General features: G+C 52.1%; 2 protein-coding genes across 2 annotated transcripts; both read right to left on the bottom strand.

Annotated features, from left to right (window-relative positions):
• Positions 1–36,219: 36,219 nt before the first annotated feature.
• Positions 36,220–55,174, bottom strand: HPN (hepsin). The gene is made up of 12 exons (XM_052656501.1): positions 55,110–55,174; positions 48,663–48,764; positions 48,534–48,575; positions 42,254–42,383; positions 42,062–42,184; positions 41,881–41,921; positions 41,333–41,498; positions 41,041–41,231; positions 37,324–37,419; positions 36,992–37,134; positions 36,647–36,811; positions 36,220–36,450 (listed from the first exon to the last, which is right to left on the bottom strand). Exons 1-12 carry the CDS (start codon positions 55,123–55,125, stop codon positions 36,412–36,414), a joined length of 1,254 nt encoding a protein of 417 aa, XP_052512461.1. The 5' UTR covers positions 55,126–55,174; the 3' UTR covers positions 36,220–36,411.
• Positions 55,175–57,214: 2,040 nt separating this feature from the next.
• On the bottom strand, positions 57,215–67,326 carry SCN1B (sodium voltage-gated channel beta subunit 1). Its single transcript, XM_052655683.1, has 6 exons — positions 67,136–67,326; positions 65,118–65,284; positions 64,175–64,415; positions 58,600–58,741; positions 57,960–58,031; positions 57,215–57,866 (listed from the first exon to the last, which is right to left on the bottom strand). Exons 1-5 carry the CDS (start codon positions 67,173–67,175, stop codon positions 57,965–57,967), a joined length of 657 nt encoding a protein of 218 aa, XP_052511643.1. The 5' UTR covers positions 67,176–67,326; the 3' UTR covers positions 57,215–57,866; positions 57,960–57,964.
• Positions 67,327–70,335: the final 3,009 nt, after the last annotated feature.

Raw genomic sequence — 70,335 nt, 5'->3', positions numbered from 1 at the left:
CTCAGAGCAGAGGTTCAAAGCCTAGGTTCAAATCGTAGCTCCACCTCTTTCTCCCTGTGTGAACTTGGACAAGCAATTCTTCCTCCCTGGGACTCAGTTTCCCCATCTATACAATGGGGTTAAAAATAGAATTCACCCTGTAGGCTGCCCTTTGGATTCAATGGGGTTGTTGTGTGGGATGCTGACAGCATGACTAATTCTGAAAGCGGGTTCCTTTCCTGGAAGTGGGAAGGCGGGGGCTAGTGGGAGGGGCACAGCTGTGTGTTTTCCAACAGGCAACAATGGAACTCTTGTAGGCAGGGGCCCTCAGGCATGGAAAACACATCCACCCCTGTGGGTTTCAGACAAAAGTCTCAGGTCTCAAATGGGAGGTTTTCCAGGGCATTTACATTTTTTGAAGATTGTTGTAACAAGAAATACTGGTTTGGAAATATGAGCCCACTGGAGTGGGCTTCCATAGCACCCTCCTCTCTGCAATGAGCAGCTGTGAAGGTTGGAGGGACCTCTCCTACCTACAGCTCCTGAGGCTAGGACCAGATAGGCTTAAGACAATCCCTGGGCCACGATGATTGGCTCAGTGGGATCCAATTAGAGTGAAGCACTGGAATTTTGTTCCACAGTTGAGGGTAGGAAAGACTTACGTTTTGCTATGGACAGTGGAAGAAGCACATTTGAGACCTGGAAGTCGCAGTCAGTTTGCCACCACCACAAAAGCCAGCCTGAAGACAAAGCTAACACTATGGAGGACCACAGGCCAAGAGAAATGCTGATAAACAGAGTCTGCACCCTGATCAAGCCATGCCTGCTCTCCCTCTGAAATTTTATACAGTCTAAAATCTTGACCTGTTTGAGTTAGTTTTAATAATATTTCCTGTTAATTGTAAATAAAACCAACAAAACTGTTATACAAAAAAATTCTGTGGACCCAGAATCACTGTACTTTCACTAGCGTATGTCGCATGATTTTTACTTTGTTTGAGCCAAAGTATTTCTTTTAGCTTAATTAGTTTGAGTGTCTCTGGGGGTCAATGAGTGCTTACCTCAACAAGGCCAATGCCCTCTCTCTGTAAACAAATCTGCATCCCATTCACTTGGATAGACATCTTTGAAATGGACCTGTTCTCCTTCCCACCTTCCACTTTGAAAAAGGCCAATGAGCTGAAGGAGCCACAGGACTTGGCAAAGACAGAAACACAAATTCCTGGGAACTCGGCAGTCATCCCATTGAAGGTGGTGATGTTCAAGTGCTCAAAGGCCTGGCACTTGCATGGGGAGAGCAGGTGGCACCCCAAGATGCCCAGACACTCAGGAGGAGGGGAGCAGTGCAAGTGGAAAGCTTGCAGCGGCAGAGCTGCTCACAGGGCTCCCCAGCCGGGTGGTACCTGCCCCGTCCCCGCCATGGAGCAGCTGCCCTGCACTGCATGAGCGGGCAGGGGCACGCCGTCAGTGCTGCTGAGCACAAAGCTGTGTCACAGCTGTCAGGCAGGGCGGGCTCAGCACAGGAACTGGGCCATGAGGAGCCACAGAGCTCAAGTGGCTGTGGGGAGGACAGGCCAGCTCTGGAGGAAGACAGATGGGGGTTAATAACTAGCCCACCACTACTATTCTGGAATACATCCAACCAGAAGAGGACCAAGGGAACAGAGAGAGAGTTGAGGGGGACAAGGGCAGGTCATAGGGCAGGGAAGAAGGTGGAGGCATAATCAGGAGGTAGTGTGATGGTGATGATGGTAGTGTCACGATGGTGAGGATGATGGTGACAGTACCAATGATGGCGACGTTGACGAAGCTGATGGTAGTGGTGGTGATAGTGATGATGATGGTACCTCTGATGGTGACGGTGGTAGTGGTGGTGATAGTGATGAGGGTACCATAGTGATGATAAATGGTACAAACGATGGTGATGATGGTGGTGATGATGGTGGTGGTGGTGATAGTGATGGTGATGATACCCATGATGATGCTGATGGTGGTGGCAGTGATAGTGATGATGATGGTACCAATGATGGTGATGATGGTAGCGCTGGTGATAGTGATGAGGGTACCATAGTGTAGTGATGATGGTGGCACCTCTGATGGTGATGATGTTGGTGATGATGGTGGTGGTGGTGATAGTGATGGTGATGGTACCTCTGATGGTGATGATGTTGGTGGTGGTGATAGTGATGATGATGGTACCTCTGATGGTGATGATGTTGGTGATGATGGTGGTGGTGGTGATAGTGATGGTGATGGTACCTCTGATGGTGATGATGTTGGTGGTGGTGATAGTGATGATGATGGTGCCTCTGATGGTGATGATGTTGGTGATGATGGTGGTGGTGGTGATAGTGATGGTGATGATACCCATGATGATGCTGATGGTGGTGGCAGTGATAGTGATGAGGATGTACCAGTGATGGTGACAGTGCTGGTGCAGGTCATGGTGCTGGAGAGGACAGTGGTGGTAATGATCCTGATAGAGGTGATGTTGGAGATGATCATGTGTATGCTGATAGGATCATTACCTCCTGAAGATGGTCTGAAATAGCATTTCCTGAACACTTACTGTACACCAGGCTCTGCTCTGTGTTTCCCCATGAAAACTTAATATTAATATTTTTTCCTGAATTCACTGAAGAAAGCTGAGTTAGCCAGAAATTATGCAAGGTCATTATCATCTCACTGGTCAAAAGAACTACCTATAATTGAGCAGACAGCAGGAGCTTGCTTTTCATATGGCATGCTGCCCACACCTCACAACAATCCCAAGAGACAGGACTTTCATCACCCCCTTTCACAGATAAGGAAACTGAAACCAAGAGAGGTTAAGTGACTTGCCCAGGGTCATATGACTATTGAGCGTCAGAGCTGGAATTTGAGGGCGATTGGGTTCCCCTGAGCCTGGACTCCCACTTAGCAACAATCACCTGGTGAGTGCACCAACCCCATAGGAAGGACGCCCTCCCACATTTGCCTGGTCTCCCCTAATCAGTACATCTGCTTCAGCCATTTGCCTGCCTGGCTCCATGGGCATTTGGGTTTCTGAGCCCCAAAGAAGCAGCAAGAAATTTCCTGGCAGAAGTAGACACACATCAGAGTCCTGAAGTGTGAAGAACGGTGACGGGCAGCTGTCAGGGGTCAGAAGCATCAGTCCACGTGAGGGCTCAGGCGCTCGGTCAAGGGCTGGCACTTCGTCCTAAGGAGAGCAGGAATCAAAGCAGCACGCATCTTGCTGACCCTGACTGACCTCGCCCAAGTTACAGAAACTCCTCCTTGTGCCTCGGTTTCCTCATGCATAAAACAGAGGTAATTCTAACCCTCCCCTTGGCAGGTTGTTATGGGACTGAACAAGCTGATGCATATTGTAGAGTCGCTGATGGTCACTGAATGCCCACGTGCTGCCCCATCCCAGCCCCACTCTTGTAGAGAAGTGGGGCGGGGGGAGGGAATCATGACAAGATCTAGCCAAAGTACTGTGACTTCCAAGGTGAGGGTTGAAGAGTTGGGGGGTGCACCTGTGATCAGGGTGGTATCACAGGATGGAAATGGACTTGAATGGTGCCCTGGACTATTCTGTGGAATTTGTAGGAGAGAGACTAACCCTTGGTCATGTTCAGGAATGTCAGGTGGCTTAATTACTGCAGCGTGACCTAAACTATCCTGGCTGATTCGATGTCACTCGATGTCTGCCATTGTTTTTAATGAAGCAGTCTTCCTCAAGGGGACAGATACCAGCAGGGTGCACAGTGACTTTATTTGAGTGGCATTGACCTAGGAGGACTTCCTGAAGGTGGTATTGGGCCAGCTGGTGAGAGCAGGCTGAGAAGGACCCTCCCCTGGCAACCCCCACTCACTGCAGGACATCAGGTGTGCCCAGGGCTGCACCAGGAGGCCTGGTCTCTGGCATTCCTGGGTATGGCTCCTCTGCACAGCACACAAGCTTGCCCTGACCACCGTGTGACACAGAGCTCGTGCACACAGCTCTCCACGTGGACCCAAGGCTCCGTGTCCTCACTATCGGGCCCGTTGTGGGTGCCCAGCAATCTGCGGAAGGCCTGGGACAGGGCTGCCTTGTCAGGTCTGTGTCTTGTGGATACAGAAGGGTATAGGCCCATGGCTGAGCTGTGGGTATCAGAGAGCCACGTGCTCTTGAAGCCACGGGAGCCATACGGAGTACCTGTGGGAAAGTCCCCGGCCAGGCCATCGCAGGTGCCGGCAGAGATCTCAGGTACTGTCACCCGGAGCACATGGGATTCATGGAAGGCCAAGGGCTGCCTGGACTGTGATGGCTGAGGATGCGGAGAAGGCTCAGAGTGTGCCCCCAGCCAAGGTCAGGGGTGGGCCGGCCTGGAACCCGGGCACCCTAGTTGTGTCAGGTAGACCTGCCCAGACACCAGCCCCCCCGGACCTCCTGCTCTGTCCCCATGATCCGCTCTCCACGTAGCATCCACTGAATCCTTTAAAAATCACAAATCAGATCCCGAAAAATGTTAGGCAAAAAATTACTCAAAACTTATTTTTCGGGAACTTGCTTTCAAAAGCATTAATTGCTATGCCCAGAGTTTTCAGTTTGTACTTTGTCACAAGTCTAATTTAGACTCTTCACTAAAAATACTAAAAGGTAAAAAAGGTAATTTCACCTCCGTACCCTGCCATGTGTTCAGAAAATCTTTTCATAGATAATCAAATTAAGGGAATTTAATCTTAATAAGGATAAAAGCAAACTGGAAATGGAAATATATAATTGCAGTAAATTGAGAATATTTCTTTGTTTGTTCATTCACCAAATAAATTGTTGCTTCAGGCCAAAAAAAAAAAATCAGATCCTGTCCTTCCCTTATTCCAAACCCATCCGTGATGCCCTAGTACACTCAGATAAAGTCTAAACTCCTCCCCATGGCCTGTGCAGCCCTATGAAACCAGCCTCTGTCACCCCTCTTTCATCATCGCTCACTCACCCCCTTGCACACCCTGCCCCAGCTGCACACCAGGCAACATTCCAAGCTCTGGACCTTCACACTGGCTGTTCCCTCTGCCTGGTTCTACCTGTGTCTCCCTGACTGTGTCTCCCTGACTCCCTCCCTCATCTCCTGCAGATCTCTGCCCCAGTACCTCCCTGCCCTGTCTTCAAGTGTAACACCCCACTGCATGTTCTTGTCTCCTTTCCTGCTTAATTTGTCTACAGGACAAACTGTGTCACCTTCTGACATACTGGAAGTTTACTTTTGTGCTCGGATTTTTGTCTATTTATTGAACAAAGTCCCTGCCCTTGGAGATGTCTTATCCAGTCAAGAGGAACACAAACAGGAAACAAAGAAGTGATTAATAGAAAGGATGATTTAAGATGCTGACAAATTACTCTGAAGGAAAGAAAATGGGGGATGATAATAGAGACTTGGGAGAGGTGGTTCCTTTCACGGGGTAGTGAGGAAGGACTTCTCAGAGGAGGTGACAGTTGAGCTGAAACCTGAAGAATATGAAAGCGTCAGCTATGTGAGGCTCTCAAGGAAGAGTGTTTCAGGCAGAGGGAACAGCCACTGCAAAGGCCCTGAGGCAGGAGGCTGCCTAGGTGTTGGAGGGGCAATAGAGAGGCTGATGTGGCTAGAGCAGAGTGAGGAAGAGGGCAAGCGTGAGAAGATAAAGTCAGAGAGGTCACAGAGGCCAGTTTTGTGGGGTCACATCGATCACAGTTATCCTCCAGGTAAGACAGTGCCATGGGAGGGCTTTGCAATAGGACCTCTGTGACCTGACTTGGGAGTTTTAAAGATTGCATTTTACTCTGCCTGCGGTGGGGGGCAGGGCACCACTAGGAAGCTGGTTTGCCCTTGTAGTTATGTTTTATTTATTTATCAAACATTTTATCCCCTTACTAAATACCCTGTCCTAGGCAATTTACACCTTTTAATGCTCACATACAGGTAGGTACTCATGACATATTCAGAAATACATACAGTAAGTCCCTTACACACAAATGTGTTCCATTCCAAGAGCGCGTTCTTAACACCAATTTGTTCGTAGGTCCAACAAAGTTAGCCTCAGTACCCAATAGCATAGTGGGCTATATAGTGCCATACTGGAATGGGTTTATAATACTTCTTGCCCAAATAATACATTAAAGACAATCGAGAAAATATATTTAATCTTACAGTACCGTACCTTGAATAGCACAGTAGTACAGTGCAACAGCTGGCACACAGAGGCTGGCAGTGAGCGAACAGGCAAGAAGAGTTACTGGCTGGAGGAGGGAGAGGAAGTGGGAGATGGCAGAGCTGAAGGATCGTCGGAAAAGGAGATGGGGGGAAGCTGCGACTTCACTCACTCCTGATGTTGATGGCCCAGGTTCTGGTTCCTTGCTGGATTCAATTCTATCTGCCCTCTTGAAAAAAATGACCTGGTGATGTGTGGGTGGTAGCTCTTTTGTTCGAGTCATAGATGAGATGATAGCACTTGATTGCACTGAATGGGATCTGCAAACTTTGAGTCCCATTCTACATTCAGGTCCTATGCCTCAAAAGCTAACAGTGTCTTCTAAGCTAGAACCAGCTTACGTGACTGGACATACGAACACACGTTCACATCTTTCAAAGTTCGCAACTTGTAGGTTCATATGTGGGGGACTTGCTATATGTTATCTCTGCTCCCAGTTTCTGGCACATGGCTCCTAAAACGCTTGTATTTCCTGAGTGATTGGGGTGCCAGGAGCGTCTTTCATCCTGCTATTTTGTCCTTGACCCTTGTTCCTGGTACACAGAGCTCCTAAATCCTCTGGAATTCCTGGGGCACTGGTGGTGTCTTTTGTTCTAACGAGGCAATGCTTGGTGGGCTCCTGGATGAGTTCCGGTCACTTGAAAAATCAAACCAAGATCAGGAGCTTTTGTTGTTGTAGTTAGAAGCTTGGAACCTTCAGTCCCATCCCCATCACCTTCCTCTGGGGAGAGGAGAGGGGCTAGGGATCGAGTTAATGATTGATCACGCCTACGTGGTGAAGCAGCCATAAAAATTCCTCAACTACAGGCTTTGGGAGGGGGGCCCTTCTGGGTTGCTGAACACATCCACATGCTGGAAGGACAACACAGCCCAACCCCACAAGGGCAGAAGCACCCACATTTGGGATCCTTCCACAGACCTCACCCTGTGTACCACTCTGCCTCTCCATCTGGCTGTTCAGCTGTATCTTTTGTAAGAGCCTTTATCACAAACCAGTAAAAGTGTTTCCCTGAGTTCTGTGAACCAATATAACAAATTATTGAAACTGAGGAGAGGGTGGTGGGAACCCCTGATTTGTAGCCAAATCAGACAAAAGTGTGGGTAACATGGGGAGCCCACTAATCTGGCATCTAAAGTGGGGATAGTCTTCAGGGGTTGAGCCTTTACCTTAGGAGTTTGCTGACCCAGGTAGAGAATGTCAGAATTGAATTGAATCGAAGACATCCAGTTGGTGTCCACAGAGAATCGTCTGGTGTGGAAAACCCCACATCTGGCCACCAAAGTGTGCATAGCACCATTATCACTCCTTGTACAGATGAGGAGACCAAACCACAGGCTGTAAAGTCACCAGGCCAAGCTCAATAGCTAGAGAATGGCACCGTGGGATTCGAACTCAGGCCTCCAGGTCCAGCAGCACACGGTTCACCACTTCACTTCATTGCCTGCTAGAGCATCAGCGAGCTCCTGGTGGGCCCGAAAGGTGGACCCAGAGTGATAGTCATTCAGTTGTGTCCAACACTTTGTGACCTCATGAACTGTAGCCCACCAGGCTCCTCTGTCCATGAGACTCTCCAGGCAGGAACATTGGAGTGGGTTGCCATTCCCTTCTCCAGAGGATCTTCCCAACCCAGGGACTGATCCAGGCATTGCAGGCAGATCCTTTACCTTCTGAGCCACCAGGGAAGCCTGTGGACCCAGAACAGCCATGTAAATGGAGGCTCTCAACTCCTATGTGTTCAGGCTGCCAAACTGCCAAATGGAATATGTTCTAGCCTCTTGCCTTGACACCAGGACCTTCCTAATGGCCAAAGGCCAGGTGACTCCTTAGGATTCCTGGATAGGAAATGATGCCCGAGCACAGGCTGCCCCTGGCCCACCTCCTGTTTTCCAGCCCTGGTTTCACCCAGCCGCAAGGGGTCCTGCACGTTCATGTGATCCAGCCTGCCCCTCTCTCAGTCCAATCTGGTCTCACCCTTCCTGCAGGGGGCCTTTGGCTGTGCTCATTGCTGCTGCATGGTCCATTCTTGGGAGCAAGGTCTAGAAGGCCGTCAGGGAGGGAGTTGGGTAGCAGGCTCCAGGGGGCATGTCCCAAAGGGCCTGGGGCTCCACCACCCGTGGGGAGAGGGTGCAGTCAGAGGAGGCCAGAGGGGGATCTCTGAAGTGCAGGGCTGGGGCAGGACTCTCTGCCCAGTTTTAAAAGCATCAGAACCCCAGTATTTCATCTCCAAAGGGGACACCCTTGGGCTACCTTTTTGTCAGCCTTCTGTCACCAATGTTTGTTACAAGTTGGATGATGCCTACCTGGACTGCCCCTAACTGTCCCTCCAACAGTGACAGCACCATCCTGCCAGGTCCACACCCGCCTGCTGAGCCCATTTGGGACCCCAGGGCTCTTGATGACCTACACCCAGGTGATGCAGGGGTGTGGTGTGGCAGCAAGCTGTGCTCAGTGCCTCTTGGCCAGGCCCTCAACACTGGTGGTGGGTTCCAGTGAAGGTGCATGGGTGAGGGTCTCCCTAGAGCCATAGGGTGGCAACCCCCAACTCCTCAGACTGGTGGCACAGTTTGGGGACCTGCAGGAACAGGAGTGGCTCTCAAAGGGGTGTTTAAACCTGTAGCACACACACGTCTGGTCACAGGTGGCTCTGGGTAGACCTCAGTGCCCAGAGGGCTGTGCAGGGGACAGCCACAGTGAGGGTCCAGCACACAGATGCCCACTTCCAGGCCAAAGCCCTCGTGGCAGAAACAGTCCACTGTTCACTGGCAGGCTCAGGGCAAGGAGGAGTTAAGGCTGGCACAGGGTGCTGGGCACGGGGGCCCACAGAAGTCATAGTGGCTGTGAGCTAGACACAGCCAGCCAGGGGAGGGGTGCCACCCGGAAACCCCTGAATCAGAGGGGGAAACCTAGGATGGTTGCAGGACAGGGCCAGGGCAGGGCTGGACCTCAGGACACTTCCCAAGTCACCACTGTTTGGGGTTAGCGCTTTTCCTTCATGTGGTTTATTACCATCACATCATGGGCTGCTTAAAAATCATGGCAAGTGATGAGCAGTGAGAGTGACTCGGGATGAAGAGCAGAGAGGAAGGAGGGGGGATTAGAACAAGGGCTGAGAGGAGCCCTGACTCTGGTATTTTAATATCTTGCCTTTTTAAATACATTATTTTCTATTTTTGGCTGCGCTGGGTCTTCTGTGCATGGGCTTTCTCTAGTTGAGACAAGTGAGGGCTCCTCTTGAGTTTCAGGTGCTCAGGAGTCTCATTGCAGGGCTTCTCTTGTTGCGGAGCACAGGCTCAGGCGTGCAGGCTCAGTCGTTGCAGAGCACGAGCTCAGTTGCCCCGTGGAATGTGGGATCTTCCCAAACCAGGGACTGAACCCATCTCCCCTGCATTGGCAGGTGGATTCCTAACCACTGGACCACCGGGGAGGTCCATGAGTCTCGTTTGAGGTTTGGGTGGCCATCCCAGGGAGCAGGGCTTGGGGTCTCCCTGGGGAAGACCAAGGAAGGGGACATGGAAGCTGCCGAGGAGTGAGGTCTTCCTCAGCAGTGAAGAGGCACCTACTGCATCCCAGGGCAGCTCAGCACTCAGGCAGGCAGACGCCGCGCTGGGTACAGAGCTCAGTGTAGGTCTCCAGCGAGGCACACAGCATGCAGTGCCAGGGCCGTATTGGCAGAGGGCAAAGGCGCAGGCCTGCATGCAGGACAGAGGGTGAAGGGCCTAGAGCAGTTTGCCAGAATTCTGCAGAGCTGCCTGGCAGCCTTGGCAGATTTCCAGGCCCCCCTGTGTCTTGCTGACAGCTGGTGGGAGGGTAGGGGTCACAGGGACTCAGCACGACCACCTCCAAACCTCCCATCCTGCCCCCTGGCTGGCCGGCTCTGCCAGCCCTCCTCCTCCAATCCCTGTCTGCTCCTGGCAGTTTCATAAACTTAAAAAAAAAAACAAAGCCAGCCCAGACTTCCCTGGTGGTCAAGTTGCTAAGACCCTGTGCTTCCTCTACAGTGGGCACGGGATCCATCCCTGGTCAGGGAAGTCCCACATGCAGCTCAGTGTGGCCAAAAAAGAATCCCAGCCTATTCATCTCAGAGTGGCTGTACTTCTGTAGTCTTGCTGGTTTCAAGCCTGTGGCCACTGAGCACTTGAGATGCGGCTGGTGTGACTGGAACGAGAGGTTTAATGTAATCTAAATTAATTCACTTATTATTATTATTTTTTCTGGCCACACGTTGCAGCTTGTGTGATCTCAGTTCCCTGACCAGGGATTGAACCCATGCTCCGGGCGGTGGAGTCACAGAATCTTAACCATTGGTTTGCCGGGAAAGTCCCTAAGTGAATTCACATTTAAATTTAAATGGCACATGAGGTTAGTTGCTGCAGCATGGGGCATCTCAGGACTAACGGTTTGGTGAGGAGGAGGATTTTCTTTCTCCTTTCGGTGAGGTGGTCACGTGGAGTATTTAAAATCAAGGCCTCTGGAGCTAGGCTGCCTAGATTCTACTCCCTGTTCCATGGTTTACTACTGTGAGAACTTGGGCAAATACCTTCTGTGCCTCAGCCTATCTGTAAATGCGTACAACAGTTGTTCCTAGTTCTAAGGAGCACCATGTGTTTGCTATCTGTGGCCTCTGTTCCAGCCGTCTGTCCTTGAGGCACCCTCTGCTTGCCTGCTGTTTGCCCCCAGCCCAGCATTTCCCCCAGCCCAGGCCTCCCTGGCCCTATGTGGCCACTCATCCAGGCCAGCTATCCTGGGTCTGCCAGGCGCTGTCAAAGTCAGCATCGCTAGGGGCGGGCACCTTGCCAGGGAGTGCCTTGGCATCACCAGGATCACCTCTGAAGCCACGGAGGCTACAGAGACGGCCCCAGGGCCTGTCCTCGGTACTCAGGCCGCACCATCAGGAATAGCCTGTTGAGGCTGTTGAAATGCAGTGGGAGCTAGGTGCCCACGTGCAGCACCACGATGCCCTGCTCCCACCACACGTGAGCCCCGGGGCCCAGCTGCACTGGGAGGCTCATTCCCTCGCCGTCCACCTGGGCATGGGGGGCGCTTAGGGTCTGAGTCCTCCTGCCACCTCCCGCCCCCGCCCAGTGTTGCAGATGTTGAGGAAGGGAGGAAGCAGTAAGAAACGGATATCTCCAACTCCACGCGTCCAAATCTGAGCCCCGCCCCGCACCACCCTCAACGCCCCCCGCCACCTTCTGCATCTCAGGCAGGGAGCGCTCCATCTTTCAGGATACAGAGGCCCCAAACCAAGTCATCTTGGACCTTGCCCTCTCCCTCACCCCACATCTGATCCTTTCAAAATATTTCAAAATCCCACCACTTCTCCGCACCCCCTCCTATCCTTGCCCTGATTCCAACCCCTGTCATGTCCCGCCAGGCCTTTCACATCAGCCTCCCACTCCCAATAACAGTCTTTTCCCCATAGGAAGCCAGAGGGAACTTCACCCCACTCACACACATGGACTCCCAATCTTCCCTTCATGCTTTATTTTTGTAGGACTTATTACCATCTGATGTGTATTTATTTTTACTGTCTGTCTCCCATTGTTATAATGCGAGCTCCAGGGGGGCAGGGACCTGTCTGTTTTAATCTCTGCTGTGTCCCCAGCATCTAGAACAGGGTCTGACACAAAGTCTCTGTAAAGTTTTGTTGAATAGATGAGTGATGATTGATGGATGGATTTAAAGATGGGTGGATGGATAGATGGATGGAAGGATGGGTGTACAGAGGGAGGAATGAACTGAAGGATGGAGGGATCAATGAATCAATGGTGTGCTATACACTAGAGATGATTTGATGCAGGGGAGTTTCAGATGGAAGGGTAGGTAATTGAGGAGTGGAAGGATGGAGGGGTAGGGGGTGGGTGGATCAATGAACAGATGAAAAGGTGGATGGATGAATGGACTGAGGAGGATTGTATGGAAGAATGGTTATATGGATTAATGGATGGATGACCACATGGACTTAAAGGCGTGAAGGTGGGATGAGGGATCGGCCTGGATAGGACTGAGAGTGGGGCTCACCAGTCTACACTCTCACCTGAACTTGCTGCCCCCGGTTCAGGGTCACACAGGTCTTCAGTCTCCAGCTGCTAAGCTCCTCCTCCTTGCTGCACAGGAAGGACACGTGAGGGCTGCGGAGGTTCCTGTTGGAAGCCACACTGAAGGAGAACCCCCACAGGAATGGGCCAGGTGGTGGGTGCAGGTATCTTGCAAGTGAGCCACGGCCCCATTGAAGGGGAAGTAGTGAGGGTCTCTGGTGTCCATACAGGTGCCTGGGGGGCTCTGACAGCCCAACCGGCCACCCCGAAGACCACAGACCTCCCCAACAGGGCATGGAGCCGGGCTGCAGCAAAGATGCCCTGATCTGTCTCAGTTGCAGTGGTGGGGGCATCAGATCAGCCAGATCACGCCTCCCTCCTGGGGAGGGAGGGCAGGTGAGCATCCCTGCCCCAGCCTGGCCGATCAGAATAGGGCACAGAGGAGGCTTCGGGCAGGCAGAAATTTAGGTCTGGCTGCTGGATCGGGAGGAGCAGAGGCTGAGGGGCTGGCTCAGCAAGGATGGGTATGAAGGAGATGCTCGGAGTCAGCGATCTGATGCTCATGACAGGCCCAGAGAGCAACAGACTGTGAAACCAGTGTCCCCTGGCAGAGAGCACAGCCCAGCAGTGAAGAGCACAGCTGAGGGCCAGAGAGACCTGGAGTGCAGACCTGGCTCTGCCCCTTGATCGCTCGGTGCACCTGGCGGTCTTGGCTTCCTTCTCTGAACAATACAGATGATAAACTCGAGCTGATGGGGGTCAGTGCGATCGTGTGCAGGAGGCACGTGGCACCCAACTGGCCTACAGTAAGCTGTCGACACACGCCGACTAATATTACTATTAATAACACGCTGACTCAGTGCTTGGTGTAGAATGAGGTCTTAGAAAATACTACCAGCTATTATGAGTACAGGATTACACATATAGTAAATGACGAGACATGCCGTAAATGACCAACGTGTAGTAACTGACCATTTACATGTAGTCAATGTATTACATGTCGTGTAAATGACAACAATTGTTGTTATATGTCATTAAACACTTAACACAGGGACACAGCAAATGCCCAGTACATATTGGCCAATAGTATTGTTATGATCACCATCATTTTAATATGCTTACCTACAGGTAGGCACATGGGAAATACCCCAAATATATTAGCCATTGTTGTTGTTGTTTTTAAAATGCTTGGCCTAGGCATGAACACAAAGTAAATACCCAATATACTTTCATTACCGTGAGCTTCAATAGTAAGGGACCTGACATATGGTCAGGACTCAAATGTTAGCCAAAAAAATAATAGCACCAGCAGGGATTCCCTGGTAGCTCAGACAGTAGAGAATCTGCTTACAGTGAAGGAGACCTGGGTTCAATTCCTGGGTTGGGACGATCCCTGGAGGAACATGGCAACCCACTCCAGTATTCTAGCCTGGAGAACCCCCATGGACAGAGGACCCCGGCAGGCTACAATCCATAGGGTTGAAAAGGGTCGGACACAACTGAAGTGACTTATCATCATCAATGCTAAACAGCTTAAGACTAGGAAATCCCTGGTGGCTCAGAGATTAAAGTGTCTGCCGGGAACCCGGAAGACCCGGGTTTGATCCCTGGGTCGGGAAGATCCCCTGGAGAAGGAAATGGCAACCCACTCCAGTACTCTTGCTTGGAGAATCCCGTGGACGGAGGAGCCTGGTGGGCTACAGTCCATGGGGTCGCAAAGAGTTGGACATGACTGAGCGGCTTCACTTTCACTTTCACTTTCAGGCATGTTCACTGCAGTGGCCCAGGTTCAATCGCTGGTTGGGGAACTAAGATCCTGCAAGCTATGCAAGGAGTAATGCCCCTCAGAGAATATGCCTTGTCCCCATTGTATCCCTAATATTCGAGCCTCCGACATCCAAGCATTAGGGAGTCAGGAAAAATTGTGGTGCCGGGGAGGAGGGCAGGATATTTGGGGGACAGTCAGAAAGATCTGAATATGCACTCAGTTTTTCATATCAAGGAATTCTTGCTCATTTTGTTAAGTGTGAGTAAATAGTGCCTTTAAAAAAAAGCCGTATCTCTTATTAGAGCATCATGCTGAAATATTTACAGGCTTCCATATCTGGGACTTGCTTTACAAAAAGTGAATAATGAGTTCAGGAGTGGGATGGATAAAACAAAGTTGGCCACAGCTTCAGTTCAGTCGCTCAGTCATGTCTGACTCTTTGCAACCTCATGGACTGCAGCACACCAGGCCTCTCTGTCCATCACCAACTCCTGGAGTTTACCCAAACTCATGTCCATTGAGTCAGTGATGCTATCCAACCATCTCATCCTCTGTCGTCCCCTTCTCCTCCTGCCTTCAATCTTTCCCAGCATCAGGGTCTTTTCAAATGAGTTGGTTCTTCACATCAGGTGGCCAAAGTATTGGAGTTTCAGCTTCAGCATCAGTCCTTCCAACGAATATTCAGGACTGATTTCCTTTAGGATGGACTGGTTGGATCTCTTTGCTGTACAAGGGACTCTCAAGAGTCTTCTCCAACACCAGGGTTCAAAAGTATCATTTCTTCAGTGCTCAGCTTTCTTTATAGTCCAACTCTCACATTCATACATGACTACTGGAAAAACCAAAGCTTTGACTAGACGGACCTTTGTTGGCAAAGTAATGTCTCTGCTTTTTAATATACTGTCTAGGTTGGTCATAACTTTTCTTCCAAGGGGCAAGTTTTGTCTTTTAATTTCATGGCTGCAGTCATCATCTGCAGTGATTTTGGAGTCCAAAAAATAAAATATGCCACTGTTTCCATTGTTTCCCCATCTATTCGTCATGAAGTGGTGGGACCAGATGCCATGATCTTCGTTTTCTGAATGTTGAGCTTTAAGCCAACTTTTTCACTCTCCTCTTTCACTTTAATCAAGAGGCTCTTTAGTTCTTCTTTGCTTTCTGCCATAAGTGTGGGGTCATAGGCATAACTGAGGTTATTGATATTTCTCCCAGCAATCTTGATTCCAGCTTGTGCTTCATCCAGCCCAGCGTTTCTCATGATGTGCTCTGCATAGAAGCTAAATAAGCAAGGTGAACCTGGACCTGTGCCCTGGGAGCATTGAGTGAGCCACTGGACCACAGGTGAAGCTCCCAACACATACTTGAATCTGTGTATTTACCTGTACTCTTTCTGTCTTCTCCACTGGAATGTCACACCCTTTAGAGCAGGATTTTGCCTGTTTTGCTCACTATAATGTTAGTTGCTCAGTTGTGTCTGACTCTTTGCAACCCCATGGACTGTAACCTGCCAATCTCCTCTGTCCATGGGATTTCCCAGGCAAGAATACGGAAGTGGTTTGTCATTTCCTTCTCCAAGGAATCTTCCAGACCCAAGGATCAAACTTGCACCTCTAGAGCCTCCTGCATTGGCAGGCAGATTCTTTACCACTAGTGCCACTTGGTGGGTCCCTAGCCAAAAATACTGCTTGGCACTTAGTAGCTGTTCAGTTAACATTAGTTATTGTTAATGTAAAGTGAGTAATGATCTCAGGGCTTGTCTCTGACTTTAAGAGGAGGGGCAGGCCAAGGAGGGTAGAATACCCAGCCATCCTCCCCAACACCCCCCACCTCCAATCCCACCAGTCCCTTCTGCTGGCCTTTGGAACATGCAATGGGCTGCTTCCTTTAGAAAAAGAGGGGTTTTGTTTGAGGGACACTAAACTCAAACAAAATGGGAAAGACGAGATATTTTCAAGAAAATTGGAGATACCAAGGGAACATTTCATGCAAAGATGGGCATAATAAAGGTCAGAGACAGCAAGGACCTAACAGAAGCAGAAGAAATTAAGAAGTGGCAAGAATATGCACAACTGTACAAAAAAGGTCTTAACGACCCAGATAACCACGATGGTGTGGTCACTCACCTAGAGTCAGACATCCTGGAATGTGAAGTCAAGTGTGCCTTAGGAAGCATTATTACAAACAAACTTGTGGAGGGGATGGAATTCCAGTTGAGTTATTTCATATCCTAAAAGATGATGCTGTTAAAGTGCTGCAGTCCATATGCCAGCAAATTTAGAAAACAGCATGGCCACAGGACTGAAAAAGGTCAGTTTTCATTCTAATCCTGAAGAAAGGCAATGCCAAAGAATATTCAAACAACTGCATAAGTGCACTCATTTCACATGCTAGCAAGGTAATGGTCAAAATCTTTCAAGTGAGGCTTCAACAGTTTGTGAACTGAGAACTTCCAAACGTACAAGCTGGATTTAGAAAAGGCAAAGGAACCAGAGATCAAATTGCCAACATCTGTTGGATCACAGGAAAATCAAGAGAATTCCAGAAAAACATCTGCTTCATTGACTATGCTAAAGCCTTTGACTGTGTGGATCACAACATACTGTGGAAAATTCTTAAAGAGATGGGAATACCAGACCACCTTACCTGCCTCCTGAGAAATCTGTATGCAGGTCAAGAAGCAATAGTTAGAACTTGATATGGACCAATGGACTAGTTCAAAATTGGGAAAGGAGTACATCAAAGCTGTATATTGTCACCCTCCTTATTTAACTTATAGGCAGAGTACATCATGCTAAATGCTGGGCTGGATGAATCCCAACCTGAAATCAAGATTATTGGGAGAAGGAGTAACATGGAAACTTACATTACCATATGTAAAATAGATAGCCAATGGGAATTTGCTGTATGGCTCAGGAAACCCAAACAGGGGCTTGATATCAATCTAGAGGGGTGGGGTGGGGAGGAAGATGAGAGGGAGGTTCAAAAGGGAAGGGATATATGTATACCTATGGCTGATTCATGTTGAGATTCGTCAGAAAACAACAAAATTTTGTAAAGCAATTATCCTTCAATAAAAAATTAATTAAAAAAAAAGATTGCTGGGAGAAATATCAACAACTTCAGATATGTAGATGATACTACCCTAATGGCAGAAAGTGAAGAGACACTAAAGAGCCTCTTGTTGAAAATGAAAGCAAGTGCAAAAGCTAGCTTAAAACTCAACATTCGAGAAACAAAGATTATGGCATCCAGTCCCATCACTTCATAGCAAATAGATGGGGGGAAAATGGAAACAGTGGCGTATTTTATTTTCCTGGGCTCCAAAAGCACTGCAGGTGGTGATTGGAGCCATGAAATTAAAAGACACTTGCTCCTTGGAAAAAAAGACAGAGACAGCAAACCTATGACAAACCTGGACAGCATGTTTAAAAGCAGAGACGTCACTTTGCCGACAGAGGTCTGTATGGTCAAAGCTATGTTTTTTCCAGTAGTCAGGTATGGATGTGGGCTTTGGACCGTAAAGAAGGCTGAGTGTGGAAGATAGAGAAGACTCTTGATGCTTTTGAACTGTGGTGTTGGAGAAGACTCTTGAGAGACCCTTGGACTGCAAGGAGATCCAACCAGTCCATCCTGAAGGAAGTCAACCCTGAATATTCATTGGAAGGACTGATGCTGAGGCTGAAACTCCAATATTTTGGCCACTTGATATAAAGAGCTGACTCATTGGAAAAGACCCTGATGCTGGGAAAGATTGAGTGCAAGAGGAGAAAGGGATGACAGAGGACTAGATGGCTGGACATAAGTTTGAACAAGTTCCAGGGGACGGTGAAAGACAGGGAGGCATGGCATGCTGCAGTCCATGGGGTCATAAAGAGTCAGACACAACTGAGCGACTGAATAACAAGCTCACTCCCTGTCCTGAGAAGTGCATGGGACTGGGCTGGGGGAGGGGAGTCACTGGGCACCATGAGGTTGGGGGGGGGGGGGGCGTGGTCCCAGGCCGTCAGGATAAAGCCCTCGCTCCATGCATGTCATTTCGGGCCTGCAGGCCTGCCCCTTGCAGCCTCGTCTTTCTGCAGGCTCTCTCTGGCTCCACTGCAGGCAGTCCTCTGCGCTTTAACTTTTTGCCTCTAGGTTGAAAACACTGTTCCTTCTTCCTGGAACATTTGTCTTCTTGTTTACCTGTCTGACTTTATCTTGTCACTCAGGCCTCAATTCAGATGTCCCTTCCTCTGGAAGTTGTCCCAGACTTCCCCGTCTGGCCCAGATCCCTCCTAAGGACTCCCAGAGACCCCTAAGTGTCCCTCACTGAGCCCTGATCACTCTGCCTGCCCTTCGCCCATCACAGACCACCCCTGCCCCCCTGGGTTCTTGCTGTCTGAGCACAGCTGTCTATCCCAGCGGAGTGTGGGTGCCCTGGGACAGAGGCAGGGACCTTATCAGTCACTGCTGTGTCCCCAGCATCACCCATGACAAGCTCTGGTCCAGAGTACCTCAACCCGCTCTGTAGCTGTGTGTCCTCAAGCCAGACTCCTCACTCACTGCCTCAGTTTCTCATCTGCCAAAGGGGTAAGAACATGGGTCAGGCCACCCCTCAGCTGCCTGGTGAACTGAGGAGGGTTTGGGTAAGGCTGACTCCAAGCTTTCCCCAGGACGAGGTGACTCAGGGCTCTGGAACAACATCTATATCACCAAAAGGGTCCTGGAATGCAGAGCCCTGTGGGTCTGATCTGGGGGCAGAATGACATCTGTGCAGTGTCTTTCCCTAAAGTGAAAAGTATAAATAAAATTACAACAGCTAATCCTTAACACCAGTCACTGTATTCCATGGAACTGTTAAAACACTTGATTCTCACAGCAACGCCACAAGTTAGGTACTATTAGCTTCGTTTGTTTTCATGAAAAGGGAAACTGAAGCACGGAGAAAGGTTAAGTGATTTTCCCAAGAGCATCCAGTTAGGAAGTGGTGCTGCCTGAATTCTAACCAGGGGAGGCTGACTTTGGGATCTGCGTTCTCAACCTAAAGGCTGTACAGATATATTGGACAATGTCTACATATATATATATATATATATATATACATTTATATATTTGTTTATTTATTTGGCGGCCTTGGGTCTTAGTTGAGACACATGGGATCTTCACTGCGTTAGTCGGGATCCTCCATTGCAGCGCACAGACTCAGGAGTGTGTGAGGTGTGAGCTTAGTTTCTCTGGGTGCCTCATGTAGGATCTTAATTCCCCAACCAGGGATCAAGCCCACATCCCCTGCATTGCAAGGTGGATTCTTAACCACTGGACCACTTGGGAAGTCTCAGAAATCCCTGTTTAAAAAAAAAAAGGCAGAAAAAAGGGAATGGGAAGTAGTTGAGTGTCACCTATTTGGTGATGCTTCGTATTATGTGTACGCATATATTGGTGTTGCCAAATAATGGTCTAATCCCTAGCTCCCGAGAACCTGTTACATCACATGGCAAAATGCCTATGCAGATAAGATTAAGTTATGGACCTTGAGGTAAGGGAGGTTATCCTGGATAAGTTACATGGGCCCAAATGTAATCACATGAGCTCTTGACAGTGGGAGTTGAAAGCAGAAGGGTTAGAAAGAGACAAGGGAGATTTGAAGTATGAGAGGGATTGAGCCTGCTATTAGTGGTTTTGATGATGGAGGAAGGGGCCACAAGCCAAGGAATGTGAGAGGCCTCTGGAAGCTAAGAACAGACCTCAGTTTACAGCCAGCAAAGAAATGGAAACCTCAGTCCTACAACCACCAGGAATTAAATTCAGCAACAATCTGAATGAACAAGAAGATGACTCTCCCCTAGAGCCTCCAGGAATGCCTGCAGCCCTGCAGACACCTTGATTTTTAGGCTGATGAGAACTGTGTCCAATTTCTGACCTAAAGAATTGAATGTCATAAATTTGTGTTGTTTTAAGCTATGGAGTTTATGGCACTTTGTTATAGCAGCAATAGAAAATGAATATAATTGGGTCCTCAAACTAATAGTATTTTGTACTGTGGGTCTTTCATCAAAAGTATTTGAAAGACTCCTTAATACTCCTGATGAAGGTGGCATGGCAGCAGGGCAAGGATGGGGAGAAGAGTGTATGTTTGTCCTTGGGGCACCGGCCAGCATCCATTGCCCACTGCTAACCTCACCCCAGCTTCTGCCCATGCAAACACCCAGAGCCAAAGCCTGGAGTCAGGGAGAAGCCAATTGGAGAATTATCCCACCCTGCATCCCCAAGAATGAGATAGGAAAACACTTCCTGAGAGAGACATTTAAGGTCTCCAGTCTGATACCTAAAGAGATTCTCTGACAAGCAAAAGAAGTCTTCAGTGATGGAATAGCCTCAGTTAAGAATCGATGGTTTAGGGACTTCTCTGCTGGCGCAGCGGACAAGAATGCCAATGCAGGGGACACGGGTTCAGTCCCTGGTCTGGGAGGATCCCGCGTGTTGCAGAGCAATTAAGCCACGTGCCACAACTACTGAAGCCTGCACACCTAAAGCCTGCGGTCCACAGGAGAAGCCACCGCAACGAGAAGCCCGTGCACCACCGTGAAGAGCAGCCTCCCCTTGCCGCAACTACAGAAAGCCCATATAGCAACAAACACCCAGCTCAGCCAAAAACAATAAATGAATAAATTATATTTTTAAAAGAATTCGTGGTTTAGGATTTTACAAGACTACATTGAACATCAGGCTGATGATAAAGTGATGGCAAACGCAGTCCAAAATCTCCCATCAATACTCCCAAAATGAAAGAAGGCTATAACTACCATCAACTTTTTGAACTCCAACACCTGGGACACACCAACAGGCTGTCCCAAAACTCAGGTGGACCAGCGCCATTGACCCTTCCCCCCACACTCTGACCCACTGCAAGGCCATTGGCAAAGCTTAGGCACTCCTGTAGCAGTGGAGTGAAAGTAAACATTTTTTATTCCAGTGAAAAGTAGGGGGCTTGAGGACCGAAAAGGTCAACTGCCCAGATTTGCTTGAGTGTGAAAAATTAAGTCTTAATTTTGAAAAGAGAGAAAAAAAAAAATTCAGTCACAGTGATTGGTTCAAGAAGGAGCCAATCACGGCCACGGAGACACCGTGTAACTCTGCTGGGATTTCCCCACCAAAGATTTCTCTTTCCTGCTGGGCACCTGAGTGTCTGCAGGTCCTGAGCTACCTTGCTCGGGGTGAGCCTGGCTGGACAAGGGCCAGCGTGGCAGGAAGCAGCAAACCAGGGCTGATGACCCTGAACTCCAGGTTGATCCAGGCTTGGAGTAGCTACTGTTAGATCCTTAATCATCTAAGTGAACAAAATGAGCTGCTCTCAGTTGGTGAAAAATCTGCCTGCAATGCAGGAGACACGGGTTCTATTCCTGAGTCGGGAAGATCCACTGGAGAAGGGATAGGCTGCCCACTCCAGTATTCTGGCCTGGAGAATTCCACGGACTACAGTGGTCCTAGGAAAAAAAGTTATGACCAACCTAGTTCAGTTCAGTTCAGTCACTCAGTCGTGTCCGACTCTTTGCGACCCCATGAATCGCAGCACGCCAGGCCTCCCTGTTCATCACCAACTCCCGGAGTTCACTCAAACTCATGTCCATCGGTGATGCCATCCAGCCATCTCATCCTCTGTCATCCCCTTTTCCTTCTCCCCCCAGTCCCTCCCAGCATCAGGGTCTTTTCCAATGAGTCAACTCTTCACATGAGGTGGCCAAAGTATTGGAGTTTCAGATTCAGCATCAGTCCTACCAATGAACACCCAGGACTGATCTCCTTTAGGATGGACTGGCTGGATCTCCTGCTGTCCAAGGGACTCTCAAGAATCTTCTCCAACACCACAGTTCAAAAGCATCAATTCTTCGGCGCTCAGCTTTCTTTATAGTCCAACTCTCACATCCATACATGGCCACTGGAAAAACCATAGCCTTGACTAGACGGACCTTTGTTGGCAAAGTAATGTCTCTGCTTTCGAATATGCTATCTAGGTTGGTCATAATTTTCCTTCCAAGAAGTAAGCGTCTTTTAATTTCATGGCTGCAATCACCATCTGCAGTGATTTTGGAGCCCAGAGAAACAAAGTCTGACACTGTTTCCACTGTTTCCCCATCTATTTGCCATGAAGTGGTGGGACCAGATACCATGATCTTAGTTTTCTGAATGTTGAGGTTTAGGCCAACTTTTTCACCCTCCTCTTTCACTTTCATCCAGAGGCTTTTTAGTTCTTCTTCACTTTCTGCCATAAGGGTGGTGTCATCTGCATATCTGAGGTTATTGATATTTTTACCAGAAATCTTGATTCCAGCTTGTGCTTCTTCCAGTCCAGCGTTTCTCATGATGTACTCTGCATAGAAGTTAAATAAGCAGGGTGACAGTATACAGCCTTGACATACTCCTTTTCCTATTTGGAACCAGTCTGTTGTTCCATGTCCAGTTCTAACTGTTGCTTCCTGACCTGCATATAGGTTTCTCAAGAGGCAGGTCAGGTGGTCTGGTATTCACATGTCTTTCAGAATTTTCCACAGTTTATTGTGATTCACACAGTCAAAGGCTTTGGCCTAGTCAATAAAGTAGAAATAGATGTTTTTCTGGAACTCTCTTGCTTTTTCCATGATCCAGTGGATGCTGGCAATTTGATCTCTGGTTCCTCTGCCTTTTCTAAAACCAGCTTGAACATCTGGAAGTTCATGATTCACGTATTGCTGAAGCCTGGCTTGGATAATTTTGAGCATTACTTTACTAGCATGTGAGATGAGTGCAATTGTGCGGTAGTTTGAGCATTCTCTGGCATTGCCTTTCTTCGGGATTGGAATGAAAACTGACCTTTTCCAGGCCTGTGGCCACTGCTGAGTTTTCCAAATTTGCTGGCATATTGAGTGCAGCACTTCCACAGCATCATCTTTCAGGATTTGAAATAGCTCTACTGGAATTCCATCACCTCCACAAGCTTTGTTCGTAGGGATGCTTTATAAGGCCCACTTGACTTCACATTCCAGGATGTCTGGCTCTAAGTGAGTGATCACACCATTGTGATTATCTGGGTTGTGAACATCTTTTTTGTACAGTTCTTCCGTGTATTCTTGCCACCTCTTCTTAATATCTTCTGCTTCTGTTAGGTCCATACCATTTCTGTCCTTTATCGAGCCTGTCTTTGCATGAAATGTTCCCTTGGTATCTCTAATTTTCTTGAAGAGATCTCTATTCTTTCCCTTTCTGTTCTTTTCCTCTATTTCTTTGCACTGATTGCTGAGGAAGGCTTTCTTATCTCTCCTTGCTATTCTTTGGAACTCTGCATTCAGATGCTTATATCTTTCCTTTTCTCCTTTGCTTTTTGCTTCTCTTCTTTTCACAGCTATTTGTAAGGCCTCCCCAGACAGCCATTTTCGTTTTTTGCATTTCTCTTTCTTGGGGATGGTCTTGATCCCTGTTTCCTATACAATGTCACGAACCTCCATACATAGTTCATCAGGCACTCTATCTATCAGATCTAGGCCCTTAAATCGATTTCTCACTTCCACTGTATAATCATAAGGGATTTGATTTAGGTCATACCTGAATGGTCTAGTGGTTTTCCCTACTTTCTTCAATTTAAGTCTGAACTTGGCAATAAGGAGTTCGTGATCTGAGCCACAGTCAGCTCCCGGTCTTGTTTTTGCTGACTGTATAGAGCTTCTCCATCTTTGGCTGCAAAGAATATAATCAATCTGATTTCAGTGTTGACCATCTGGTGATGTCCATGTGTAGAACTGTCTCTTGCGTTGTTGGGAGAGGGTGTTTGCTATGACCAGTGTGTTCTCTTGGCAAAACTCTATTAGCCTTTGCCCTGCTTCATTCTGTACTCCAAGTACAAATTTGCCTATTACTCCAGGTGTTTCTTGACTTCCTACTTTTGCATTCCAGTCCCCTATAATAAAAAGGACATCTTTTTGGGGTGTTCTAAAAGGTCTTGTAGGTCTTCATAGAACCATTCAACTTCAGCTTCTTCAGCGTTACTGGTTGGGGCATAGACTTGGATTACCGTGCTATTGAATGGTTTGCCTTGGAAACGAACAGAGATCATTACAGCATATTAAAAAGCAGAGACATTACTTTGCCAACAAAGATCTGTCTAGTCAAGGCTATGGTTTTTCCAGTAGTCATGTATGAATGTGAGAGTTGGACTATAAAGAAAGCTGAGAGCTGAATAATTGATGCTTTTGAACTGTGGTGGAGAAGACTCTTGAGAGTCCCTTGGACTGCAAGGAGATCCAACCCGTCCATCCTAAAGGAAATCAGTCCTGAATATTCACTGGAAGGACTGATGCTGAAGCTGAAACTCCAATACTTTGGCCACCTGATGTGAAGAGCTGACTCATTGGAAAAGACACTGATGCTGGGAAAGATTGAGGGCAGGAGAAGAAGGGGACAACAGAGGATGAGATGGTTGGATGGCATCACCGACTCAATGGACATGAGTTTGGGTAAACTCTGGGAGTTGGTGATGGACAGGGAGGCCTGGCATGCTGCAGTCCATGGGGTCACAAAGAGTCAGACGTGACTGAGCGACTGAACTAAACTGACCGACAGTCCATGGGGTCAGAAAGAGTGGGACATGACTGAGCGAATGAGCTGAACTGACCGACATCCATGGGGTCAGAAAGAGTGGGACGCGACTGAGCACGTTTCCCTTTCACTTTTCTGCTTTCTGTAGCTAGCAAGCAGAAGACTCCTGGCCGGCCTGGATAGGAAGGCAGAGCCCAGTGCTGGAGGACTGGTCTACACAGTGTCTTCACAGCTGCAGGTGGAGGCCATGAGGCTGCCATCGCTGGGCGTAGCTCCCCAGCCGGGCACACAGGATCTCCCTGAGCCCCCAGGGGCACGGAGGTTGTGGACACGGTGGATTTGGGCCCTGGCTGGCTCGTCGCAGGCCTGGAAGGGCCAGTTGTGGGCTGTCAGCCCACAGAAGGCCAGGGACTGGTACCAGGAAACCCTGTTGTGAGGGTACAGAGGGATGGGGCCTGTGATGGAGCGGCTGACTTGGGGAGCCCAGGTCCTTCCAGCTGAGTGCAAAGTATGTGTGTCGGGCAGCAGGGAGCCATCAGGGCCATGGAAGTCATCCTGGGGGTCCCCACTGAAGCCCCCTCCCCAGGCTTCAGATCTCAGGCACATGGCAGATAGGTGGTGGGCACCAGTCATAGGCCAGCCTCGGTCTGCACTGCTGCCCAGAATCACTGATGCACACGTGCCGGGGGCTTCTAGCCAGGGGCAGGGACTGGTGGGCTGGAAACATAAACGGGGCTGTGTCCACATCCGACAAGCCCAGGTGGGCTCTCATTTCCTCAGGACCTTTGGCATGGATCATGTCCCCTCAGCACCCACTGCAGGGGTGGCCCCTTGGACTCTGGTCCTAGCCCTGGCTGAGCTTACCTGGATCCTCCCAGGAGTCTGAGCCTCCATCATCACCTCTACCCCCCTGGGCACCCACCTCGATCTGCCATGCCTCAGTCAGGCTGGCTATGGGGCTTAGGTAGTCATTATCCACCCGCATGGTGAATGTTGGTGCCGCTTGGCCAACTTGACAGGCACAGCTCGGCACATAGTGGTGGGCCCCCTGGCTTGTGAAGATGACCCCACTGAAGGTGTGGTGATGGGGGTCACCTGACACTTGGTTACTGCCACTCAGGACTGCATAGCCAGACCCCCGCGCACAGCAGACACATGGTCCCATCTCCACAAGCCTGGAGGATGCAGCAAGGTGGTCGCCCAGCCTCCTTATCCTTGCACAGCTCATGCAGTGGGAGCTCAGCTCTCGAGCCCCTAGGGGCAGGACATGTCTCTGCCGGGGCAGCCACAGAGGCCTGGGGGCATGCAAGCCCCACCACTGAACACATAACCAGCATGGCATACACATCCCTCCTGACACAGGCTGTGGCAGGTCAGAGGCACCTTCTCGTGTGGGCAGATGGTCTGGCAGTTACGGCACGTGTCTCCCAGTGCCGTTTTCAGGGCAGGAGAGTTCTGGAGCAAGGAGAGAGAGAGGGAGAGACATCAGTATCAGGTTTGGTGTTCAAGACAATCCCTGCCCCAAAATACACATAGGATAGGTCTGTATCCTCTCAGACCCCAGAACAGGGCAGATGCTTTTGTGCAGTCCACAACCTATGCAACTGCACACAGCATCCCCGGTCCCAACTTCCACGCTTCTCTTTACTGTCTCCCTCCAGCTCACCACAAAAGTCAGGACCATGCCAGGTGCCCACAGGGATGTCAGTAGCTTGACAGACCCGGGTGAAGGCAGCCGGTGCCTGACAGATGACAGCACGCTGCTGTACACCGTCCCTCCACACAGCTTGTCCACACACTGGGAGGGCCCCGGCACAAGCTGGAAAGGGCCTCATCAGTTCTGAAGGCTGCCCACAGGTCTTGGGGACTGCATACCTGGCCCTCCAGTAGGCTGCAGGGCCCAACCTCCTGCCAACTGGGCTGGAATGGCCCAGGTTTTAACTGGGGTGTTCCCAGAGAGGTCTTGGGCCTACACAGGCCCTTAGTGATGGTGACCTCAGTGTGTGGTGCTACAAGTTCCAGATACCCGTCCTGGATCCACAGTTTGAGGCCTGCGTCCATGGCCAGGCAAGTGACTAAATCCCACGCGTGGACAGCGAGCCCAGCTTCGGCGATGGAGAGGGACAGAGGAAGTGGGTGCCCATTCACTGTGGGGAAAGGACACATCACTGGGGTTGAGGAGCCCCAGCACAGATTCCACTCTGGGGGAGGCTATTGGTGGGAGGAATCTGAGATAGAACTGCATGTGTCCAGTGAGGCTCAGGTTACAGTGACACTCTTGAGTGGGAAAGGGGACACAGATGGGGGTATTTACAATAGAAAACAGGCAAGGGACACCCAAGGGAGTGGGCAAAGATGGGGGTGAGAAAAGGGTGGGCTGAGTCCACAGGCACTCAGTCTTCAGAGTGACGGCTGAGAAGGTGGCCTAGCTGGAGAAAGAAGAGGAAAACTAGATGCTCGGGGTCCTACAAGTGGGAAAAAATAGAGCTTCAGGGAGGAGACAGGTGTTGGGCATTATCTAAAGCTGCTGATGGTCAAGCAGGACATGGTTGGAGGAATAAGCGCTAGACAGGGGCTGGGGAAAGTGAAAGCGAAAAGTCGCTCAGTCGTATCTGACTCTTAGAGACTCCACGGATAATTCTCCAGGTCAGAATACTGGAGTGGGTAGCCGTTCCCTTCTCCAGAGGACCTCATCAAGAATGGTTTGGGCGAAGGAGTTCCTTGATGGTCCAGTGGGTTAAGACTCAGTGCTTTCACAACAGGGACCCAGGTTTAATCCCTGACTGGGGAACTAGGATCCTGCAATCCCGCAAACTCAGCCAAAAGGGAAAAAAAAAAAAAAAAGAGTGGCTTTGGAGGCCTGAAGTTGAAGGATGACAAAAGCGTGATCATAGAGGGTTCAAGAGGCTGGAAAGAGAGGGTTGGAGGCCACAGGCTTTGGGGGTATTTGCTGTAAAGGGTGTCTAAAAGGGGGTAGGAGCTGGGTGTGGGGGAGGGGTGCAGAGGGACCGAAGGATGTTTCTTGTTGTTCAGTCGCTAAGCTGTTTCTGACTCTGCGACCCCGTGGACTGCAGCACACCAGGCTTCCCTGTCCCCGTCTCCTGGAGTTTGCTCAAACTCATGTCCACTGAAGCCGTGATGCGATCCAACCTTCTATCCTCTGTCGCCCCCTTCTCCTCCTACCTTCAATCTTTCCCAGCATCAGGGTCTTTTCCAATGTGTTTGCTTTTTGCACCAGATGTCCAAAGTATTGAAGCTTCAGCCTCAGCATCAGTCCTTCTAATGAATATTCAGGGTTGATTTCCTTTAGGATTGACTGATTTGATCTCCTTGCTGTCCAAGGGACTCTCAAGAGTCTTCTCTAGCACCACAGTTTGAAAGCATCAATTCTTTGGCACTCAGTCTTCTTTATGGTCCAACTCTCACACCCGTTCATGACTACTGGGAAAGAGGCTTCTTAAGACGGACAGATCAGAGCCTGTTGGAATGTAGTGAGGAGGATCCCATAAGAAGAGGCAAATTGATATCGCAGCATTAAATCAGTGTTGCTCAAGCTTGAGTGTGCATCAGAGTCCCAGAGGGGGCTGGTTAAAACAGGCCACTGGCCCCACCTAGAGTGGTAGTCTTGGGTGCCACCCAAGGATATCCACCCAATAATATTCAAACAAGTTCCCAGATGCTGCTGCTGCTGGTTTGGGCCCCCTTTGAGAAGCACCGATGCAGAAGAGAGCACAGAAGAATCTCCAGGTGAGCTTCAGGGGCAATCACAGAGCAGTGCTTAGCCGGGAGCATAGACCATATTCCATCCCCACGGCCTGGAAGGTACAGGGGCCTGGGCAGAGGGGCAGAGAGGGTCGGGGCTCACCAAGGGTTTCTGCCCCCATTTCCCAGTGAAATAGGAAGCGAGACCATCACAGCCGAGAGGGAGGTGGCTTGGTCTGAGGGGAGAGAGGGATAGTGAGGGGGGCAAGTGAGACGGCCCTTCAAGTTCACAATCCCAGGTATGAGGTTGGCTGTGCCGCCTAGGGGCAAGAGTAAGAGGAGAGGGGCGTCTTCTGATGAGGGGCTGCCTAGGTGCGAGGGAAGGAGGGCACAGGTGGGCACAGGTGGTGAGGGTGCAGGCCAGGAGGGAGCTTGAAACCCTAGAAGGAAAGGGATGAGGAAGAAGCGGCAGGGCCGGTGGGTTGGTAGGCTGCATGGCCAGTGAGGTCAACCAGCGGCTGGAGCCAGGGAACCAGGGAGTGGGAACCAGAGACTTTGTTGTGTAACAAAGAATGGGGAGGGGGTGGGGACAGAGGGGTATCAGCCGTCCTCTTGCTTTCCCTCAGTCTCCATTTTATTTTTTAAAAATAATTGTTATTCATTAAAAATGTTATTTATTTATTTGACTGTGCTGGGTTTTAGTTGTGGCACTTGGGATCCTTAGTTGTGGCATGCAAACTCTTAGTTGGGGCATGTGAGGTCTAGTTCCCTGGCCAGGGATGGAACCCGGACCCCCTGCATTGGGAGCGCAGTCTCGGCCACTAGGCCACCAAGGCGGTCCCTTAGTCTCTATTTTTTATTTCTCTTTTTCTGCCTCCACCCTCGCAGTCCACACTCCCCAGCCCTCAGTCTACCTGCCCCTTTCCCTCTCTCGCTCGTCTCTCCATCTGTCTCTTTCCGTCTCTCTCTGTCTCTCTCTCCCCCAGTCCATGTCTGTCTCCCTCTCTCTGTCACCCATTTTCTCTCCTCACTGCACTTTCCTCTTTGTCTCTCCATCTCTGCCATCACCCTCCTGTTTTTAATCTTTTGCTCTTTCCCTCTGTCTCTGACTTTCCCCGCTGGTGTCTCCCACTTGTCAAGGAACCAGATCCTTCTTCCCTGGCCCTGAGCCAGAGAACCCCAGCCTCGGTCTTCTCCCTTCACCCCTTTCCTCACCTGGGGACCAAGGGCCCCAAGAGTGGGAACTCGGTCCCAGGTGGCCACAAGCAGGGCACACCGGGAGGAGGCACGGGCCGGATCTTGGGCCTTCCACTGCAGCAGCTCAGGCTGGCAGCTCTCCACCTGCTCAAAGGGGATCCCACTCAGTGTGGACCCATCTGCCCAGAACGGGGCCAGGCCTGTCTCCAGGGGAAATAACCTCAGGCGTGAACAGGGCCACAGGCTTCCCAAAGGACTCCAGCCTGTTGGTGCCGACCTGGGGGAGGCAGGGAAGGAAGAGATGGGCAGAAGGGCCTCAGGTCAGGGATTGGAGAGGGTGCCAGGCCCAAGGCCCAGAAGGAAGAGGGAGCAGATTTAGACTGGATGAGGCAGGAGTGGGGTCAGGGGAAGAGAGGGCCCAGGGACGTACAGTTAGGGGTTCGGGGCACTCACATAGGCCATCCTGTGCGTGACCTCCAAGAGTGTAAAGGGCTTCCGCAGCTGTAGCTCCTCGAGAAGCCATCGCCCTCTGAGGGGGGCCTCATCCCCACATTCCAGCCCCAGGGGAGTGAGGCTGGGTACACCCAGACCACTGAGGCTCCACCAGCCCCCCAGGGTGGGGCCTGTTCCCTCAGACACCCACCTGGGTAGGGCCATGTCTCCTCAAACACGCCCCGGGGGGGAGGCCTGTCCCCTTAGACATCCCCCAGGGTGGGGCCATGTCCCCTCAGACATTCCCCCAGGTGGGGCCCTGTCCCCTCAGACATCCCCCCAGGTGGGGCCCTGTCCCCTCAGATACCCCCCAGGGGGATTATGTCTCCTCAGACACCCACCAGGGTGGGGCCCTGTCCCCTCAGACATCCCCCCAGAGTGGGGCCATGTCCCCTCAGACATCCCCCCATGTGGGGCCCTGTCCCCTCAGACATCCCCCCGGGGGGATTATGTCTCCTCAGACACCCACCAGGGTGGGGCCCTGTCCCTTCAGACATCCCCCCAGGTGGGGCCCTGTCCCCTCAGACATCCCCCCAGGGTGGGGCCCTGTCCCCTCAGACATCCCCCAGGGTGGGGCCCTGTCCCCTCAGACATCCCCCCAGGTGGGGCCCTGTCCCCTCAGACATCCCCCTGGGGGGATTATGTCTCCTCAGACACCCCCCAGGGTGGGGCCCTGTCCCCTCAGACATCCCCCCAGGTGGGGCCCTGTCCCCTCAGACATCCCCCCAGGGTGGGGCCCTGTCCCCTCAGACATCCCCCCGGGTGGGGCCATGTCCCCTCAGACATCCCCCTGGGGGGATTATGTCTCCTCAGACACCCCCCAGGGTGGGGCCCTGTCCCCTCAGACATCCCCCAGGGTGGGGCCCTGTCCCCTCAGACATCTCCCCAGGTGGGCCCTGTCCCCTCAGACATCCCCCCAAGTGGGGCCCTGTCCCCTCAGATCCCTAGGCCCCTCTCTGCCTGTCCCCCAGTCCTGTGCCCTGACCAAGTTGGGGAGCATGTCTGGCTTTACCTCCTCACTCCTCGCTCCAGGTCCGTTGGTTCTGCAGGACTGAGGGAAAAGGAAAAGGCGTCAGCTAAGGGCTGGGGTGTCCCCATCACATCTGACCCTTTTCCAGAGTCCTCTATCCCTCTCATCCACCAGCAGTGGCCAGAGAAGCCCCCAAGGTAGCCCCATGGGCTGGGTGGTCACTCTGGCTTGTACCTGGAGGAGAAGGGACTGGACTGCCAGGGAAGTCCTATAATAGGTTTGATTTATATTGAAATAAAAGTATGCCACTGCCATATGAAGCCCATGGTTTCATAAATATTACTATTAATGTCAAGGTTAAGTTGAAAAAGGGAAAGACAAAAAGAAAGATAATTATTATATTTTATTTTATTAAATAAAATAAAAATACAAATGGTACCAGAGTATTTGTTCCTGGTCTGCCTCTCCTAAAGGCAGCTCCATAGGGCAGGGAATTTTATCTGTTTATTTTTTTGTCTCCATTTCTGCCCCTGGTGCTTAGAACAGTGGTTGACACATAATAGCTGCTCAATAAATATTAGTTGAATGAATGAATAGTAAAAGTTAAGAAAATCACACTCAGACATCTGAATTTGGGAAAATGATTAATCAACATACATAAAACTCTCAGCAGTGCCCAACACAGGAAGTGCTCAAAATTTTTTCATGAATATGCTTATTATTATAAAAATGATTATTATTTAAAGATGCAACACATAGGCATTCTGGCCAAATGCTTATGTGCCCAAAGCTGAATATCATCATCTTAGAATGAACTTCTGAGATATAAAAAAAAAATCTGAAAATGTATTTAAAATGTATTACTGTTCTAATTTTATTATCCACAAAGGTCAAGGGCAACTCTTCTGAGTTGACACTTCAGATAATTTCTCCACTTTGTCAGCAGCCAGTGTTCAATTGCGGTCAATAAATGCCTATGGCAGTTCTAAAACATAGCCCTAAATTTTCTGACTAGCCTCCCATCATGAGGTGGGGGTCTGTCTCTGTCTCCCCTCCTTGAATCTGAGCAAGTTTGTGATTACTTCAACCAACAGAGTAGAAAAGTAGTGAGGCTGGGCTATGAAAGGCCGCATTTGCTAATATGTTTACTATGGAGCCCTGAGCTACGTGAGCAGTCCACATGTCCTGAGGCAGGCATGCTGGGAGGAAGCCCAAACCACATGGACAGACCAATGCATTGATGATTCCAGCTGAGCCCTGCCGCTGAGCCATTCCAGCCCAGGCACCAGACTTGTGAGTAAAGCAGCCCCTTTTCACCAAGTCAGTCTACCCTTTAGGACAGTGGTCCTCAAACTTTTTGGCCCAGGGACTAGGGTCAGAGGGAAGCAGTTTGGGGATAATTCAAGCACATTACACTTATTGTGCACTTTATTTCTATTATTACTACATTGTGATATATAATGAAATAATTACACAGCTCACCATAATGTAGAATCAGTGGGAGCCCTGAGCTTGTTTTCCTGAAACTAGATGGTCCCATCTGAGGGCGATGGGAGACAGTGACGCCCAAAGTATGTTGCTTATGCCCAGTCTGCTCCACGGTCTTGTTTGGTTGCAGTCACTGCAGAAAACCCTGCTTCACAAATGTAGGATGTTGGAAACAGAAGCAGGCTTTTCAGTCTTTTGTGGCCATCCTGAAATACTCTGCTTTGACTTTAATCCAGAATGTATGGAGATTTGCAGTCTTCAACTTACTTTTAAGGCCACTGTCATTTGCCATCTCAAGCAGTAATGCAAGCTACAGGAAGCGGTTGTAAACACAGATGACGCTTCACTCTCTTACCCACTGCTCACCTCCTGCTGTGCAGCCCAGTTCCTAACAGGCCATGGACTGGTACTGGCACACGGCTGAGGGGTTGGGGACCCCTGCTTTAGGACTTCTAGCTGAAGACCTGGACATCATGAAGTAGAGTTGTCCCTGCTGTTACCCCTCTGACTTACTGAACCACAGAATCTGCATAATAAAATGGTTGCTATTTTACACCACAAAGTTTCAGATGGTTTGTTATGCAGCCTAGAACTGGGACAGCTGCTCACTAAGTAACTGTAGGGTTTAAATAGTATTACTTTTTCTGCAGAAACTAAAATCCATTCTCTCCTTACAGCCCTATTTGAACATTCAACAATAATTATTTCTGAATACAGAATTCATGGCCATCATAATCATTGTTAATTATGGTGGCAATTTACTTGCAGAAAAACCATGGAAGAAAAAAAATAACTGTATACTTCCCCTTCAATTTGACTGGGAGAATGCCAACTTATAAACCACATATGGAGCTTTCCATTCCAAGTTACATCCAGAAGGCTTTCTATATTTGAAAGTGAATACTCAGATATAAACACTCACCATGAGTGCAAAGCCTTGCGCATATCCCTGAAGTGGTTACATAAATTGGGCCAAAGATAAGATGGGCCAAATATTTCTGGCTCGGAGATACACAGCAATGACATGGAAGAAAGAGTTTTGATATTTGATCTTTCTGAAGACCAAGATCCTGGCAGAGCTTCAAAGCAACCCTGGGATTGTTATTAATATTTTTCTAATATCTGCGTGACTCCTTGAGTAGGTGGCAAGGTTTAGTGAGAGCGGAAGGAGAAACTGAGGCTTACCTACTGCTGGCCAACAAAGGAGACTGCTGATGGCTGTTGAGTAAATCAATCTCCCCAACCTCTTCTCCCCTCCAAGAGCAATGATGCAGGCAAAACCCAGAATGACCTTCTTGTCAACAACTTCCCAGAGGAGATCTATAGGTTTTTAATGTCCAGACTTCCAACCAGATCCCCTAGAATCAGACTGCATCCCCTCAAGCCTCCCAGGGTGGGAGTTCTACCCTGGGACTTCAGTCCCATCCAGAGCAAGGTCATGTCTTCTCTGACCCCTCCCAGCCAGAGTGAGCTGTGTCCCCTGGGACCCCCAGGACACAGCCATATCTGCTCAGAATCCCCAAGGTAGACCATGTTCTCTCAGAGCTCCCAAACTTGACAAAACACATGTATAGTACATTTTTCAACTGACAATGATAAAGGAAAATTTATAGTCCCATCCCTGTAGTTCAAAACATTTTTAACAAGCAATGTGTGAGTCAAGTCTTGAATTATATCTCCAATATGGTGGGTAGAACATGAGCACAGCCACACACAGATGTTTGGAAAACTGTATGGAGATGTGGGGTCAGGGCATTCCTGATGGACAAATCCATGGTGAGGATCACCAGATCCTAAAGGTCTGATCCAGGGAGAAATCCTTGGAGCATTTTCCAAGTAAATAGTCTGTACTCATTGGAAAAGACCCTGATGCTGGGAAAGATCGAGGGCAGAAGGAGAAGGGGGTGACAGGATGAGATGGTTGGGCGGCATCACTGACTCAGTGGACAGGAGTTTCAGCAAATTCTGGGAGATGGTTAAGAACAGGGAAGCCTGGTGTGCTGCAGTCCATGGGGTCGCAGAGTCGGATATGACTGAGCGACTGAACAATGTTATTTGAAGGGACTTTTCTGTGTCTATTTGTGTTTTAGGAAATTGCTTGGGGACTTGTAGTTGGTGGGCAACACATTGAATTTTTATCATGGGAAACAGGCATCTGGTGGGTGTTTTCCTGCAGAGCGTCTGGTGTCCAGCAGCACCTGGTCAAGCCTAGCCAGGAAGCCCCACAGTTTAGGAGCAGTGGTGCCCCCTGGTGACCATCTGGGTCCCCCGCCCCGCAAGATCTGCCAATACTTTTGTGCCGTGGTACCCAATCTTTCTGGCACCAGAGAACGGTTTTGTGGAAAATAATTTTTTCACACCCGGGATGGGGAAGCCGGTTTCAGGATGATTCTAGCGCATTGTGTACTTTAAGGAAATGGTGGGCTTCCCTGGTGGCTCAGACGGTAGAGCGACTGCCTGCAGTGCGGGAGACCCAGGTTTGATCCCTGGTTTGGGAAGATCCCCTAGAGAAGGAAATGGCAACCCAGTCCAGTACTCTTGCCTGGAAAATTCTGTGGACTGAGGAGCCTGGTAGGCTACAGTCAATGGGGTCACAAAGAGTCAGATATGACTGAGCGACTTCACTTTCACTTTAAGGAAATGGTACCCAACTCCAGTACTCTTGCTTGGAAAATCCCATGGACAGAGGAGCCTGGTAGGCTACAGTCCACAGGGTCTCAAAGAGTTGGACAGAATGGAGCGACTTCACTTCACTTATTACTGTTGTTATTACATTGTGATATAATCATAACGCAGAATCAGTGGGAGCCCAGGGCTTGTTTTTCTGAACTCAGGCGGTGATGCAAGCAATGGGGAGCAGCTGTAAACACAGATGAAGCTCCACCCCGCCCAGTGTTCACCTCCTGCTGCAAGGCCTGGTTCCTAACAGGCCAGGGACTGGTAATGGTCTGTGGCCTGGAGCATTGGGACCCCTGCTCTAGGGAACAAAGTGGGTCCAAGGGGAAGCTGAAACCAACCTCCAGCCCAGATGAAGAGATGAGGGGGATGTCTCAGGCTGTGCCCACCAGGGCTGGCACACCTGTGTTCTATCCACAGGGTCCAGCTTCCTGTGGAGCTTCACAGTAGATGTCTTTTCTTCTTCCTGGGTATCTACAACCAATTTTCTTTTTCTTTTTTGAAACAGCACCGGAGAAGCCCTCATTCTCAGGTCATATGGTTCTTGAGGGTCAAACCTCCTCCCCACCCCATGCACAGGTGCACAGTGATATGATTAGGGATGAGCATATGGCCCAAATCTGTCCAAGAAGAGCCAGGCCTGGGGCTTTTTTGCTACAGCTGATGGGAAAGAAGCATTCTTTCTCTGCTGAGGCTGCTAAGTGGTCCACAGCATATAAGCTTAGAGTTTCGGTGGGTTGGGGGAGAACATCTCTATCTCTAGCTGTAGAGGAGACTGCTTGAAAATGAAGCTGACACAGAGAAAAGCAGATGTGAGAGAGGAAGTGAGGCACAGTCCTGAAAAATGTTTGAGCAGCTGGATCGAGAGGAGAAGCCAGAGGCTCCAGTGCATTTTCAGTTAAGTGAACCAATTAAGATCTTTTCTGTTAAGCCAGTGGGAACTGGAGGATTATGCTCTCTGCCTTGATCTATGCCAGGCCCTAGTCGCTCTCTTCCATGGGCCCAGAATGTCCTCATATGCTGCTTACAGCTGCAAACTCAGAGACCACATTAATCAAAACCATCTTTATTATTTAAAGAGCATCCTGTCATCAGGAGCACAAGATGGGGGGGAGTCCCAGATGGCAGAACAATATTTACATGGGGGGCAGGAGGGAGGTCCCAGGGCTGAGTGGGCCCGCCACTGTGGAGGACCTTGGAGAGAAGACTATCCTTGGACCTGTGGGCTGGGCCCAAGAAGAAAAATGTTCCATCCCTGGCCCAGGGTGAACCCCATCACGTGGGGCTGGGGCCCCTTAGATCAGCTCGGGCCCTGGAGGCGTGCACAGCGAGGAGAAGCCACAGGTCAGAGCTGGGTTACCATGCCGCTGGCTTCGGAGTGAGTCTGGGGAAAGACAACTAGGGGCTTCCCCCAACGTCCCACAAGTGCCCACCCCTCCCCAGGAGCCCCGTGAAAGCCATCCGTTCCCTAGGGTGACCCCTTCTAAGCCCTATAGGTTTCCAGAAAACCCTGCCTCCCTTTCCCGCTCAGAGTCCCAAATCCTCCCGCCCTCTGGCTCCCATCTGGGCTCAAATTTCACCTTTATGGCCTGGAAGATCCACTCCCGGAAGTCACTGACTTTGGTGTAGACGCCTGGCTTCTGGGCCAAGGCACAGCCGGTGCCCCAGCTCACAATGCCACACAGCCGCCAACGTGGCGTCCGAGAGATGCTATCCTCACACACGAAGGGGCCACCACTGTCGCCCTGGTGGGGGATGGAAGGCCTGGCTGGAGCCCTAGACGGCTGGCCAGGAGGCCCTCCTTGGAGGGCCAGGGGCTGTGGTCATAGACCCCTCTGGCCCTGAGATAGGGAGCCCGACCGCCCAAGGCCCTGTCTCCATCCCTGGGGAGGCCAGGGCCCCGGCTGCCTCACAGCATCCCTCACCTGGCAGGCATCAATGCCACCCTCAGGGTAGCCAGCACAGAACATCTTGGGCTTGATCTGGTTCCCGTAGAAGTCGGGGCCGTTGCAGACATCATTGCTGATTATGGGGACTCGGGCCTCCTGGAGCACCCCAGCCTGTTGGCCTGGGGGTGTGCGGGCAAGGCTGGCCGAAGCTGGGGAGCATGCACACCCCCTCCCCTGCCCTCCCACCTGGGCTGCTCAGTGTCCCTACACCCCCGGGTCCAAGAGGCACTTGGCGTAGCCCAACTGCCCTTCCCCAGCCCAGCTCAGAGTCTCCCTAAGGCAGCCTCCCAGCAGAGGATAAGACTCACCGTAATACTGTGTGTTGCCCCAGCCAGTCACCGTGCAGATCTTGCCATCCACCAGGGCCTGCCCGGCAGCCGGGAGACACACGGGCTGGATGTACTCTGTGCAAGAGACCACACCAGTCTGGGCCCCTGCCAGTCTGCCCCGCCCAGGACAAACCTCGCTCCAGCTGCCCCAGTCCACCCTTCCCTCTGTTCTTTCACAAACACCACAACAGAAGTTGCCTCCTATAAACAAGGTCCCTCTGTATAGTGCTGGGAACTATATTCAATACCCTGTGATAAAACATAATGGACAAGAATATGAAAAAGATATATATGTGTGTGTGTGTGTGTGTGTGTGTGTAACTGAGTCACTTTACTGTATAGAGGAAATTAACACAACATTGTAAATCACTATACTCCAATACAGGGCTTCTCCAGTGGCTCAGCAGTAAAGAATCCACTGTAATGCAGGAGACATGGGTTTGACCCCTAAGTTGGGGAGATCCCCTGGAGGAGGGTATGGCAACCCATTCCAGTATTCTTGTCTGGACAGAAAAGCCTGGCAGCTACAGTCCATGGGGTCGCAAAGAGTTGAACATGACTGAAGTGACTTAGCATAGCATAGCATCCTTCAAAACATTTTTAAAAATAAAAGAAGCTGCCTTCTATTGAGAACTCACTATGTACTCGCATCTTTCTGGGTGAATTCCCTTAATATCCCATCAGTTCAGAGAGGTAGGGGCTATTACTACCCCCACTTGAAGAGGGGGAAATAAAACCATGTCACTTGTCCAAAGCCTTAGATTGAGTCAATGACAGAGCCAAAATTTGAACCCAGGTTGGCCCAATTTCTAAGCCTATGTTCTTAACCATTGCCCATGGGGCTGCCCCCACCTAGAGAGTGACTTTGAAATTTTTTAATTTATTTTTTCAATTTTTTGGCCACCGTGGCATGTGGGATCTTCGTTCCCAGAACAGGGATCGAATCTGTGCCGCCCCTGCATTCAAAGGGCCTCCCATTTAGCTACTGGACCACCAGGGAAGTCCCTTCTGTAAGAAATTTTACAAGGCACTATCTTGAGATATTGGACTTCCACCTGTCAAAAAATCATCATAATAAACACACCAGTCTATCCTGTCCACAGTAAGAACGGCATCCCTGAGACATGACATCCTCGTGCAGTGCACAGCCCGTGCAAGTGGTCTTGGCAGCCCTGCTAGCAAGCCTTGCTGGTGACTTCACCTGCCTGAGCCCAGAGCTCTCAGGTGAAAAATGGAAAGAATAGTCATTCCCCCCCACCCCCCAGAGCTATATCGTGAGAAATTGGTGAAGTGTTGAATAGCGTGCCTGGCTAATGGGAAATGCTCACGTAACTAGCAATAGTAATAAACAACAGCAATGATTATTAGTGTTAACTGAATGCAGGCATTGCCCTAAGCTCTTTGACTCAGATTAACCCTTTTCAGCATTTTAATAACCTTCAGGAGTCATTTAACAGATGAGGGAAACTGAGGTTTGGAGAGGTGAAGCCACATACCCAAGACCGCAGAGCTGCTGAGTATCTGACCCCAAAGCCCACACCACTCCCCTCAGTCCCACGTCCAAATACAGGCCGCTCACATGTATTGTTCCCTTAAATGGAGAACTAGTATCATGGACCATCCAAAAGAAAATAACCATTACAAATAAGAATAAGGAGGACTTCCCTGGTGACCAGTGGCTAAGACTCTGAGCTCCCAACCCAGGGGACCCGGGGTTCAATCCCTGGTCAAGGAACTAGATCTCACAAGCTGCAACTAAAGATTCCCCATGCCACCACTAAGACCCAGCACAGCCAAATAAACACACAATTTTTTAAATTATAAAAAAACAAAGACAATAATGAAAACTACAAAACAGTACTGACTTTCCCGGCAGCTCAGCCAGGGGCTTATAGGCACAGATTCCAGAGCCACGCAACTTGGGCTCCAACCGTTGCCATTTTCCAGTAGTGGGAATGTGGGGTATTATGTATCTTCTCTATGTCGGGAATTTTCCTCTTGTAAAAAAAAAAAAAACAAAACACAGGATCATAAGAGAACCCACCCTCCCCAGGCTGCTGTGACAATGAAATCAGTGCATGCTTGGGACCAGCTGAGGCCGGTGGCTGCCCACAGGAGGCACGTGCAAGCGCTGGAGTTCATCCTATCATCACTATTACTATATTCTTTCATTATTATTTTTTAAGATGTTTTAAAATCTTATTTATTTATTAAGGCTGTGCTGAGTCTTTGTTGCTGTGAGGGCTTTTCACTGTTTGTTGCGAACTGTAGTGGGGCTGGTTCTGGTGCACGGGCTTCTCATTGTAGTGACTTCTCTTGTTGCGGAACAGAGGCCTACAGCGATCAGGCTTCAGTAGTTGCGGTACCTGGGCTTAGTTGCTCTGAATCAGGGACTGAACCTACGTCTCCTTCATTGGCAGGCAGATACTTAACCAACGAACCATCAGGGAAGCCCAAGATTTTTTTATTTTTTTAATATGGACCATTTTTAAACTCTTTATTGAATTTGCTACAAAACTGCTTCTATTTTATGTGTGGGTGTTTTGTGGCAGAGAAAGCATGTGAGGCTTAGCTCCCAAACAGGGATCAAACCTACACCCGCTGCATTGGAAGGTACAGTCCTAACCACTGGACTGCCAGGGAAGTCCCTTTTTACCATTATTATCATCATCATCATACTGGTGCCTGATGAGGGCTCATCATCATTGCTATGATAACTTCCTTATCATCGACATTATTAATATTACTATTGCTACCACTTGGTGGCCTTCTGATAGCTGAAGCCCACAGCCTGCTCTAAATTCAAAAGGCATGTGTAGACGAGGTATGAAGGACACACGGACACCCAGGTGAGTCTTTCTCATTGACAGCAAGGAAATGCTCTGGAGAACTACAAAGGGAATAAATAACTCCTGACTTTATGATTCATTCATACACTTTTTTTTTTTCATTTCTTTCTTTTATTTTGGTAATAGCTTTTTTTGGAGATATAATTCCTGTACCACACCATTCACCCAATTAAAGTACACAAGTCAATGGGTTTTAGACAGGTTTTAGATTCAGGGACTAGCCTGCCCGGCAGTAGGAAGGTACCACCACCACCACAATCGATTTCAGAACATTTTCATCACCGCCTTTACCTCTGACCTCCCAGCGTTTCTGTGCCACCCCCACGCCTGGGGAACCACTAATGTACTTTCTATCTCTGCAGGTTTACCTGTTCTGGACATTTCGTAGAAATGGAATCATCTAGAATGTGGCTGTTTGGGTCTGACTTCTTTCTGAGCACAACGCTGTCCAGGGTCAACCACTGTGAACCACGGATCACTGACTTTCTAACCTGATATGACTCCATTGTATGCATCTAGCACGCTTTTTGTCTATCCCCATCAGACGGCAGACATCTGGCGGCTTCCATCCTTTGGCTGCTGTGAATAATGCTGCTATGAACACCCATGCACTAGTCCTTGTGTAGCTATGTACCTTCTTTTCTTTTGGGGACGCACCTAGGAGCGGAATTGGGGGGCCAAATGCTAATACTCACACATGGTTTTCCAAAGTGGCTGCACTAATTACCCCTACCTAATGAATGCACAATGAGTGCCCCTGGAGATCACTTCCCTCATCACCGTGAGTTCCATGCCCCAGCCCCTCCTCTGTCCTCCTGGGCCCTGGAGTCCCCAGGCCCAGACGTACCTGTGAGGGGCAGGGTGCCAGAGAGGTGGACCAGGGCGATGTCGTTGCTATTCTCCTCGCTGTTGGGGTCTCGAAAGGGGAGATAGCCCCCATGGTAGATGACAGCCTGCACCCCCAGTTGCACGCCGTGGGGTGAAGTCTGGGCCACAGCACCAGCAAACACTCGCCATCGTGACAGGACCCGGTTTCGCCTACCGGGGAAAGGAGGGGAGGGTGGCCACCTGTCTGGACACAGCCTCCCCCAGCTCACCGCTGCCCAGCCTCTCCCCTCCGTGCCCTGGGGGACACGCACTCAGGGAAGCAGTGGGCGGCTGTCAGCACCCAGTCCCTGGAGAGCACGGACCCCCCGCAGAGATGGGCTCCATCATAGCGAAGACTGACTTGCCACGGCCACCTGCCCAGGCTGGTGTCCTGGCCGCCCACAATGCGATCGACGGGCAGCTTCCGGTGGCCACAGTCTGTGGGGAGAGGGGCAGCCAGGGGCCGGCGGGGGGCCTGGACTCCCTGCCCTGGGGGTCTGAGAGGTCACGCCCCTCTCTGGGGAGAGTGAGTGGTCACGATCCTAACCTGAGGGGTCTGAGGAACACCGCTCTGATCGAGGGGGAAGGGGTCTGTCTGAGGAGACACAGCCCCATCTGTGGGGATCTACGGGGACATGGCCCTACTTTGGGGGTCTGCGGGGACGTGGACCCCCCACCCTGAAGGAGCCTGAGAGGACACAGCTCCATCCCTGGAGGACCTAAGAGGATGAGGCCTATCTGGGGGTATCTGATGGGCCATGGCCCTGCCACGCTAGGGGCAGCGAGTCTCAGAAGAGGGCTCTGAGTTTTGGGGTCTCACCTTGGCAGCTGGTAGCCAGGAAACGGCCTCTGGGACAGTCGCTGTGGGAGGGACCGGGATGAAGACACAGAGACGAAAAAAGAGGCCAATTAGGACGGAGAGAAGGCACCCGGGGGAGCGTGGGTACCCAGGGGTGGTGGGGCCCGCGGCGTGCGCCCCACCTGCCCGCCGCCCTCCTCACCACACGGAGAGGACCTCGAGCAACCTCCGGGCATGCGGCAGCCTCCCCTCGTCCACGCAGAAGAAGCCCGACGTGCCATTGGCGCCCGCCGTCCGCACGTCCAGCTCCGAGAAGTCCAACGCCCTGGGCAGGGCAGCGGTCAGACCTGCGCCCCCCGCCCTCCCAGCCCCCCACCAGGGGCACCCCGGGTACCTGAGGAAGCCCATCTCCTCGCAGCTGAGCCCCGCCACCCTGGCGTTGGAGCGCGAGGAGCAAAGCAGGCGCCACGTGCCCTCCGTCTGGTCGAACACCGTGAGCCGAGCATCCGCCGGGCCGACCTGCACTGCAGGGCGACAGGAGGACCGCCTGGGTCGCCTTCCTGCCCGAGCCCTCCCAGCCTCTTCTCTGCCCGTGCCAGTCTAGTCCTGAGTCTTGGCAGGCCCAATCGGGGCACCCCGGGCTCTGCACATCTGTGACTGCCTCGGGAAGGGCTCAGGACTCAAGCTGGACCAAAGATTAGGGGTCCTAAGACTCTGGCTGCATCACCATGGGGAAACCGGGCAAGGTGGGGGAGGGGGCGATCCTCTTGCCACCGGGATTCCTAAACTGGTGGCCCAAGAGCTGGAAGCTAGATTTGTCAAGGTCCATCTTTGCCTGCAGGAGGGGGAATGGGGGGCAGCAGTGATAAACCAATGTAAAGGAAAGCCAGGAGATTCTAACATTTTTATAGCTCCTTAATGGAATCAGGCTTAAAGAACCTCCAGAATCGTTACTTAAGTGAGTTAATAATTTCCCTTTTTATTTAGCCAGTTTCTTGGTTTTTCCTTTTCTCTTTTACAGCCTGAAGATCGTTGACCAATACATCACATTGCCAAAATATCTAAATAGATTTCCTATAATCTTAAAAAAGAAGAGTTATCTTTTTTCTGCAGGACTTGCCTGGGCCTTGAGTACGTGCTAAGTTGCAAGATAATTATTCAAGCAGAGGATGCAGTATTCATTCATTCATTCATTCATTCATTCATTCAAGAAGTGTTAATTAGACACCTACTCCATGCCTGGTCCTATGTGGGGTGATGCTGGGGGACATAAAAATGACCAAGACCTCTCTGGGCTGTACCCTCACCAAGCACAAAGTCCATCCATAGGGGAGACAGACAGCAATAAAAAAAAAAAAATCACCCAATCAAACACAGCTTCACCAACTGCGACAAGAGGCAGATACACAGCAAGGCTGCAGAGTGCTTATGGGGGATTCTTCCTGCCTGCTTAATGCACTGAAAAGTGATGCTCCCCTCAGCCCCTTCCAGCCTGCTCCTCACACATGGCCAGAGGACCCTTGCCACACCTAAGCCAGGTCACAGCCCGTAGGTGTCCTTTAGCAAACACTCAGTCTGTGCCAGGCTCTATTTTGAGCGATGAACAAATCAGACAAAACCCCCAGCTGTGGGGAGCTCAAAGGCCAATGGGTGAGATGGATAACAAACAGGAGAGAGAAGTAAAATAGATGCTGTGTCGCAAAAGAACGGGCCTTGGAGACAAGTCGAGCTTGACAGAGAGGCAGGGGAGTGCTGACATGGGGAGAGACAGGAGGTTGTACTTTCCTATAGGTGGACAGGGAAGGCTGCACTGAGAAGGTGGTATGCAAGCAGAGATCTGAAGGAGGTGAGAAGACAGGTGAGGGAACAGAGAACTAGGCCAAGAGAATTGCAAGTGCAAAGATCCCAAGGTGGGGGCAGGGTTGTTGTAGGAACAACAAGGGGTCTGGGCAGAGTGAGCGAGGGGAGGGGGAGCAGGAGACAAGACTAGACTGACTTTGACTTTTACCAGGAGGGAGAAGGCAATGGCACCCCACTCTAGTGCTCTTGCCTGGCAAATCCCATGGACGGAGGAGCCTGGTGGGCTGCAGTCCATGGGGTTGCTAGGAGTCGGACACGACTGAGTGACTTCACTTTCACTTTCATGCATTGGAGAAGGAAATGGCAACCCACTCCAGTGTTCTTGCCTGGAGAATCCCAGGGACAGGGGAGCCTGGTGGGCTGCCGTCTATGGGGTCGCACAGAGTCGGACATGACTGAAGCGACTTAGCAGCAGCAGCAGCAGGACTGAGGGCTGAGCCAGGAGGGCCTTGATCTGACTCAGGGGTTCACAGGCACCCTCTGGCTGTGTGTAGGGAGCAGACTGTAGGGGGCAGGGTGGGACCAGGGAGACCAAGAAGGAGGCTATGTGATGGTTCAGGAGGGAGAGGATGGAGGCGGGGCCATGGTGGGGGCAGTGGAGGATTCTGCATAGAATTTGTGGGTGGAGCCCACAGGGTCAGCTACGATTGGATGTGGGTGGAAGGAAAAGAGGGGCCAAGGGCAATTCCAAGGTGTTTGGTCTGAGCCACTAGAAGGATGAGCTGCCATTGACTGAGATGGGCAAGGTGGGAAGGAGTAGGTTTGGGGAAAGATCAGCTGTGAACCCCTTTTCTCTGGAGCTTCCTGAATGGCTGGTGTTCTGAGAGCACATTCTGGGACAGTAAATCTGATCCAAACTCAACTTTGCATCCTTGGAGAAAGAACTTGATGAGGCCACACCCAACCTGAGCAGTCTTCCCACAGCCCCACAGATCTGGACAAGGGGAGGCAGAACTTCCGGGGAGAACCCTGTCCTGCTGAGGACAGAGAAAGGCAAAGAGAAGATTTGCATTCAGGCCTGAGTGACTCCAAACCCCAAGCTTTTAATGTTGCCTGTGACTGCAGTCATGAAACTAAAATACATTTGCTCCTTGGAAGAAAAGCTATAACAAACCTAGACAGCATGTTAAAAAGCAGAGACATCATTTTGCCAACAAAGGTCCATATAGTCAAAGCTATGGTTTTTCCAGTAGTCATGTATGAATGTGAGAGTTGGACCACAAAGAAGGTCAAGTACCAAGGAACTGATGCTTTCAAACTGTGGTGCCGGAGAAGACTCTTGAGGGTCCCTTGGAGGTTAAGGAGATCAAACCAATCAATCCTAAAGGAAATCAACCCTGAAAAATCAACCCTGAATATTCATTGGAAGGACTGACGCTAAAGCTCCAATACTTTGGCTGCCTGATGCAAAGAGCTGACTCATTGGAAAAGACCCTGATGCTAGGAAAGATTGAGGGCCAGAGGAGAAGGGGACAACAGAGGATGAGATGGTTGGATGGCATCACTGACTCAATGGACATGAGTTTGAGCAAACTCCAGGAGTTGCTGAAGGACAGGGAAGCCTGGTGTGCTGCAGTCCATGGGATCACAAAGAGTCAGACACGACTGAGCAACTGAACAGCCTGTCAAGCAACTTTCCTCCTAAGGGTTAAACAAAAAAGGCACAGTAATAACACTGGTGAAGGAGTGGGTGGGACAAACTGAGAGAGTAGCCCTGAAACATATACATTACTATATACAAAATCAATAGCTAGGGGGAAGTGACTGTGTAACAAGGAGCTCAGCCTGGTGCTCTGTGATGACCTAGAGGTGTGGGATGGAGTAGGGAGTGGGAGGGAGGTTCAAGAGGGAGAGGATATATAGCTGATTCATGTTCTTATACAGCAGAAACCAATATAACATTGTAAAGCAATTATCCTCCAATTTAAAAATGAATTTTAAAAATAGTAACACTGACTACATTTCCTGGGGATGGGCTGACCCTACACTATGTGTCATATCTGGGGGGTTCTATCCCACAATCATCCTGGGAGGGAGAGACCATCTCTATGTCCATCTTACAAACGAGAAAATTGAGCCTTAGAGAGGACATACTTGCCCCTGAGAATATAGCTAAGAACTGGCAAAGTCAGGATTTGAATCCAGACCTGCCTACCTGCATACTCCCTGCTCCTCCTGTGGCTCTCATACAGACCCTTATCAGCCCCTTTTCCCCAAATATACTCATGTAGCCTTCACTAGGAGCCTCCTGGTTAACTGGCCTTAATCACAGCTTCCTGTTCTGGGATGGGGCCCAGAATATCTGGTACCTCCACTGGGTACCACCCCTTAAGTTCCCAGACCAAGATCTGGGGTTCGAAACACCAGCTGGGGATGGGAGTGAATTCTTATTTTTAAATGACTTCTCAATGCTCCAGAGATAGTGATTTCCAGAAAGTGTGAGGTTTTAGGAAAGAAATTATCATTTTATGGATGTATTTGGAGGGAGGAGCGGAAGGAGGAGGAGGAGGGAGGGAGGAAGGAATATCAAATGCCCCCTCCAAGTATTTTTAAAGCTATATTCTGTGCCACTGTTTCTCACTTTTAAACTCTTTATTCTTGTTTATGTTATTTTAAGCCATGCAGAAAGTACGTTCTGGGTCACCTGGTTTGGTTTGCTTATCAAATTGTCTGATATATTTAGAGGTGTGAAAAATCCCAGAAAAGTGAGGTGGGGATATCATTTCTGGGTTGTCTCTGTTTGTTCATTTTGTAATTTCCCAGCATTTTTGAAAAACCCAAGTGTAATGGGAGGGCACAGTGCTGGCGATGGCCAGAGTCAGGTCTGAATTGTGGCCTCGTTACTTTCCAGCTGAAGCCCAGGACAAGTTAGTTCACCTCTGAGATTTGTCCTCATGCTTATTCATTAAACAAAGTTTTCCTAAGCACCTTCTATGCACCAGACACTGTCTAGGGCGGTAAACAAAATGCCCCTGCCCTTCTGAAATTCACCAGGAGTAAGTCATGAGCCATGTGAGGAGGGTCATAGAGGGGGTGGTGGGGGGCAGAGGGTATGGAGCCTGGGAGCAGAAGGGTCTAGCTCAGAAAAGTTAAAGCCTAAAGCCTGAGACACAGAAGTCCATGTTAACCAAGTTGGCTGAAAGTCAAGCATTGCACAGATCATCACCTCCGCTAATTCTCACCAATTTCCAGATAAGGATGCTGAGGACCAGAGAGGGCAGGCCAGGTGGGAGCCTCAGCTCAGCCGTGATGGTACAGGACCCAGAAACCTGCCTCTGGGTGTGAGCATAAAGAGGAGGTGAGCAAAGACTGTGGTGCTAGGAGGGTCCTTTGAGAGTGACAGAGCAGCCCGTGGGCTGGGCCCTGAAGAGTGCTGGGAGCAAGCATGAGGTGAGGGTGGAGTCCGAGGAGCCTTGGAGTCCATCAAGGTTGGGATTTTAGCCCAGCAGCAGTAGCGAGTCATAGAGGCGCATCTGGTAGGTGCATGACCCCTCTGCCCTGCCGTTTATTCAATGTGCAAGTCAGTACAAGCCATGGGGCCTCAGTTTCCTGCATGTGCAAAATGGGAGTGATGATAAACGGCCCCAACTTCACAGGGGTCTTGTGCAAAGGCTGCAGCCAGGGCCTGGCATACATTAGCCATCAACATGGCAGCTCACTGGGCTGTTTCTTGAGAAACCATGGAGTATAGTAGTCCTACACAAGCTCTGGATCCAGGCTGTCTGAGTTCTGATCCCTGCGACCTGGGGCAAGTCACTTGGTCTCTCCACACCTCATTTCCCCATATTAAAATGGGCCGTGGGAAGGACTGAATGAATTAATACTTGCAAAGCCCTGAGGCCTGTGCCTGGCACAGGTAAATGCTCGGCAAGTGCCAGCTGTGGTGGTTGACCTTGATGGCCTTCCTGTCTAGATGTTCATTTCTGCTCGTAATAAGAGCTGAGTCCTTTATGGAACTAGATGGGCCTCGTGGGAGTGAAAAATTCATTCTATCACCCAACTTCCCCTTTCTTCCTGCTGCCCTGGGCCACTGAATGGCAGCCTGGGGTTAGCATTTAGAAAGATCCATTCATTCATTCATTCCACAATTAGTTTCTATATCTATTCGTTTTTCCACCTATGGAAAAACTCAAACAAACTTCTTGGCCACCCTGATTTTTATTCGCGTGACCATTCCTGCCTTCACATCTCTTCCAGTCAAGCTTAAGTGCTATTCCTGGCGCCACCACGTGCCCACGGTGTGTCCTCTCCAGTCCTCACTTTCTACATCTGTAAAATGGGAATAACAACAGTAGCTACCACCAAGAAGCGACAGAAAAAGGTTGGCTGAATTCATACAGCACCTCTACCTCTCAAACATGTATTGACCATGTTTCACAATAAGAAACTCATGTTTACATTATGATGTAGCCCCAAACTTCCGTTTCCTGGGGGTGAACTATGGCATTGCTCCAAGCCTCAGTTTTCCCATCTGTAAAATGGAGGGAATAACAGTCCCACCTTCATAAAACCCAAAGGAAAGATTAACAGAACTTTTTCTTACGGAAAGAGATGCACTCTTGATTTTTTTAATCAAATCTGTTTCATACTTTTTTAAATGTGGTTTTCAACTCACTGATTTCATGATGCACTTAATGGATAACATGTTTAGAATCTGAAGAACATTGGACTAGACCAGCCACGCGGGTACATAAGCACCACCAGCATTCCTGCAGGCATTCGGGCATTCATTTAAAAAATCCTTTCACTGAGTTCCCACCAGGTGCGAGTTTCCTCCAGGGCTCCCCCAGAGGGTCTCAGCCCGCTCTACTCACCTGGATACAGCGGCTCCTGATCACTCCTGAGTAGAACAGTCACTGCGGAGAAGGCAGAAGTGAGGGCAGGCAGGCTGGGGGCTGCCAGGGGCAGGGGAGGGTAGAGATGCAGGGGCTGTCCACTCTCACCAATGGCCCAGGACGCTGCCCCGATGCCTGTCAGGAGCAGGACGGTCCCCACAGTGAGAGCGGCCAGCTTGGGTCCGGAGCAGCATGGCACAGTCCGGCCACCTGCAACAGACACCATGCTGGGGCCACTGCCAGGCCTGTCCTCATCGTGGCAAGAGGCCCGCTCTGCCCTGCCCCCCGGGGTTAACTTAGCACGCCTGAGCCTGCCCTGCCCTGGGTCCAGTTTCTTGGGGCGTGCAGTTGGCAGGCCTCTCCCTTCCCTGCGGGGAGGGTGCCCAGCCCCCCAGGGCTTCCAGCTGGGAAGGGGTGTGGCTGGGACAGTTGCCACCCTCCCTGCCCACACTCCTGGCACTGAAGGGACTTCTCCTTCCCAGTGACGCTGCGCTCTGTATCTCCTTCTTGGACCTCTCACTTCTGCTAACTTTCCCAAAGGTGCTTGGAGCCTCTTGGGGGCTGTGACCCCTGACCTTTGCCCTCTTGGCAGCTCTCTTCCCTCCTGTTTGGCATTTCCTCACTGCCTCATTTCTCTCTGCTGTTCCAGATCCTCTGTCCCTGGGAACCCCCCAAACCAGACCTCTCCCGAAGGACCCAGCTCCAGCGTCAACTTAACCTCAGAGGCTGAGAACCTACATTTGGAAATTTGTCAGCCTCACTTAAAAATATTGGCCTTGGGAATTCCCTGGTGACCCAGTGGTTAGGACTCCATGCTTTCACTGCTGAGGGCACAGGGTCGATCCTTGGTCGGGGAACTAAGATCCCGCAAAGCACGAGGCCCAACCAAATCAAAAAATACATATATGGGCCTTACCCACTGCTATATATGGGATCTTGGGCAGGTACTATCACCTTTTTAAGCCTCAACTTCCTCATCTATTTAATGGGCATCCACCTAGCACTCACCTCTAAAAATATTATTTGAAGCTTCCTTCAAATAACTAGGAGCCGTACTCTTGCCAGATGCCTTCTGTGCCAAGCACTGCTCTGAATGTATTATTCCGACCTTGTCTCAGTTATGATTCCTATTTTTCAGACAGGGGAAACCGGGGCTCACAGAAGTGGAGCCACCTGCCCAAGGTGACTCAGCCAGGAAGAGGTAGTACTGGCTTGGCACTGGGATCCAGGCATATAACCACTAAGCCTTGCCACCCTCTCTGTGCTATAGTGGCTGGCGTAGAGCAGGTTCTCAATAAATGCTTTTTTTTTTTTTCATTTTTATTGGTCAATAAATGTTTTTAAATCATTATAGCTGTGTGGTCTTGGACAACTCCCTTCACCTCTCTGGGCCTCAGTTTTCTCATCAGTAAAATGGGGGTTTATTCACTCGTGGTCCTATGGAGCATCCACTGTGTACCTGGCACCATTCTAGGTTCTGGGGACACATCCCTAAACAAGACAGCTGAGATGCTCTCACAGAGCTCACACTCTCATGTGTGTAAAGCGAGGGGAAGCCAAAACAAGCAAACAAGTAAATGAACTTGATCATGTACAGAACATGGCCAAGTCTATAAAGAAAATGATACAGGTTGGGGGCAGCAGGGTCTTCTGTGGAGTATTCAAGAAGGGCCTCCCCAAGAAGGGGCTTTTGAGCTGAGACCTGAGGGCTGAGGCCAGCCAAGCAAAGAGCTCTCATGGAAGCGCACAGTGGGCAGAGAAGAGCACAGGCCAGGGCCTTGAGGCCAGAACAAGCATGGCAGGTGAGAGGGCAAGAGAGGCCACTGATGTGGCCAGAATGGCATGAACTTGGGGAAGGCACTGGGGCCAAGGCTGGGGCCAGCTGGGGAGGCCTGGCAGCCTGAGGAGAAGAGGAATTTTATTCCCAGTGCAGCAGGGACCCTGGGGCTGAAAAGCCAATCCTTTGGCTAGGGATGGGGGGAACCAAAGAGAAAAGGCAGCTGAAAGCCTTCGCTGGGCCTGGCGTGCACCCGACTGCCCCTGGCATCTGCAGGACCTTCCAGTTCTGCCATCTGGGTCATGGCAGTATGGCTGATGGGCACGGGGCCAGGCCAGCACCCAGAAAGGAGTGGGGAGCGGTCCAGGACCTTCCTGCAATGGCTATTGTCTGAGTGCCTTAAGAATTTGAGAACCCAGCCATTCTTGTCCAGGCACGCCTCCCTCCAAAGAGGCCCCGGCGTGCCAGACCAGCCCAGCTGCGGCTGGCTGACCCTTCCCTGTCTCCGTGAGGGGGCCTCTCAGACCCTGTCCCCACCTTGCTGCTGCCGCAGCTTAGTCACTTCAGTTGTGTCCGACTCTGTGTGACCCTGTGAACTGTAGCCCTCCAAGCCCCTCTGTCCATGGGATTCTCCAGGCAAGAACACTGGAGTGGTTTGACATTCCTTTCTCCAGGGGATCGTCCCAACCCAGGGATTGAACCCAGGTCTCCTGCACTGCAGGCAGATTCTTAACCACTAAGCCACCAGGGAGGACCCCGTCCCCACCTTGGTCCCTAACCATATTCCTGGTTTCAGTGGGAGGTCTTGACTCCTGAAGCCATCAGGCTGGTCCCGGGTCCTTTGTTTTCAGACATGCCTGCGGAGCTTTGGGCCACTCAGAGCCCAGGCTAGAGGCCCTGGCATGACTGCCGGGGCAGGAAGCACGGCTACCTTGTGTCGCTTAAGGTGAAAGGAGAAACTTGTTCCATGCCCTGTGATTCAGGAGACTTCAGACAACCCCCAAACAGTGCCTCTGGTGGGACAGGAAGCGTCCTCACCCGGGTTCTTCAGAGAGGCATCCTGATTGCTTATCTTCACCAAGGCAGGAAGTGTCCTCACTGGACAAGAGGCAGCATGCTGGTGTGATTCCTCGGGGCAATAGAGCCTGGTAAGCCGGGACCCCCGAGCATCCCCCTGAGGCTCCGCTCCCTGTTCCTTCATGGGCACTAGGCTGACAAGGCAGTTCCGCTGCCTCCACCATTTGGCTGCAAAACCCTGCCAAGTGATGTCCTTGGTTCCTTGTCTCTGAAACTCCACTCAAACAGCTCCGTGTCTGTCCTCGTGGACCCAACTCCAACTTCCCTAACAAAATTCTCTCCCCGTCTGATTTCTGGGACACCACCCTTGTCTGATTTGCTTCCTACTCCTCAATCTCCTGACCCTCCACATGCTCTCTGAAATCTGGGCTTCACGGGGCGGCCCTGGCCTTCTTCCCCTCATGCCTCCCCGCTCCACCCCCACAGACTGTGTTTTCTGTCCCCAGCTCTGGACTCTGCTTAGTCCTAGGTCGGGGGTCCTGCAGCCTCTTAGATGCCTCCCCCTGGAAACACCACACTCCGTCACACCTCCCAGATTCCATACTGGCCTCCACGTTTCCCTAAGTCCCCAGGTCCCGTCTCAGAGGTCCTCATCCGCAGGTCTGTCCCTGTGTGCAGAACACCTCCCTCTTCCCACGGCTCAGGCCTCCTGAGTGTCTCCTGCCCACTTTCTCCTTCCCTGCCCCCACCCCCTCCAACCCCTGGGCTCAGTCTCTCCTTCTGGTCCAGCCTCCACATGGAAACCAGGGGGGGGTCTTCCCAAACAGCAAATCCAACCTGTCCCTAGAACCCTCCAAGGCTCCCCAGTGCCTCTCAGGACAGAGTCTAAGGCCCTCAGCCCAAGGTGCCAAGCCCTCTAGGATGTAAGCACAGCTATCAGAGATTTGGGGGTTGAACATGTTTTCCCCAGTTCCCAGACAGCCATAAGGGTCCTTACCAGACAATTGATAGAGCTTCCAAAAAGCAACCAAAACGACAGGACTTATACAAGGGTTAAAAAAAAAAAAAAAAAAAAGAAGAAAGAAAGAAACAGCTCCATCTTGTGGAGAGAGCTGGCACTGCCCAGGCATGGGCCGGCTTCTTACCAGAGTCCTAACAAAACTTGGTCCAGCCTGCGTGTCTCATCACCCGCCCAGCTCCATTTCCAGCTTTACCTCCAGAAATCCCGAATCAGCTACATGCCACCATACACCTGGCAGATTGTCACCCCCAGCTGTTTGCCTTGCTCTTCTGTCTGCCTGGCACACCTACTTACTCCTGCCTCATTCTGAGCGTCAATTCAGATTATCACCTCCAGTGGTTCGGAGTACCCAGGGAGCACCAAGAACCTCACCTTGGGCGCACTTCACCAGCAGAATGGTAACACAAATGTTAGCGTAACTGCAGCTCTCAGAAGACACACCGACCCTAGGCCTGTCCTAACCTCATCCTGCCAGTATATGTATCAGTGACAAGTTCTTCAGTTATGGCCCTATGGACTTCAGTCCGCCAGGCTTCTCTGCCCATGGGATTCTCCAGGCAAGAATATTGGAGAGGGTTGCCATGTCCTCCTCTAGGGGATCTTCCCCACCCAGGGATCAAATCCGCGTCTCTGTCTCCTGCATTGGCAGGTGTTACCGCTAGCGCCACCTAGGGACCCCAACCCCATCTTGCAGTTTCCTGAAATCCTTGCAAGCTATCAGTGAAGAACAAACATATCATTATCACCACCCGGATGTACAGACGAGGAAAGGAAGCCCAGAGAGGTTCAGCCACCCGCACCAAGTAACCCAGCAAGTAAGCCCAGGTTTGCCATGACGGTAGGACTCCCCTCCAAGACTAGGACACTCTCCACTTTGCGTCTCTGGTTCCTTTACCCATAGGCCCCAGGCCTGGTGAGTCCCTTCAGTGGGCTCCAGGAAGGAAGGTTTCCAAAGGTGCAAGGCTCTGCCACCCACCTGCTCAACAAGGGTTCAGTGCTGTCTCCCAGGCCACTGGGAGCCTCGTGGCTCAGATGGTAAAGAATCTACCCGCAATGCGGGAAACCCAGGTTCAATCCCTGCATTGGGAAGATCCTCTGAAGAAGGGAATGGCTATCCACTCCAGTATTCTTTCCTGGAAAATTCCATGGACAGAGGAGCCTGGTGGGCTACAGTCCCTGGGATCGCAAAGAGTCGGACAGAGCTAGCACTTCACAGCTGGATGGTTTGGGCTCTGATTTTCTAGCTGTGCTGAGACGCAAGGAGGCCAGTGATCCATACCCATCATTTCAGCCAGCACACTCAGTGCTCCCTGCCTATCACAGCATTTAAATCCTCACACCATCCTATAGGGTGGACATTAGTACTGCTTTTTTTTTTTTTTTTTAACAGAGGAAGAAATGAGCCCCAGAGAGGGTGAGCCACTTGCCCAGGGCCTCACAGCTAGAGAGTGATACTGCCTGGGACCGAGACCAACTAGCTAGGTTCCAGGAAGAAGAGAGGGAGTCAGCCCCAGCTGGGGAGGGCAGGAAGAAAGAGCCACCCTTAACTGGTCTCCTCCAGCTGGCTCTTAAGTGTGGAGGAGGTTAAGAGGGAGTCAGGGTGTCTGGAGCCCCTGCCAGGGGATTCCATAAGCCCTCGAGTGTCCGTCAAACCGGAGGTGTGGTTTCTCCCCACCATCCCTAGGGTGGTTTCTCTGTTGTTTCTCCTCTCTTCATCCATCCAGACCGGGTCCAAAGTCCCCCTCTGCTCTGCCCACAGAGTGAGGAGGTGGGAGGAACGTCTGGTATCGGTGGGGGTCTTGAGCCCCAGGTCTCCAAGTCGGCCGACCTCTGCCATGACAGCTCTGGGGCACCCCATGTGTTTTATGCACTAAGCCCCACGCTGGTGCCTTGTGCGTGTTTTATGCTCCCAACAACCTCACGTAGGTAGGTAGGTGGCATTAGAACCCATGCTTGACCCAGGGGGAGATGAAGCCCAGAGGAATGACGACACTTCGCCAGATCGCACAGTAAAAATCAGTGGCAGAGGAAGGTTCGAAGGCAGCCCGGTGGGGCTTCCCTGTTGGCTCAGTGGTAAAGAATCTGCCTGTCAACTCGGAAGACTTGGGTTCCATGTGAGGATCCCACATACCGTAGAGCAACCAAGCCCGTGTACCAGAACTATGGAGCCTGTGCCCTAGAGCCCGGGAAGTGCAACTAATGAGCCCATGTGTCCCAACAACTGAAGCCTGAGCCCCCTAGAGCCCATGCTCTGCAACAAGAGAAGCCACCGCAACGAGAAGCCCTCGCACCACACCTGCGTGCAGCAACGAAGACCCAGCACAGCCAAAAATAAATAAATGAATAAATAAATAAAATTATATATATATTTTAAAGGCAGCCCTGTGCATTCCATTCCAGAGTCTATGTCCTGAACGGTAAAAGCTAGTTTCCCAGCCTTGACCCCAAGCAAAGGAGAGGTCCAGAGGTAGCTGAGAAATAACTGGGGGGTGAAGGGAAACTGAGGCAGGGAGCCAGGAAGGTCATATGGGGTGGCCGGGAGGCAGGTGGTGTTGCAGCCCCACAGAGAATTTGGTTAATAGTTAATTAGGTGGAGGAGGCTTCAGAAGGGGGTGGGGGTGGGCCCAGGAGGGGGTGCCAGAGAGAGGGGGCTCCAAGGGAGCAGAGGGTTGGGAAGACAGCACGCAGGGAGGGGAGGGACGCCAGGCAGAGCTCAGGTCTCAGGGACAGGGGGACTCACCCTCCTTCTCCGCCATGTCACAGCCTCTAGTTAATAATTCCCCGGCTGACCTCCGGGGCCGGGGCGGGACCTGTGGGGAGATGAACGAGGGGGAGGCAGGGCCTGGGGGAGCCCAGCCCGGCCCCTGTGCCCCCAGTCCCAGGCGCCCATCCAGGGAGGCTGAGGGACTGGGCCCTGGCCAGAGCATGCCGTGATCACGGACACAGACTGGGCTGGGTTCAAGGATGGGGTCAGTGTGTGACCAACAGCTAGGGGGATGATGGGATTTATAGTGCCGGGGGACCCTGGGCCTGGGCCGGGGTGGAGAGGGGACTGGGGGGGTCTGAATTCCCGGGTCTGAGGAAGGCGAGCTGGTGGCCTCAACTCCCGGGTCCTGGGGAAAGAGAGGTCTGGGGACCAGGACTGCTTCTAATGAGGGAGGGGCTGCACTCCTGGGCTGGAGGGAGGAGGAGACCGGGACCCCATCTGGGGAGTCTGAAGAAGCGGGGGCTAGAACTCTGAGGTCCTTGGAGAGAAGTCCGACTGGCCCCTCTCGGAGCACCTCTAATGGGAAGTGGGCATTAGGGTGAGTAGGGGTGAGGGCACCCATGTCCTGGGGATGGGAACCTGAGGACCCTGGTCCTTACCCTGGGGTCCGGCAGGTGGGGGCGGAGCTGAGAGATGGTGCCGGTTTAGGGTCAGTCTCCAGGCCTGGGCAGGAGCATGGTGGCCCCGCAGCGGCAGCGGGCCCCGCAGGCAGAGGCAGCGGCAGCCAGCGCGAGGGGCCTGCTAGGCCTAGCTGCCTCACCTGAGGAGGAGGGGGCGGGGGAAGGGGCGGGGAGGGGCCGGGCCAAGGGATTGGCAGCGCTGGAGGCCACCTGGCTGGTGGGACAGGGCTTGCAAGGGGCTGGACTGGGGCGCCCAGCAACCTGCCTCCAGGCTGGACGGGCCCCAGGTGTGCCGTGCGAGGGTATGTGGAGTTGGGACAGATCTGGCCTGAGGGCCCAGAGTCTGGGGAGACAGGCCAGGCTGGGGAGTGCTGACAGGGCCACCAGGAAGGAGGAATAAAGTGGAGAGGCACAGATGGAGGGTTGTCCCAGCTGCCCCAAGGCGGCCCTGCCCCTGCGTCTCCTCTGCCCCCTGCCCAGCCCCCTGCCCACAGCAGCCCCTGACATTTCCTGCACCCGTCGTCCAGCTCCTGAACAAGGCATTCCCAGCTCCAGACTGGGCCTCAGCCCAGCCTTGGCCCCGGACTCCTCCTGCACCTCAACGCCTGCCCCAGCTTCTGCCCCTTCCAGTGTCCCCGGCCCGATTCCGGCCCCCACCTTTATTCACCCTCCCCCCAGCCCCCTCCCCCCAGCTGCTTTCCTACAAGTCACGGGGGCTGGTTTGCTTTGGCAGCCTCTCTGCCGCCTGCAGCGATGACCTCTGGAGCTGGGAAGTCCTAGACAAGGGGGATGGGCACTTGGCCCGGAAAAGGCGGCTCAGAGTGCTGAGGCCCAGGCCAAGCGGCTGGAAGTGTCCACAGGCAGATACACACTGTCCCGCCAGCAGCCCAGGGATCATCGACATCAGACCCCAGGGCCAGATAAACACCCAGACACTTAGGGTCACTACCTGTGGACAGCCACACCCAGACTCAGTCAGGCCACAGCTGCTCACCCCAGACAGGCCGCCCCTATGCCATCAGACACAGCCATTGGCCCAACGCACCCGTGCGCTCAGAGCCACGGCCTCACCTGGGGGACAGGCTGGTGCAGGGTCCCCAGTCCCTCCCCCTCCACTCATTGCCCTTTCTCCTTCCCTAATCGCCTCCCACCTCCACTGCCAGTCCGCTTCCTCCCCTCCAGTCTGGCTCCCTTGACACTCCTGGTCTCCGCTGAGCTAATGACTCCCTGAACCCCAGCACTAATCAAGTATCAAGTGGCTGCATCCGCTGAGACTTCAGGCAGGTGCCGAGCCCGAGACGCAGCTCTCGTCTGTCCTTCCCCATCCTTCCCCCACCGAACGTGTGCACAGAGGCCCTGTCACCAGGCCAGGAGGGCGGGTCCCCGGAAACACCAGGGGACTCTCTCGGATTTGGAGGGGGTGTAGAAGGTGACTGGGCTCACGAGAGAGACTGTGAATCAAGTCCAAGAATCTTTATTTCATGAACAAAACTACTGTGTAAAGAGAGACGAGGCTGAATGGGCCCCTTTCTAAGTGGCCACAATCCAAGGCTGGTGAGAGAGGGTGGGTTGGGCTGGGGTGAGAGTGCATCGCAGGGAGAGGAAACCCCAGGTCCAGCCAGAGGAAGCAGGAGGGGAAATGGCACCAGGGGTCGGAGGGAAGTTGGGCGGTGGGGGTCCAGGAACCCCCTGCCCCGAACCGTTCCAGCCATCACAAGCCCCACTGGGCGGGGAGGAGGCAGGGAGGCACTGGGCCCCTGTTAGTGTGTGTCTGAAGCGGCCAGTGTGTGCAAATCAGCAAGAAGGAGGGGTGCGGAGCCGCTGCCCCCACCTCACCGCCCCCCCCAAACAGGCAGCAGAAGCAAGGGTAGGGGGCAGCGGCAGTATTGCTTTAGCCATCATGCATGGCGCGGGTGGGTGATGGGGCAGGAGGAAGAAGGCTGGATTAGGGGTGTGAGCCGAGCCCCCTGCCCCCTCCCACCCTGGAGGCTCCGTTGGCAGGATTCTGAGGCTTGTGGAGGCCCAGGAATGGCCAACCCCCATCGGGGGCAGACCTCGCCTGGATGTTCCCCCGTTGGGGCTGGCTCTTCCTTGAGGCGGAGCCAAGGGCCTGAAAGGGGAGAGACAGGGCATGACAAACCTAACAGCTAGCTGGCACCTCCCAGGCTCTCCAGCCCCCTGCCCGCCTGCCCGCCCACCTTACCGGGGCTATTCGGCCACCTGGACACCCGTACAGTTCTCTTTGCTTTCTGAGGTGATGGCCAAGTATTCCGAGCTGTGGGGGCAAAAGCCAGGTGTCCAGCAACCCCATCGACATCTGGCCCATCCCCCCATGGAGACTGATGAGGGTTGAGGTCTCTGTTCCCCAGGGGCACAGGGATCAGAGAGAAGAGGAGGTGACAGGCTGGATCCTGGGGATCCAAGAGGAGCCCAGGCTGGAGGCCTGGAGCCCTGAGTGTGAGGGAGGAGGGGTTCTGGGGGCCTAGACTCCTAGGTCGCCAAGGGGTTGGGGTCTGAGTCTGAGGGAGCAGCGAATGGGGGGCTCAGACTTCTGGGTCCTGGCAGATAAAAAGGGCTAGGGCCTAGAGCCGTGTATCTCTGGGGCAGACGATGCCAGGCCCGAGGTCTGGATCCTAACAGAGGTGGGGGCTAAAAGAGGCTGAGCACGGAGGGGTGGGGACCCAATCGCAGCCTCACCCCATCTCTGGCACCAAACGGTCCCCTCTGGGGAGGACTGGCAGATGGTGCCTGGGTCACTTCCCCACCCGCCTCCCCACTCAGCCCATGCTCCCCTCTGGGAAGCACTAGGCGTTCTTTTCTCCCCTCCTCAGGACCCCACTCACGCGTTCTCTTGTGCGGCAGCCTCCGTGGCAGCGGCGATCTTCTTGTAGCAGTAAACCATCTCTGCCACGAGCCAAATGGTCAACACCACGATGAGCACGTACATCATGATCTCGGACACGATGGACGCCATGTCTCTGTTGGCTGCAGGGGCCAGGCAGGGTCAGGGGGCAGCCTGAGTGTGTCCTGAGTTGGCTGTGCAAGCCTGGGCACGTGGCTTGACCTCCCTGGGCCTTGTCTGCAAATGAGGCCACGCTCTCCCCCTAAAGGCATCATTGTTACTGTGGTTCTTAATAACTGGCCTTGGAAGAGCTTTCGCCCTGAACCTGTCTCCCTGTGTAACTCGAGGATGCCTCCACGTCATACAGGTGATTGTAAGTGCCCCAGAGCTGAAGCTCTGCAACGAGAAGGCTCGGGTTCAAATCCTGGCTCTGCCACTTGTCAGCTGTGTGACCTTGGGCAAGTGACTCAGCCTCTCTGTGTCTCAATTTCTCCACCTGTAACAAGTTGATAATCACAGTATCTCCTTCATGGGAGTGTTGTGAGAATTAAATAAGCTTTTAAAACCCTTATAACAGTGCTGATAGATAGAGAGCACTTGATACATGTTTACTATTATTAATATCATCACTGTTATTACTGGGGCGAAACAGCACAGTAGTTAATAGCAGGGCTCTGGAGCCAGACTGTTAGGGTCCAGATCTTATCTCTGCCTCTGCTGTGTGACCACAGGCAAATGACTCCACCTCTCTGAGCCTCTCTTCCCCTGCCGTAAAATAAGGATGATAATACTCATGCCTTCTCACAGGGTTGCTGGGAAGAGGAAATGAGTTAACATCTGTAACCTGCATGGATGTGCCCACAGTCAGCACTCCCGAAGTGCTGGCTATTTGCTGACTTTTTCCGGAAACCCTCTCTCCTTTCCACAGCCCTGGCTCTTGCCAATGTCAGCTTCCTTTCACGGAGCCTAAATTTAAACTGTAAAAGGAGCATGTTCAGCCGGGGGACCAGAACGCAAACCCATGGTGGCGTCCTCGGCCGGATTTCGCAGGTGTCCACCCCGTATCCCCAGCCCCTCCTCCTGGATGGCCGGGACCTCATTTTCCCCGCTGTTCCCACGTGGTCTTCCTCCCCTAGGTGTGTGCTCATTGCTTAGTCATGTCCGACTCTCTGCAACCTTATGAACTGTAGCTCGCCAGGCTCCTCCGTCCATGGGATTTTCCAGGCAAGAATACTGGAACGGGTTGCCATTTCCGCCTCCCCTGGGAGTGGGCACTTTCTGCTGCCCCACCGGAGGCAGATGGTACCAAGGCTTTCTGGGCCACAGGGAGGGGGGTGCAGGGTCCGATGCTTCTCCCCTGCTTCCCGGCAGCAGGAGCTGGGGACAGGACTCCACACCTCACCCGTTTGTTTGTTCCCTTGTTCTTTCACTCCAGAGATACCCTGAATGTGTCTCCTGCAGTGAAAGCATGCTCTCGCCCAGGCTCTGTCCTGAGTTCTTTATCTGAACATCTCCCTGACTCTGAAACAACCCCAAGGATACAGAGAGTCCAGGCTTCCCATGTCAGCTGACCTCCAGAAGCACAGAGTTGAATACATGTTGGATAAACCTCAGTGGTAAAGAATCTGCCTCCCAGTGCAGGAGACACAAGGGATGTGGGTTCGATCCCTGGGTTGGGAAGATTCCCTGGAGTAGGAAATGGCAACCCATTCTAATATTCTTGTCTGGGAAATTTCATGGACAGAAGAGCCTGGTGGTTGGGCTACAGTCCATGGGGTCACAAAGAGTCAGATATGACTGAACACACACAAGCAAGCATGGATAAAACTCAGTCATCAGAATTCTCACCCCTGCTCCTAGAACTCACCAACCAAATGGATTAAGTAAACTGGTATCCTGCTCTCCCAATCAGATTAGGACGGTGGCAGGTACAGCTCTCTAGCCATCTGCAGGACAAGTTTACTGAGGACTTCCCTGGTGGCTCAGACGGTAAAGAATCTGCCTGCAATGCAGGAGACTTGGGCTCGATCCCTCGGACGGAAGATCCCCTGTGAATGGCTACCCACTCCAATATTCTTGTCTGGAGAATTTCACAAACAAAGGAGCCTGGCAGGCTGCAGTCCACGGTGTCGCAGTCAGACACGACTGAGCAACTTTCACTTCACTTCACTTCAGAGAGGAGAAAGTGCCAGGCAAGAATGCAGAGCCAGGATTGCACCCAAAGCCAGGAATCAACTCCAAGTGGAACTGACTGCAGGGTCTGAGCTCTTATCTACTCTTACAAGCTCCCGCAGCCAAAGAGAGACTTGGAAATGGCCGTGGCATGTCCAGGGCAGTCTCCATCAACCCACAGACATCTCAGGAGGCGGGGCTGTCGTCCCCTCCCCCCCACTTCACAGATGAGAAACTGAGACAGGGCAGTCACACCCAGGAGCAGAGGCAGTTTCTCTGAGAAGGCCTTTGATCTCTTCAAAATCCCTGAATCTTCCGAGAGCTTCACCTGCGTGCCCCCAGGGGCAGATCTGAAGCCCCAGCCTGCACGTCTACAGGCCGGATGTCTCGCCAGCCTCAGTCACCACTGCGCCTCCCCACCTGCTCCCCTCTTACTGGGTGTGTCCAGACAGAATAAGCCTTCCTGTCCCCAGATGCCAGCCTCACCCCTGGTGGGAGACACCCAGATGCTTCCTACCATCTTCTGCACCCCTCCCAGCTCAGTGAAGGCCTCATCTCCAGCACCCACTGCTCCCTCCTTTGGAAAGGACTCAGTTCATTACTGAGGGGTCACGACCAGGAGGCAATACCAACTGATAGGTAATGCTGAAATGGCAGTAAGACAGTGGCTTGTGATAAAGAAGACAGCAATGGCTACTGATGCTAACAATGCAATAAGACCACGGGGAATGAGACGCCATAGAGGGACACCTCATGGTAAAAGCACTACAAAACGAGCAAGGATGCTGAATACATACCAAATAAAAATTTTTTAAAAACTGTGACATGACTGTTAATATTTTAGAACATATAGCATGGTGGTTAAGGATTAGAAAAATGATCATATGGTGGATAATATTAAAAATACTCTGGGATGATGGATTATAATTTTTAAAAAATATTGTTGTTATGTTTGAGGTTTGGTAATGTGAAAACACTATAGCATGCTACTGCTAAGTCGCTTCAGTCGTGTCCGACTCTGTGCGACCCCATAGACGGCAGCCCACCAGGCTCCCCCGTCCCTGGGATTCTTCAGGCAAGAACACTGGAATGGGTTGCCATTTCCTTCTCCAATGCATGAGAGTGAAAAGTGAAAGTGAAGTCGCTCAGTCATGTCCAACTCTTAGCGACCCCATGGACTGCAGCCTACCAGGCTCCTCTGTCCATGGGATTTTCCAGGCAAGAGTACTGGAGTGGGTTGCCATTGCCTTCTATAACATAACATACTATATCACAATGGGTAAGGTTAAAAAAGCAGTACTATAACATGGTGGATTAAAAAACACTGGGGTATGGTGGATGGTGCAAAAAATACAGGCTCTGGGAAGATAACAGAAATAGTCCTATATTACATAAATATAAGTCCATGCATGCTAAGTCACTTCAGTCATGTCCAACTCTTTGTGACCCTATGGGCTGTAGTCCACCAGGCTCTCTGTCCATGGGAAATCCCAGACAAGAATACTGGAGAGCGTTGTTATTCTCTTCTCCAGGGGATCTTCCCAACCCAGGGATGGAACCCGAATCTCTTAGGTCTCCTGAGTTGGCAAGTGGGTTCTTTACTACTAGCACCACCTGCCAACTAAATATAAGTCCTGCATTACATAAATATAAGCCTCCCACATATACTGGGAAGCAGTATAATGTGGTAGATAATGTTAAAAAAAAATAGAGGCTCTTCTGGGACCTGGGCGTGCCTGAGCCCAGGCTCCACCATGCTGGGGAAGACAGCATCATGAGCAAGGGCTGAGCCACAAGATGGAAAGAACTTGGGTGCCCAAAGGGCATCCAGGAAACTTCCTACCCTCTGACCCTTCACCTGAGCACAGATTTGGGAGATGGGACTGACCCAGACTTTGTTAAGCCACAATATTTGGGGGTGTCTTTTTCACAACTCCACCATCACCCAACTCACCAGGGCAGGGCTCCATCACTGACGTCTGTGGGTGGCCACCCACCCAGCATCGTGACCTACACCAAAGAGTCGCTCAGACATGTCTCCTGAATTGAATTCCGCTAGATGACTTTGCTAATGCACGTAAAAATGCTAATTACCAACAGGAACCCACAGGCTCTGGCTGACAGCAGAGTATAGTGAATCATGCCAAGAACAACAATCATACAGGTTGGGCTGGGTTCAAATCCAGGTCACAGCTCTGTGACCTTGGCCTTGTAATCTTACCTCCCTGAGCCTCGGTTTCCCCATCTGCAAAATGGGGATAAGAAGAGCCTCTACACCGGAAGGTGGGTTGTTTTTTCATTGCTAAGTCATGTCCGACTCTTTGAGACCCTGTAGACTGTGGCCCGCCAGGCTCCTCTGTCCATGGGATTTCCCAGGCAAGAATACTGGAGTGGGTTGCCATTTCCTTCTACAGGGGATCTTCCTGACCCAGGGATCGAACCTGCAACTCCTGCATTGCAAGTAGATTCTTTACTGTCTGAGCCACCAGATGGTGGGTGGGAGGATTCAGTGAGGGGCTTCATTCAGGACGATGAGGCCAGCCCCCGTCTTGGGGAAGGGGGGCACCAATGCACATGGCCCATGATGGTGGCATGTACTGATGGCCCCTCGGGACTCACCTGCCATCCTCTTTGGAAGCCCAAGGTCTGGGATATCTCCCTGACTCTCTAGGCCAATGGCCCCTGGGGCCCTGGAAAATTCCAATTTACACCCAATCAGAAGATGGTTCAGGGAAGGAGTCCAAAGCAGTTGAAGCCGAAATGATGAAAAATGATTCAAAACACACCTTAGATCTTTGCTGCTCAGCGTGGCCCCAGACCTGCAGCCTTGGCCTCATCTGAGACAGAATCCTGGGCCCAACACGGATCTGTTGAGTCAAGATCCAAACAGGACGACCGCATATGGTAGAATTTGAGGAGCCCCGCCACAGGTGACACCACTGATTTCCTGCCCCAGGTGACACAGGGGGGCAGGACTAATGCTGTTGACAATCAGAAGCACCACGACCATGGCCCCCGTATGCCGAGGCCCTGCTGTGACAGACACACCAGCCTCGGACCCCTAGCATCTCACTCCATCCTCACCACTTCCCCCACGACATCAGAATGGCTCCAACGACACACCGAGAGAGAGACACCGTTATCGCCTGTTTCCTACAGGACGATACTCAGGCTGAGACAGGAGGCACAGCGCAGGAGGCAGAGCTCAGCTCTGCACTCAGCACTTCCGTGGGACAGGCCCGCCATGACCTCTCCGTGGCTGAAGGGAAGTGGGGGCTGGAGCTCGAGTCCAGGCGGGAGGTGTTGCCTCCACCCCCTGCTGCCCAGGCGCTGAGCCAGCCTGTCCATCCGCCCCCACTTCCGCCATCTGTCCCTCCATCTGGCTGCCCGGGGGCCGGACTCACCTTTGTCCACCACCTCAAGGTGGATCTTTTTGACGACGCTGGTGTTGTGCTCGTAGTTTTCGAAGAAGAGCAGGCGGTACACGTGGCACTCGTAGTCGCCCGAGTGGTTGTAGGTGACATTGGTGATGAAGATGGACAGGTCCTGCAGGTCCTTGGTGCCTCGGCTGCCGTTCCACACCACGCGGCCCTCAAAGCGTTCATCCTCTTCCAGTTGCAGCACCTCGTTCTCATAGCGCAGGATCTGGGGGCAGTGGGCGCGGGGTCACTGCCATCCACCTCCGCCCCACCGAGACCTCTATTCTGCCCCTTGCCCTGATGCACAGACACAAGAGGACCCAGACTGTGCCCAAGCCCTGACACACACACGCTGCTGCACGTGTTCCTTGCCCATCCTCCGGAGCCCCCATTCAGCCTTTCTGGTCTTCATTCTCTACCATCTTGCCCGGCCCCCAGACACACTCCCCAGGCAGGGCGAGAGACAGCCCAGTTCTGGCTGTGGAGACTTCAATTCTCTGGCAGGCCCTCAGAAAGTTTATGGAACCCCCTCCTATGCAATTCAAAACACAGAGAGTGAAAAGGAGGTCAAAAAGTTCTGTTTCGTTCCACGGTAACAATCTGAGGCATTTTTTGCTGGTATAAAATAATTCTGATGACATATATTTTGTGACAACCGTGTGCAAGGTCCAGGAACTCAATTTTCACACCAGCCTCAGAGCTGGAGAGTACCCGCTCCCCCTTCTTTATAGAGGAGGCAATGAAGGTTCAGAGAGGTTCAACGGCTTGCCCAAGGTCGCCAGCCGGTCCTGGTGGAGCTGGCATGTGGATCCAGGTCATCAGAAATGGCACCTGGGTGCAAACAAACTCGCAACCCCAACCGGAACCCTGCTCCCCGTCACTAGCTCCCACACAGATGCCCACCCTCCTGCGCCAGGAGCGCACCCACCTTGACAAACTCCTCTGTGCCCTTCTGGCGGAAAGTCCACTCGGTGAAGGTCTCAGCGGTGGTCTCACTGCGACGCTTGCAGGAGATGCACAGGATTTTGAAGGTCATCCCATACACGGCCTCGGTCTCCGAGTCCACCTCCACGCAGCCCCCCCAGGCTGAGGACACTGCAGGGACAGTGGGCTCAGGTCGAGCCGGGGCACCCACCACCCTTGGCAATGCCAGGCTCACTGGCTGACAGCTCTCAGGCCCCTTGGAAGCCATCTGGTTCCCCTTGATTACGATCAGGAATAGCCAGAACCAGGCTCAGAGCTTGGCGCTGCCACCAGCTATGTGCCCTTGTTGAGTCCCTCATCCTCTCTGATCGCCCCTGTGAATAGTGAGGGAAACGATTGTCTTTCTTTTGGAGGTGGCTGGGCAGGTTCTTTAAGGCAGGTAAGGCTGCAGGGGACCTGATACATTGTGTGTGCGCTCAGTCGTGTCCGACTCTTTGCAACCCCATGGACTGCAGCCCACCAGGCTCCTCTGTCCATGGGATTCTCCAGCCATGGAGAATACTGGAGTGGGTAGCCATGCCCTTCTTCAGGGGCTCTTCCTGACCTAGGGATCGAACTCGGATCTCCTGCATTGCAGGCGGATTCTTTACTGTCTGAGCCACTAGGGAAGCCCAAGGTACCCTGGATGCCCCCAATCAACAGGGCTGTTACTGTGGTCAGTAACTTAGAGTCTGTGCTACCCAAGTACCCCTTTCTCAGGAGGCCACTTGTCCAAGGTATTGCAGTGTCTAGGTGGTGGGACCAGAATTCCAGTGGCGTTAGAAGTTCAAGGTGGCAGTGTCAGTTCTACCAGCACTGATTGCTCTCTAAGACCAACCAGCCCCAGACGAACAGGTTGGGAGAAGCCAAGGCCTCAGAGAAGGAGGTGGGCACTGGATCCAGGGCAGAAAAACACTTCAGCCCTGCTCCCCAGTCCCGTAAGTTCCCGACATCCACCCCCTCCTATCTTCTCCTGTCCCAGGCTCCTCACTTCCTGAAGCCAATCCCACCCCCATCATCTTCTCAAAACTCTGAGCTCTTTCCCGCCACAGGGCCTTCGTATCCCCAGCAGATTCCAGTCCCTTTGAGTCCCTCATCCTCATTCTTACCTGCCTCCTCCTTCCTGCTCACTAGCTCGTGCTGTCTTCCCAGCTCCGAGGCTTTTCCTTTGCCCCCCATCCTTTCCTCTATTAATCGGGCTTTTCTGCCCTCCTCCTCTGCTGTCTCTTTCCATCTCCCTGAGCGCCTCAGTCTTTGGCGCCCCCTCTTTCTCTCTCTCAGGGATCTCTCCGAAGGCCCCACTTTGTATCTTTATCTCAGGCTCAGATACCCTCTCTTGGCCTCTCCATCTCGCCCTGCACCCTTCCCTGTCCTTTTAAAACTCCATCTCTCCCTGTGTCTACCTGTCTCCATCTCTTCCTGCCTCGCTCAAGTTTTTCTCTCTCCACCGCTCAGATCTCTAACTCTCTGGCACACTCTGCACCCCTCTCTCTGTCTTCCCCCTCACTTTCCAGCTCCCCAGTCTCCCAGCGGAGCACTCAAGAGTAGTTCTGTGTCTCTCGCCGCTGCTTCCCTTCCGTCTCGATCTCTCCCCGTGTCTCTCTCTCTCTCTCTCTCTCTTGGTCTCTCCGTCTCAATCTCCGGGCGCCGCCTCCCCCCTCCCACCTCCCGAGGCTGTAGGTGTCACATTGCAGCCTGCGGGGCTCTCCGGGAGCAGCTGACTCCGCGTTTCCTCGCCCCGGGCTGGGCGCCCGCAGCCGCCGAGCCGTGCCAGCCTGGCCCTCGCCCGCTCGCGCCCACCCGCACCTCTGCGCCCTCCCGAGCCCCGCTCCCCGCGCGCACAACTTTTGAAGCGGACTTAGCCCGGCCGGGGGATGGGGTGGGGACGGCCCTCGCCCGCGGCCCAAAGTCCCGAGAGCGAATCCCGCCGCCCGGCCAGTGTGCCGGCTGTGCCCCTGCCGCGCGCGACCCCCGCGCACTCACCCAGTGCGGCGCCGACCACGAAGGCCAGCAGCGTCCCCATGGCTGCGCTGCGCACGCTGCGCCCCCCTCCCGGGCCGCCGGTATTAACAGCGGGCGAGAGGCGGCGGGACCCGGCGGCGGTTAGAATGTCCCCGAGAGCGCGCGGGCGCAGCAGCTGCGGCTCTGGGACCGGCGATGGGGGAGGGGGGGCGCGGCCCCCCCGCTCCGGTTACCGCCGGGGGCCCAGCCCCGGGGCCCGGCGTCCGGGCATCCCCGCCGCGCGGGCGGCGGCCGCTGCTCGGGCTGCTGCGTTCGCGCGCGCAGCCGGACACATCCGCCAGGTGCGCGGACCCCGGCCCCGCTCCGGCTCGGGCGCGCCGGGGCGCGGGCCGCGGTCTCCTGCGCACTGCAGCGGCGGCGGCGGCGGCGGCCACGGCAGGGAGGAGGGAGAGGGAGGGGGCGGGATGAATCACCGCGGGGGGAGGGCGCGGCTGCCCAGCCTTTGCCGCAGCGGCCCGGGAGGCGCCCGCCGCACCGGCCTCTCCCGGTGGTGGCGCAGGGAGCGCGGCTTCGGGCGTGGGGCGCGTGGTCTGGGCGTCGGGCCCTCCACACTCCGGGGACCCCCAGATGCGGAGTCTGGGAAAAGTGACCCCCCCAGAGTCACAAGAGGGCTTGGAGGGCGGTTTGAGGGCAGGGCTCCGGACTTTAAATTATGGAGGTCATCCCCCTGGAATCTCCAGGGGAACCTGGCAGGAACCTCCTGGTGACCTCCCCCTCGAACCCCGGGCACTCGGGCCTGGAGGTCACTGTGTTGGAACCCAAGTGGGCTTGGGGGGTGTCAGGCAAGGGCTACCTATAATACTCCAGGCCCCTCCCAAGCAGGAGGGACACCCTGGATCCAAACCATAGAGGCTGCTCTGCTCTGGGTACTAGAGGTGCCACGTTTCTAGAAGAGGACCTTTCAGTGACCCCGCTACCCTCTGTCTCTGACGTCATCTTCTACTCCTCCCCCTGCGCCCCCCACTCCCCGCCCCGCTGCCGTCGAGGCCGTGCTCCTTCCAACACACCAAGCTCACTCCCAGCTCAGAGCCTTGGTCCTTCCTCACCTCTGCTTGGACCACTCTTCCCCTAGGTGACCCCAGGGCTGCCGTCCTCTCCTCCTGCAGCTCTTGGCTCTAACATCAGCTTCATCAGGCCCTCCGTCCACTCAGAACAAACTGCCTCCACCGTCCCTTACTTGACCTCCTTTACCAGGTTTTTTTTTTTTTTTTTTCTCACAGCAGTCTCACTACCTGACATTATACTCTTCTTTATATGGTTCCTCCATTCACCTCTTGTCCTTCCAACCCTGGAAAACAAGCTCCCCCAAGGTGAGAACACTGTCTTGGGCACCAATGCATCTTCAGCACGTTCAGCTGTGCCTGGCACCTTGAAGTGTTGTTAGTTGCTCAGTCGTGTCCGACTCTTTGTGACCCCATGGACTGTAGCCCGCCAGACTCCCTCTGTCCATGGGATTTCCCTGGCAAGAATACTGGAGTGGTTTGCCACTCCCTTCTCCAGGGGATCTTCCCAACCCAGGGGTCCAACCCGGGTCTCTTGCACTGCAGGAAGATTCTTTACCATCTGAGCCAGTCAGGGAAGCCCTTTGTCACCTTGCAGGTGCTCAATAAATTTTGTCAAGTGAATAAATAACTACCAGTGCTAGAGCCCTGCTATATGCTGGGTCCACTTCTACCTCCGCAAGCATGTATACAGCAAGTTCTGTTATTAATCTGCATTTTACAAACTGGGAAACAGGCTGGGAGAGGGCCATTCCCTTGCCTAGGGTCACGCAACCAGCCTCAGGTGGGTCTGGAATTCTGCCCGAATGGCAGGTAACTTGTCTGCTAAATGAAAAGGATGAGGACAGGGGCTCTTTTGGGACCACAGTGAGGAACTTTTGGCTGAGGGTTGCTTTTTAGGTCCTGACCTCCAGTTCTAGATAGGGTGAAGTTCCAGAATCTCCCCAGCCCAACTTTGCCAGGCAAGAGGAACCAAGGGTGGGGCTGGCCCTGGGGCAGAGGGAGAGGAAGCCAGGGACACGAGACACCTTTGTGGTCTGGGCCTCTGTGCCAGCACTTCCTGGGGCTGTGAAATTCCCCTGCAAAAAATAACTCTCTTGCTGTTCCGGTCCCTCCTGTCAGGGGTGGCAGGCAGAGGCACAGTAAGGACAGGTCTTAGGCACCACACAGGGGCACCTGCAAACTGATGTTCACTAAGCACCTATTATGGGCTTGGTGCCATTCTAAGCACTTTACTATTAACTCATTTAATTCTTCTACAAGATGGGTGTTAACATTATTTCCATTTTACAGGTGTGGAAAACTGAGGCACAGGAAGGGTAATTTGCCTCAGTCGCTAGCTAGAGGTTAGGAGAGGCTGGCCCTGTCTTTTACCACTTGTGGTCCATCCTGCCCCATCCAGCCCCTCCTTCAGTCCTCTGCCCCAAACCATCATTTAAGATTCTTACAGCCTGTGACCTGTCAGAGGTCTCTTTTTACCCTTCATCATTCACTCTGGAACCAGAACAGGATTTGAGTGAGACAGATCTGGGTTCTACCTGGACCAGAGGTTTTGCCTCTAGGCTCATTTCTGAATCGGTAAGATAGGGTCCAGTGGCCTCAACTTCTGGTGTGGGGGGCCTTTGTGTCTGAAGGTAGAGACACCAGGGGCTAGGCCTTGCCTCTCGGCTGAGTAGTGCCAGGTATGTAACTATTTGTCTCCATCTCATGGTGTAACTGAGAATTAAATGAACATTTGGGTTTGCTGGTGACTCAGACGGTAATGCACGAGATGGGGGTTTGATCCCTGAGTCAGGAAGAACCCCTGGAAAAGGAAATGGCAACCTACTCCAGTATTCTTGCCTGGGAAATCCAATGGACAGAGGAACCTGGTGGGCTACAGTCCCTGGGGTTGCAGAGTCAGACACAACTGAGCGACTAATACTTCAGACCTTGGCAAAGAGTCTGGTACATACTTGGTCCTCACTATATGACTTACTTTTTTCCTCCCCTGATTTTTTTTCTGCCATAATAGTAACCTTTATTGAATATTTACTCTGTATGGGCCCTGTCTCAAGTAGCCACCTTTATTAATTCCTTGAATCCTTATAGAGTGGTTCTCAAAGTGAAGTCCCTGGACAATCAGCATGAGCATCACCTGGGAACTTGTTGGCAGTGTAC

Source organism: Budorcas taxicolor, chromosome 18 (assembly GCF_023091745.1).
Source record: "Budorcas taxicolor isolate Tak-1 chromosome 18, Takin1.1, whole genome shotgun sequence".
NCBI classification, from domain to species: Eukaryota; Metazoa; Chordata; class Mammalia; order Artiodactyla; family Bovidae; genus Budorcas; species Budorcas taxicolor.
The sequence above is the reverse complement of the archived record's forward strand: the minus strand, read 5'-3'. Positions and strand labels throughout refer to the sequence as shown.

Excerpts from the sequence above, each read along its gene's own strand:
- SCN1B (XM_052655683.1), bottom strand. The coding sequence starts at position 67,175 with ATGGGGACGCTGCTGGCCTTCGTGGTCGGCGCCGCACTGG. Across the intron at positions 64,416-65,117 it reads GCACAGAGGAGTTTGTCAAG|ATCCTGCGCTATGAGAACGA; the intron begins GTGGGTGCGCTC and ends CACTGCCCCCAG. Across the intron at positions 58,742-64,174 it reads CCTTGAGGTGGTGGACAAAG|CCAACAGAGACATGGCGTCC; the intron begins GTGAGTCCGGCC and ends TGGCCCCTGCAG.
- HPN (XM_052656501.1), bottom strand. Across the intron at positions 41,499-41,880 it reads CCTGGCTACCAGCTGCCAAG|ACTGTGGCCACCGGAAGCTG; the intron begins GTGAGACCCCAA and ends CTCTCCCCACAG. Across the intron at positions 36,812-36,991 it reads GTGGCATTGATGCCTGCCAG|GGCGACAGTGGTGGCCCCTT; the intron begins GTGAGGGATGCT and ends ATCCCCCACCAG.